Source organism: Rattus norvegicus, chromosome 1 (genome assembly GCF_036323735.1).
Source record: "Rattus norvegicus strain BN/NHsdMcwi chromosome 1, GRCr8, whole genome shotgun sequence".
Classification (NCBI taxonomy): Eukaryota; Metazoa; Chordata; class Mammalia; order Rodentia; family Muridae; genus Rattus; species Rattus norvegicus.
The window spans coordinates 149,665,045-149,737,133 of NC_086019.1; the positions used below are offsets into that span (position 1 = coordinate 149,665,045).

Consider the following 72,089-nt stretch of genomic DNA (forward strand, 5'->3'; position numbering starts at 1 on the left):
GCATTGAATTCCTGATCTTTCCAAGACTTTTAACTTGAATGGGTGTTAAATTTTGTAAATGCTTTCTCACCATCTAATGAGATAATCATATTTTATGTTTTATTTTCCTTTAGTTGGTGTGTGTGTATGTGTGTATACAAATATATATATATATATATATATATATATATATATATATATATATATATATGATTACATTGATGGATTTCCTTATATTGAACCATCCCTGCATTCCTGGGATGAATTCTACTTGATCATGACAGATGATCATTTTGATATGTTCTTGGATTCAGTTAGTAAGAATGTATTGAATTTTGGCATCAATGTTCATAATGATAGTTGGTTGGAAGTTCACTTGTTTCTTTACTGTTTTTGTTGTTGTTCTTTTTGTTTATTTGTTTTTTAGGTAGATGTGTAATTGTGGCTTCATAGAATGAACTGGGTAGTGTTCTCTTTATTTCTACTTTATGGAATAATTTGGAGATTGTTTGTATTAGTTCTTCTATGAGGGTATGATAGAATTCTGTACTAAACTGATCTGGTCCTGTGTTTTTCTTTTTGGGAGACTTTTAATGACTGCTTTTATGGAATGTTTAGATGATTTATCTGACCCTGATTTGATATTGGTAACTGATATCTGTTTAGAAGATTGGCCATTTCATGCAGATTTTCCAGTATTTTTGGAGTATATAGGCTTTCATAGTAGGATATGATGATTTTTTTGAATTTCCTCAGTTTCTGTTGTAATGTCTCCCTTTTCATTTGTGGTCTTGTTAATTTGGATACTCTGTCTGTGCCCTCTGGTTAGTCTGGGATCCCTTGCATGTGGAGCATACATATTCAGAATTGAGAGTTCATGTTAGTAGATTTTTTCTTTTGATGAATATTAAGTGACTTCTTTATCTTTTTTGATAAATCTTGGTTGAACGTCTACTTTATTTGATATTAAAATCACTACTACAGCTTGTTTCTTGCAACCATTTGCTTGGAAATTTTTCCCAATCTTTTACTTGGAGGAAGTGCCTATCTTTATCACTGAGGTGTGTTTCCTATATGCAGCCAAATGGTGTGTCCACTTTATGTCCTCAGTTTGTTAGTTCATTATATATTGGAGAATTAAGACCATTTATGTTGAGAGATATTGGGATTCAATGATTGTTGTTTCCTATTATTGTTTTTAGAGGTGGATTTATGTTTGTATGGCTATCTTCTTTGGAGTTTTTTGAATGAAGATTACTTTCTTGCTTTTTCTATGTTGTATATCCACACCCCTGTTTTTGAGTTCTCCACCTGTTATCCATTGTAGGGCTGGGTTTGTGTGAATATATTGTGTAAATTTGTATATTTCATAGAACATCTCGATTTCTCCATGTATGGTAACTGAGAGTTTTGCCTGATATAGTATCCCGGACTGTCCTTTGTGTTCTCTTAGGGTCTGTGTGACATCTGTCCAGGATCTTCTAGGTTTCATAGTCTCTGTTGAAAAGACAGTTATAATTCTGACAGGTCTGCCTTCATATGTTACATGACCTTTCTCCTTTGCTTGCTTTCATAATCTTTGTTTCGTGTATTTGGTGTTTTTACTATTATGTGACAGAAGGAGGTTCTTTTCTGATCCAATATATTTACTATTTTGTAGGCTTCTTGTATGTTCATGGTCATCTGTTTCTTTAGGGTAAGAACATTTTTCTTTTTAATTTTCTTGAAGATATTTACTGGCCCTTTAAGTTGGGAACCTGCACTCTTTTCTACTCTTATTATCCTCATGTTTGGTGTTCATTGTGTCCTGGATTTCCTGGATGTTTGGGGTTAGGAGATTTTCACACTTTTCATCTTTGACTATTACGTCAAGGTTTTCTATGGTATATTTTGCCCCTAAGACTCTCTCTTCAATCTCTTGTATTCTGTTTGTGATACTTGCATCTATGACTCCTTATCCCTTTCCTAGGTTTTCTATCTCCAGGGTTGTCTCCCTTTGTGATTTCTTTATTGCTTCACTTCCATTTTTAGATCTTGGATTTTTTTTGTCAGTTCCTTTACCTGTTTGATTGTGTATTTCCTGTACTTATTTAATGTGTCCATTGGAGAAGTCTTTCCTCTATTCATGGGCTTCTTCCAGTGTCTCTTGATACTCCTGCTGTGGTGGTTTATGGTCAGGATTAGATAGCAAGGTAGCAAGATTGATGGTGCTGGAGAGATGCCTGAGAAGTTAAGAGCACTGACTCTTCTTACAAAGGTTCTGAGTTCAATTCCCAGCAATGACATGGTGGCTCACAACCATCTGTAAAGAGATCTGATGCCTTTTTTGGGTGTGTCTGAATACCTATAGTATACTCATACACCCAAAATAAATAAATAAAATTTAAAAACGTAGCTGGATTGAGCCCAACTGGTGGAGAATCTTGTCCATGTCAGCTGACTGGTGGTCCCATTCTCTGGGATTGTTCATTTAAAGGTAACATATTCTTGATTTTGGTGTGCCAAGGACAGGAAGAAGAAAACATCTTTCAAATCTAAGACTGTGTACCAAATTCTGGAAGGTGGCAAAGATCTCAAAAGTATGTTAGGTAGACACAGTAGGGTGAATATCAGCCACTAGACAGTTTCCCTCTCATAAGTCCTGGGCTGGATGATATTCCTTAGTTCCTAGCTTCTTATCTGACAGGAGCAGTATCTTCCAGGTAGATTGGCACTTGGACAACAGCCCTACCTGGATGAGCCTAGAGATGTGTGGCTTAATTCCTTCTAGTGCCGCCTAACATCTAGGGTATTGTCTGAGAGACAGTGAGGTAGCCTGTACCTTGAGTTCTACCTTCTCAATTGGGAGGAGGGGAGATGAAATTTTGCTTTGCCCATCTCTGCTGCTTCTGCCTAGGCTGACTGGAATGTTTCCAACAACCAAGTCAAGTCCTGTTTCTGAGTTAAGGTGGTTTCAAATAATTTATACTCATCATATAATATGATAGAAACTGTATGGGCCCTCCTTTTGGGCCAGTTATTTGCAGCCAATTGGGCAGGAACTATATCTGGGCCCTGGTCTTGAAGAGTAAGTGCCACCTGACAAGAAGGGTAAGGATAGTCTGGGATGACCAAAAATAAATGGGATACCTGGCCCAGCCCTAGGTCCACTGTTCTTCTGGTAGTCAATGAATATCTGTTGGTGCCAGTGCCTCCTTGAGTCCAAGGTTGTTTTTTTTTCAATTAATGTGGCAATTGGCTTGGAGGAGTTCTAAGTACTGAGTCCCTATGTCCACCAAGAATTGGGTGTGTTTTCCCTACACTCTCAAAATTACACTTGGCTCAAGGAGGGGATCCAACAGTAGTTGTTAGTTTCTGTCTTCCCTCAGGAATGATACCTTCACTGTGCAGGGTGCTTTTGTAAAGCCTTAGATTTTCTGCCCCTGGCTTCCATTTGTAAGGGCATTCAGAGGACCAGTGGCCCCTTTCCTTGCAATATGCATACTAGTCCTTTTCAACTTTTTGTTTCTTTCTCTTTGGTTTGTGTCTCTCTTCTCTGCTTTCCCTAACTACATTAACCAAGGTCCTCTGTAAATTCCTTTCCTGTCACTTTTTAAAATCTCCCTTTCATCTCCTTCCTTTATTTTTCTCTGATCCTTCTCCAAGTCTCTTTCCCTGTTATGGTAGACTTTCCCAGCAAACTGCATGAAATTTCTCAATGACTTACCCTATAGACACTTTAGCCTCTGATGTTTTTTTTCCTGATATCTCTATTAGCCTAGTCTATAAAAGCCATAGTCACAACAGCTTTGTGCTCCCAGCTGATGGGGTCATTGGGTGTATATTTGCAGTATGCCTCCATGAGATATTCTAGAATGGCTGATTGTGACATGTCTGTTCCCTGCTTAACCTCACATACCTTGGTCAAAATGGTGGGTCTTCATGCAGCCCCCTTTAGAACTGCCAACAGAGTCTGGTGGCAGACCTTCAGGTGCTTTTTATATTCTGCTGTATTAAAGTCCCAGCCAGGTCTTGTCAGGGGAAGCCTGCTGTCAGGGACAGTCTAACCAATCGATGGTATCTTTGTGTTTGAAGGGACATTCTTAAACAGTCTCAAAGAGATTAATCAACCTCTTGTGGTTATCTGAAAAGGGGAGGAGGTGTGGTGTTGGGCTTTCCAGTTGTACAGGTTGCCTGAAGAGAACAGCCAGTATTTAATGGCCTGATTGCCATTTTTATCCATAGGCCTGTAGGAAAACTGTTGCATCAGGTGAAATGGCCCTTTTCCTCCAGATTCCTATGGCTTGTACCAGTTCTGAGTGTTCCTCCTTATTTCTACCCCATTGCTTGGTCCACAAGAAAGGGGGTAAAGGACTGCTGGACAAGGTCTCAGGGGAGATCTTTAAGGAGGCCCATGGGCCCCAGAGCTATGGTCGGGGATAAGTGGGTAGAGGATCCATCAGTAGCAGATCTGCTGTAGAATGGTCCTGGAAGATGCTCTTCTTTACAGACTCTTTGACCTCTATGGGATTGTTATCCTTAAAGGCCATGACCTTTGAGAGTCTTGGTGACAAAAAAATGTTTTATCCAAGAGAGGGAAAGGGCCTCCATTAGATACTTCCATGTAACTATAGAGGGCACTTAGTCTGGGTGCCCAAAGTACCCTGGCCTAAGGATTCCTTCCTCTACTGATTTGATGACCTGCAAATCAAAGGTCCCAAGGATGGCCATCCTACTCTGAAAGTGGGCCATTTAGACGAGCAGAGAGTATATAACCTGCCCTTCCTTACTACTACTGACAAGTTTTCTCAACCTTTCCTATCTTCCTTCCAGTGGTTAACTAGGATATTTAACAGGGTAGATTCAGTCTGTCCAATGTCCAAAAATAAATCCAGTCCAAACCCAAGAATACAAAGAAAGACAATCAACACAGTTTGCCCCTGCCACAGGCACAGAAACCAGGTTAGAGCGAGATTGAGATAATGTGCCTTGATGTTTCCAAAAGGAGAAGAGTTCTCCTGCCTCCCTCCAGGGGTCTGAAGCATTCTCCAGATTCCCCATAGTCACAGGATTAAGCATGCCCCCCTCCAGCCGTTGACTGAACTGGACAAGAGACTTTCCAGCAGACACCATGATCAGGAGTCACAAGTGAAAGCAAAAGACAGAAACAAACACCAGTAGGTGCCTGTTGCTGAACTTGGTCTTTTTTTCCCTCCAATTCATCCAGTTGGTGGTGGCTTAGGGGATTTCCTTGATCTCAGTCGAGCCCTCAAATGTAAGACCTCTTCTACCCTTGATCAGTGCTACTTTGAGACACCTTGAGTGAAACACCAAGATGCAATATGAGTGAAGGAGAAAGGGAAAGGGGGTCAGGATCAGCTAAGGGGGAAAACAGGAGATAAAACAAGAGGGCCAGAAGAATGAATGGAACTATGAAGGAGTGCTGCAATTTGTGGTGGCTACTGAGAGACGTGGAGTAGGTTTTCTTTAGAAATGTTTCTCAAGAGAGATTATCTATGCTCCTATAAGCTATACTCTTAGAGACATCCCTGATTGAATGAACTCTGTGGTCTTAGAAAAAAAGAACAAAAGAACACATGAGTAGGAAAAAAATAGGGGTGGTAAGATAGGAGAGAAGCTAAAGGGTCAAAAATATAGTTTGGATTTCACTAGAACAGAGAATATGAATAGATGAAATCCTCAGTCAATGAAAAATACGAATCATTAAGACTATCTCTTTTTAGAAAATATTTGAATGTTTAATCTATTGACATACGTCTATGTAAAAGTAAATCAAACTTCTCTTTTTTCCCTATCTCATTAGTTAGTTTGGCTAGTAAACAGAATGTCAAATAATTTACAATAAAATGTAATTGACTAATTTTTGAGTAAAAACATGAAATGTATGGAGAGATGTCTTGGTTGCTAAATGTTTTCTGGATAAGCATAATAATGTCCATATGGAACTGTAAAACTGCTATGAAAGGTGAATGAGATGGTATGCCTGATGGCCACCTAATTTGGGAGAGGGAAAATGTTTATTCCTGGGACATGATGTCCATTCAGTCTCTTCAAATATCAAATATATGCATTTCAGGTTCTGATAGTCAACTGGGCTAAAAACACAAATGTGGAGATCCATAGATGACCTTTGGCCTCCATAAGGTCATATGCAGTATAAGAAGTAAACACATATATACAAACAAACAAACAAACAAATAATGTAGACATATTTATTCATTACACAACATAAGCACAAAATAGAATATTCAAATGGAGACCATAGGTAATAAGAGGAGGTATTTCTACATGACTAGCATGTGTGATACTCACTCAAAATAAAACAGAGTATTCAGGATACAAAATGATGCAGGGCACAAAAGAAATTGTGCACAGTCTGTGCTGTGAATTGTATATTTAAAATTATATGTTAATTAATACAGTTTTGAATTTACAGTGTAAAGAGGAAAAATATAAACACAGTATATGTGTGTGTGTATATATATGGATATGTATACTTATACACATGTATATACAGACAAGAATAACATAAGAAGGATAGGGACTATACTATGCAAAGTCTTATTCTGTATCTATAAGAGTGCAGGAACAAGTAATTAGACAGGACAGAGAGAATTGACAGAAGGTATATAAAAGTCTAAGAATGATCAAAGAAATACAAACATGGACAATAAAAGTTTTAGTTAAAATTTTTTCTGATGAATCTATTAGATCACTCCTTCATAAATAAAGGTTTAGGAAAATAAAAAAGTGAAATATTAAAATGTCAGTCTACAAAATATGGGACAATATAAACTCATTTTTAAACTTTCTTAGATATGACAATCGATAGATAGCTATACTGAATGAATATATAAGAACAACATAATTTTTATAACTTATATGATACAGTTCATTCATTTTGATCTCATCAATACGTAAGATTTTATTATTCATTGTGGCAAATGCATTCTGTTGTATACAATGTGATATAACCATTACAATACAATCTTTCCAACAAAGAGCTTAAGTCACTCACAGAAAATATATACAAAGTGTATTTCAAAACAGAGTACCCTATCAACACTATATTACAAAATTTTATATAGAATGTGTGCAGAAGGTGCTTAATTTAGAGAATGGAATAAAGAACACATGTTTTACTGAGGTTTCTGTTTATGTGGATTTTAAATTAAATAATGAAAAGATGAATGTAAGCGACAAAGTGTGAAGAGGATCCAAAGAAGGATCATAGAACAAAAGTAAGGAATGATAGCTGGTGTGGCTGAGATATAAGGTGACTATTCTATGTTGAGAAGAAAGCTTGCAAATGAATGAGATTATTCTTCTGGGAAAGAGGTAGAATTGGAGTTTCCATAATGTATTTATTAAATGTTACTAATGTTGATGATTCTAGCAAAAGTGATTCTAAATCTCAGGGAAAAGAAAATAAACCACATAGATAGATAACAACACAGAAAACGATGTGGTGAATCTTTATTGTTGTCCTGTTTACTTTTGAGGTTTTACTAAGAGTGCTGTAACACTTATTACAAAAGAAACCATAGGAGAATGTATCATGACTGCTTACATGCTTCTAAATTGTGTGCTTTTTTTGTAAAGCAACAGATAAGAAGTTATTTTATATTTATTCATCTTGTAAGTGAATTAGATAAGTTATCAAATGACCAGATATGAAATCTTATCATGAAGTATTATCAATACTTTTAGAAAGGTATATTCTCAAAGTTACGACACTCTTTTCACTAACTATTTTATTTATTCATTCATTTTATATACAAATATTAATACCTATCTCTTCCAAGTCCCCCTTCCAAGCACAACTCTTCCTCTCATTCCCTCCTCCCCTTCTTTTCTGGGAAGGGGATCCTCCCCTTAGGTATCATCACACTCTGGCACATGGAATCACTGAAGGACTAGGCATTTCCTCTCCTGCTGAGGCCAGAGAAGGTAGATCAGCTAGCAGAATATGACTCACATACAGGCAACAGATTCAACGACAGCCCTTGCTCCAATTGTTGGGAAAGTGTGTGAAGACCAAGCTATACATCTGCAATGTATGTGTGTGTGTGTGTGTGTGTGTGTGTGTGTGTGTGTGTGTGTGTGTGTGTGTGTGTTGGGGGGGGTTGGCCAATTTTAGTTCTTTGGTTGTTGGTCAGCCTCTGTAAGCCCTCACGGCTCTAGGTTATTTGACTTTTTTTGGTCTTCCTAGGGGCATCCCTATAATCTCTAGTACCTCAATCCTTTTGTAACTCTTCTATAAAGCTCTAGAAATCAATCTAATGTATGTCTGTAGTTCTCTGCATCTCTTTCTATACGCTTCTAGGTGGATTCCGTCAGAGGACCATCCTGTCTGTAAGCATAACAAAGCAGCATGTCTAGTGTCTGTGGTTACTTCCTGCCCATGGGATAGGTTTCAATTGGGGCCAGTCATTGGTTGGCCACTCCCTCTGATTCTGTTCCATCTTTGTCCCTACATATCTTATAGGCAGGCCAAATTTTGGGTCAAGTCTTTATAGGTGGGTTGCTTTCTTTATTCCTATATTGGGAGTCTTGCAGCACTATAGGAGGTGGCTTCTTCAGGTGCTTAGTCTCCTACTATTAGGGGTATCAGGTAGAGTCTCTCCCATAATCTTTGGGTACTCCTCCCGTCCCATGTTTGTGGCAATCCTAAATATGACCCCTCCGCATCCCTGCCCACCACCATTTTCCATTCTCTCTCCACTGTTTTCTCTACACAGGATTCCTCTGCTTTGTTCTTCTCCCCTTTCCTCTCCCACAAGTTCCCTCCCTCCATCTGTAACTGATCATTCTTTTAATTATATTTCTGAGGAAGATTCAAGCATCCCTTCTTGGGCTGTCCTTGTTATTTGGCTTTGTTGGGTCTCTGAATTGTAATGTGGTTATTCTTTACTTCATGGCAAATTTCTAATTATAAGTGAGTACATGCCATGCATATCCTTTTGGATCTGAGTTACCTCACTCACATTTTCTATTTCCATCCACTTGACTTCAAAACTCATGATATCCTTGTTTTAACAGGTGAGTAGTATGCCACTGTGTAAATGAATCACATTTTGTTCATCCTTTCTTTAGTTGAGGAAAATTTAGATTGTTTCCAGTTTCTGCCTATTATGAATAAAACTGTTGTGGACATACATAGTTGAGCAGGTGTCCATGTGGAATGGTGGGACACATTTTAAGTGTATTTTCAGAATGGTATAGCTGGGTCTTGTGGTAGAACTAATTCCAATTTTCAGAGAATCTGCCAAACTGATTTGCAGAGTGGTTGTACAAGTTTGTATTCCAACCAGCAGTAAAGTAGTGTTCCATTGCTCTATATCATCACTATTATGAGCTGTCTTTTGAGTTCCTGATGTTACCTTTAGTGGTAGGTTTATGGTGGAATCTCAGAGTCACTTTTATTTTTATTGCCTTGATGAATAAGGACATTGGGCATTCTTAAAATATTTTTTGGCCATTAGAAATTCCTTTTTTGATAAATCTATGTTTAGGCCAATGACCCAGTTTTAATTGGGTTATTTGGGTTGTTTATGTCTACTTTCTTGAGTTCTGTATATATTTCGATTTCTCAAATTCACATGAAAAAAATCCCATCATAACTAAAACAATCCTGTACAATAAGGGAACTTTCAGAGGTATCACCATCATTGACTTCATGTTGTACAACAAAGCAGTAATAATAAAAACTATATGGTAGTGGCACAGAAACAGAGAGCATGGTCAATGAAATTGAATGAAAGAAAGAGAAATAAACCCAAACACCCATAGACACTTGAGTTTTCAGAAAGAAGTCAAAATCATGAATTTGGACAGAGAGAACATCATCAAAAATAGTGCTGTTCTAACAGGGATGCCTGCATGTAATAAAATGCCAGTAAATTAACAATGATCATCCTGAACTAAACTCAAGTCCAAGTGAATCTAAGACCTCCTTGTAAAACATAATACTCTAGATCTACTAGAAAAGAGTGTGGGGGAATATCTTTGATTCCTAAGCATAGGATACAACTACCAGAGAAGAACACCAGTGGCTCAGACACTAAAGTTAAAAGTGAATAAATTAGCTCTCATGAAAATAAAAAATAATTCTGTAAAGCAAAGGACACCATCAATATGGCAAAAGCGTCTACAGATTCAAAAAGATATCTATACACTTTACATCTGACAGAGGTCCAATATCCAAATGAAAACAAATGTACCATAAGAAAATAGAAAATGGTATGCTGACTTTTCATGTTATTCTCATATAGCATAATTGTCTGAATTTAGACCATCAGAATTATCTTGAGTGTTTATTTATTCATGACAAAATATAAGTATCTACACTTGTTTTACTAATGTCAGAATTACAAAACTTGCTTGTACCTTGTGAAACACTGCAACACTGAAAATTACTGAAAAGTGTTAATAGAAGTTAGTCCCTTGTGTAAAATTCTGCTGCTATGTCCTCAGAATACACTTGACATCACTGTTCCTCAGATTGTAAATTAAAGGAGAAGTGCTGGAGGTAACAGAGTGTGTAGCACAAAAAACTGCCTGGAGGTGATTGATGGTGCAATTGATGGTACGCCTTCACAAAGAAAAAGTAAGCAGTAGCAATAACAACAGTGAAGATCATGAGGTAAAGAGGCAGGTGGCAAATGCTTTGGACTTACCTTTATTAGTAGGAATCATCAACACTGTAGAAAAAATGTAAAAGGAAGAAATCACAACACATGCCTAGCAAACACCAATCCCAGGATTTAAGTGACCTCAAGTATTTGGGAATAGGTAATCCTTAGTAATGAGGGAACATCACAGAGAAAGGGAAAACATTGCTACATAGCAGTCATATGGCATTGCCAACAAGACAAATACTTCCCCAGGTGCAAATAAAGGAACTAAAACATCTGGAAAGTAGCATGGAACAATGGTGGACATTGTTGTGGATAAGAAGCTGAGAGCTCTACATCTCGATTGGGAGCCTGAGGGAAAAATACAGAGAGCCAATTTTCTTCCAATAATGCCACCTACTCCATTAAGGCCACATGTCATAGTAGTGCCTCTGTTCATGGGGGTTTTATTCAAATCACCACATTCCACTCTTGACCGCATAGGCTTATAGCCATCTTATAACGCAAAATGCATCTCATCCATGTTTCCTGCCATGACAATAGTAGACTAAACCTCTGAGGCTGTAAGCCAGACCCAATTAAATGCTTTCCTTTCTGAGAGTTGCAATGGTCATAGAGTCCCTTCACAGCAATAAAATCCTAGCTAAGATTCTGGATCATGGAGATTGGTACTAAATGAGAAAATTTATTGTATGTTGATGCTTTTTGGAGGAAGTATGTTGTTAAGGGTGTGGTTTGAGACTTCAAATCATGGAAGGTCTCCCTTCTTACTTTCTGAGGATCCAAATATAGAACTCTCAGCTATTCCTCAAGCACCATGTTTGCTTGCATGATGCCATGTTCCCCGATACATGATTGACTTAAACTCTTAAATTACAAGCAAGTCCCAAGTGGTCAATATCTATATCTATAACTATAACTATATCTCTCTATATATCTATATCCATATCCATATCATATCTACATTTACACTATCAATCTATCTATCTAACATATATACACACACACAGAAGCGCGTGCGCACACCCACACACACACACACACACACACACCTATATGTGCCTGGAAGTCACCCCAGAATAGAAATGGATTTGTTGTGATGAAGACATTTAGGATTTTAACAGAAAAAAATAAAGGATCCAACTAGGAAAATTTCTACAGAACAAGGTATATTTATCTGTGAAGCTGCAAGTGTGATGAAAGTAATGATGAGCACATTAAATTTTAGGGTTTCAAAGTAAATCAGTGTGATAAACATCCCATATAGTGTCTATATCTCAAAGATATCAGATAACCTCAGTAGAATGAATCTTGTTTCTGCAGTAATACAGGCCATACTTGATTTTCTTCACAGTATGAGCAGTAATGAGTAGCAATTCATAATGTCTTAAATAACTACACCGATGTCCAGAAATGCTCAACAGAGAAAAGTCAGAAAACTAGCTACATTAGCATAAAAAGGCCTTTTCTTTTTTTTCTCCCTTTCATATGCTTCCACTCTCTCTCTTCCTTCTATACATTCATAATATCTCTCTCTCTGTTTTTTCACACTGTTGATGTTCACTGTCTTCTAACATTCCTCTCCCCACCAATCTGGTCTATTTTTCCCCCACTCTTTTTCGTAGACTCAAATTTTCCTTAAAGGTCTGAACATGTTATATAAGTTTTCTAAAAGTGAGATATGAAACCTTAACTTGGTACTATTTTCAAATAACATGAGATTAGCATAAAAATTGTCATATAACATTTTCTTGTTTCATGTCTAGGACATTTTCATAAACAGTTTAAAAAAACTTTCATTGTTTTTATTAAGTTGTCTTTCCAGTTATATACTAATGATTTGTCCTTTTCTGGGTATTGCATATATTAAAGTTAACTTTACAAACTATTTTAAAAGTTTGGATAGGAGAAGCATTGTAGACAATTAAAAAGATAAGTATAGAAAGAACTTTGATATGATCATTACCTTATTTACAGATGTATTTAAGAAGAATCTCATATACAAATAATATACATCAACATTCATAAACAATGAATGCAAAAGAAAAGTAAAATGAAGAAAAATTAAAAATTTGAGTTCATTTTCATCCTGTACATTAAGCTTGCATTTGTGTAATATGGCTATGAGCAGTGGCTTCCAAACTTCTTAATCTGCAACACATTAAATAATTTTCTTTTTTTTTCATTTTTTTCTGGTTTATTATCACTGAGAAAAGTAGAGATTACAATGAATAAATTTTGAAAGCTTATTAAAATTTTTCTGTGAAGATAATCAAATTCATTGCTTAGGTTTTGAATGAATTTATAATATGTTCTTTTTTCTTTTTTTTTTTTTATTAACTTGAGTATTTCTTATATGCATTTCAAGTGTTATTCCCTTTCCCGGTTTCCGGACAAACATCACCCTCCCCCCTCCCCTTCCTTATGGGTGTTCCCCTCCCAAACCTCCCCCCATTGCCACCCTCCCCGCATAGTCTAGTTCACTGGGGGTTCAGTCTTAGCAGGACCCAGGGCTTCCCCTTCCACTGGTGCTCTTACTAGGATATTCATTGCTACCTATGGGGACAGAGTCCAGGGTCAGTCCATGTATAGTCTTTAGGTAGTGGCTTAGTCCCTGGAAGCTCTGGTTGCTTGACATTGTTGTACTTTTGGGGTCTCGAGCACCTTCAAGCTCTTCCAGTTCTTTCTCTGATTCCTTCAACGGGGGACCTATTCTCAGTTCAGTGGTTTGCTGCTGGCATTCGCCTCTGTATTTGCTGTATTCTGGCTGTGTCTCTCAGGAGTGATCTACATCCGGCTCCTGTCGGTCTGCACTTCTTTGCTTCATCCATCTTGTCTAATTGGGTGGCTGTATATGTATGGGCCACCTGTGGGGCAGGCTCTGAATGGGTGTTCCTTCAGTCTCTGTTTTAATCTTTGCCTCTCCCTTCCCTGCCAAGGGTATTCTTTTTCCTCATTTGAAGAAGGAGTGAAGCATTCACATTTTGATCATCCATCTTGAGTTTCCTTTGTTCTAGGGATCTAGGGTAATTCAAGCATTTGGGCTAATAGCCACTTATCAATGAGTGCATACCATGTATATCTTTCTGTGAGTGGGTTAGCTCACTCAGGATGATATTTTCCAGTTCCAACCATTTGCCTACGAATTTCATAAACTCGTTGTTTTTGATAGCTGAGTAATATTCCATTGTGTAGATGTACCACATTTTCTGTATCCATTCCTCTGTTGAAGGGCATCTGGGTTCTTTCCAGTTTCTGGCTATTATAAATAAGGCTGCGATGAACATAGTGGAGCACGTGTCTCTTTTATATGTTGAGGCATCTTTTGGGTATATGCCCAAGAGAGGTATGGCTGGATCCTCAGGCAGTTCAATGTCCAATTTTCTGAGGAACCTCCAGACTGATTTCCAGAATGGTTTTACCAGTCTGCAATCCCACCAACAATGGAGGAGTGTTCCTCTTTCTCCACATCCTCGCCAGCATCTGCTGTCACCTGAGTTTTTGATCTTAGCCATTCTCACTGGTGTGAGGTGAAATCTCAGGGTTGTTTTGATTTGCATTTCCCTTATGACTAAAGATGTTGAACATTTCTTTAGGTGTTTCTCAGCCATTCGGCATTCCTCAGCTGTGAATTCTTTGTTTAGCTCTGAACCCCATTTTTTAATAGGGTTATTTGTTTCCCTGCGGTCTAACTTCTTGAGTTCTTTGTATATTTTGGATATACGGCCTCTATCTGTTATAGGATTGGTAAAGATCTTTTCCCAATCTGTTGGTTGCCGTTTTGTCCTAACCACAGTGTCCTTTGCCTTACAGAAGCTTTGCAGTTTTATGAGATCCCATTTGTCGATTCTTGATCTTAGAGCATAAGCCATTGGTGTTTTGTTCAGGAAATTTTTTCCAGTGCCCATGTGTTCCAGATGCTTCCCTAGTTTTTCTTCTATTAGTTTGAGTGTGTCTGGTTTGATGTGGAGGTCCTTGATCCACTTGGACTTAAGCTTTGTACAGGGTGATAAGCATGGATCGATCTGCATTCTTCTACATGTTGCCCTCCAGTTGAACCAGCACCATTTGCTGAAAATGCTATCTTTTTTCCATTGGATGGTTTTGGCTCCTTTGTCAAAAATCAAGTGACCATAGGTGTGTGGGTTCATTTCTGGGTCTTCAATTCTATTCCATTGGTCTATCTGTCTGTCTCTGCACCAATACCATGCAGTTTTTATCACTATTGCTCTGTAATACTGCTTGAGTTCAGGGATAGTGATTCCCCCTGAAGTGCTCTTATTGTTGAGGATAGCTTTAGCTATCCTGGGTTTTTTGTTATTCCAGATGAATTTGCAAATTGTTGTGTCTAACTCTTTGAAGAATTGGATTGGTATTTTGATGGGGATTGCATTGAATCTGTAGATTGCTTTTGGTAAATGGCCATTTTTACTATATTAATCCTGCCAATCCATGAGCATGGGAGATCTTTCCATCTTCTGAGGTCTTCTTCAATTTCTTTCCTCAGTGTCTTGAAGTTCTTATTGTACAGATCTTTTACTTGCTTGGTTAAAGTCACACCGAGGTTCTTTATATTATTTGGGTCTATTATGAAGGGTGTCGTTTCCCTAATTTCTTTCTCGGCTTGTTTCTCTTTTGTATAGAGGAAGGCAACTGATTTATTTGAGTTAATTTTATACCCAGCCACTTTGCTGAAGTTGTTTATCAGCTTTAGTAGTTCTCTGGTGGAACTTTTGGGATCACTTAAATATACTATCATGTCGTCTGCAAATAGTGATATTTTGACCTCTTCTTTTCCGATCTGTATCCCCTTGATCTCCTTTTGTTGTCTGATTGCTCTGGCTAGAACTTCAAGAACTATATTGAATAAGTAGGGAGAGAGTGGGCAGCCTTGTCTAGTCCCTGATTTTAGTGGGATTGCTTCAAGTTTCTCTCCATTTAGTTTAATGTTAGCAACTGGTTTGCTGTATATGGCTTTTACTATGTTTAGGTATGGGCCTTGAATACCTATTCTTTCCAGGACTTTTATCCTGAAGGGGTGTTGAATTTTGTCAAATGCTTTCTCAGCATCTAATGAAATGATCATGTGGTTCTGTTCTTTCAGTTTGTTTATATGATGGACCACGTTGATGGTTTTCCTTATATTAAACCATCCCTGCATGCCTGGGATGAAGCCTACTTGATCATGGTGGATGATTGTTTTGATGTGCTCTTGAATTCGGTTTGCCAGAATTTTATTGAGTATTTTTGCGTCGATATTCATAAGGGAAATTGGTCTGAAGTTCTCTTTCTTTGTTGGGTCTTTGTGTGGTTTAGGTATAAGAGTAATTGTGGCTTCATAGAAGGAATTCGGTAGGGCTCCATCTGTTTCAATTTTGTGGAATAGTTTGGATAATATTGGTATAAGGTCTTCTATGAAGGTTTGATAGAATTCTGCACTAAACCCGTCTGGACCTGGGCTCTTTTTGGTTGGGAGACCTTTAATGACTGCTTCTATTTCCTTAGGAGTTATGGGGTTGTTTAACTGGTTTATCTGTTCCTGATTTAACTTCGATACCTGGTATCTGTCTAGGAAATTGTCCATTTCCTGAAGATTTTCAAGTTTTGTTGAATATAGGTTTTTATAGTAAGATCTGATGATTTTTTGAATTTCCTCTGAATCTGTAGTTATGTCTCCCTTTTCATTTCTGATTTTTTTAATTTGGACGCACTCTCTGTGTCCTCTCGTTAGTCTGGCTAAGGGTTTATCTATCTTGTTGATTTTCTCAAAGAACCAACTTTTGGTTCTGTTGATTCTTTCTATGGTCCTTTTTGTTTCTACTTGGTTGATTTCAGCTCTGAGTTTGATTATTTCCTGCCTTCTACTCCTCCTGGGTGTATTTGCTTCTTTTTGTTCTAGAGCTTTTAGGTGTGCTGTCAAGCTGCTGACATATGCTCTTTCCTGTTTCTTTCTGCAGGCACTCAGCGCTATGAGTTTTCCTCTTAGCACAGCTTTCATTGTGTCCCATAAGTTTGGGTATGTTGTACCTTCATTTTCATTAAATTCATAAAAGTTTTTAATTTCTTTCTTTATTTCTTCCTTGACCAGGTTATCATTGAGTAGAGCATTGTTCAATTTCCACGTATATGTGGGCATTCTTCCCTTATTGTTATTGAAGACCAGTTTTAGGCCGTGGTGGTCCGATAGCACGCATGGGATTATTTCTATCTTTCTGTACCTGTTGAGGCCCGTTTTTTGACCAATTATATGGTCAATTTTGGAGAAAGTACCATGAGGAGCTGAGAAGAAGGTATATCCTTTTGCTTTAGGATAGAATGTTCTATAAATATCCGTTAAGTCCATTTGGCTCATGACTTCTCTTAGTCTGTCTACATCTCTGTTTAATTTCTGTTTCCATGATCTGTCCATTGATGAGAGTGGGGTGTTGAAATCTCCCACTATTATTGTGTGAGGTGCAATGTGTGTTTTGAGCTTTAGTAAGGTTTCTTTTACATATGTAGGTGCCCCTGTATTTGGGGCATAGATATTTAGGATTGAGACTTCATCTTGGTGGATTTTTCCTTTGATGAATATGAAGTGTCCTTCCTTATCTTTTTTGATGACTTTTAGTTGAAAATTGATTTTATTTGATATTAGAATGGCTACTCCAGCTTGCTTCTTCTGACCATTTGCTTGGAAAATTGTTTTCCAGCCTTTCACTCTGAGGTAATGTCTGTCTTTGTCTCTGAGGTGTGTTTCCTGTAGGCAGCAGAATGCAGGGTCCTCGTTGCGTATCCAGCTTGTTAATCTATGTCTTTTTATTGGGGAGTTGAGGCCATTGATGTAGAGAGATATTAAGGACTAGTGATTATTGCTTCCCGTTATATTCATATTTGGAAGTGAGGTTATGTTTGTGTGCTTTCATTCTCTTTGTTTTGTTGCCATGATGATTAGTTTCTTGCTTCTAGGGTATAGCTTGCCTCCTTATGTTGGGCTTTACCCTTTATTATCCTTTGTAGTGCTGGACTTGTAGAAAGATATTGTGTAAATTTGGTTTTGTCATGGAATATCTTGGTTTCTCCATCTATGTTAATTGAGAGTTTTGCAGGATACAGTAACCTGGGCTGGCATTTGTGTTCTCGTAGGGTCTGTATGACATCTGTCCAGGATCTTCTGGCCTTCATAGTTTCTGGCGAAAAGTCTGGTGTGATTCTGATAGGTCTGCCTTTATATGTTACTTGACCTTTTTCCCTTACTGCTTTTAATATTCTTTCTTTATTTTGTGCGTTTGGTGTTTTGACAATTATGTGACGGGAGGTATTTCTTTTCTGGTCCAATCTATTTGGAGTTCTGTAGGCTTCTTGTATGCCTATGGGTATCTCTTTTTTTAGGTTAGGGAAGTTTTCTTCTATGATTTTGTTGAAGATATTTACTGGTCCTTTGAGCTGGGAGTCTTCACTCTCTTCTATACCTATTATCCTTAGGTTTGATCTTCTCATTGAGTCCTGGATTTCCTGTATGTTTTGGACCAGTAGCTTTTTCTGCTTTACATTATCTTTGACAGTTGAGTCAATGATTTCTATGGAATCTTCTGCTCCCGAGATTCTCTCTTCCATCTCTTGAATTCTGTTGGTGAAGCTTGTATCTACAGCTCCTTGTCTTTTCTTTTGATTTTCTATGTCCAGGGTTGTTTCCATGTGTTCTTTCTTGATTGCTTCTATTTCCATTTTTAATTCCTTCAACTGTTTGATTGTGTTTTCCTGGAATTCTTTCAGGGATTTTTGCGATTCCTCTCTGTAGGCTTCTACTTGTTCTCTAAGGGAGTTCTTTATGTCTTTCTTGAAGTCCTCCAGCATCATGATCAAATATGATTTTAAAACTAGGTCTTGCTTTTCTGGTGTGTTTGGATATTCCGTGTTTGCTTTGGTGGGAGAATTGGGCTCCGATGATGCCATGTAGTCTTGGTTTCTGTTGCTTGGGTTCCTGTGCTTGCCTCTCGCCATCAGATTATCTCTAGTGTTACTTTGTTCTGCTATTTCTGACAGTGGCTAGACTGTCCTATAACCTGTGTGTCAGGAGTGCTGTAGACCTGTTTTCCTGTTTTCTTTCAGCCAGTTATGGGGACAGAGTGTTCTGCTTTCGGGCGTGTAGTTTTTCCTCTCTACAGGTCTTCAGCTGTTCCTGTGGGCCTGTGTCTTGAGTTCACCAGGCAGGTTTCTTGCAGGGGAAAAATTGGTCCTACCTGTGGTTCCAAGGCTCAAGTTTGCTCGTGGGGTACTGCCTAAGTCCTCTCCGCTGTGGCAGCAACCGGGAAAATCTGTGCCGCTCCTTCCGGGAGCCTCCGTGCACCAGGGTTTCAGATGACGTTTGGTGTTTTCCTCTGGCGCCTGGATGTGCACAGAGTGCAGTCTCTTCTGGTTTCCCAGGCGTGTCCGCCTCTCTGAAGGTTCAGCTCTCCCTCCCACGGGATTTGGGTGCAGAGAACTGTTTATCCGGTCTGTTTCCTTCAGGTTCCGGCATTGTCTCAGGCGCAGGGGTCCTGCCGCTCCCGGGCCCTCCCCTACGGGAACCCAGAGGCCTTATACAGTTGCCTCTTGGGCCAGGGATGTGGGCAGGGGTGGGCAGTGTTGGTGGTCTCCTCCGCTCTGCAGCCTCAGGAGTGCCCACCTGATCAGGCGGTGAGGTCTCTCTCCCACGGGATTTGGGAGCAGAGAGCTGCTGCGGTCCGGGATCCGCGGGTGTGGGACTTCCGGTAAACACAGGAAGTGCCCGGCCTTAGAGGAATTTTGCCTCTGTGTGTCCTGAGTTCACCAGGCAGGTTTCTTGCAGGGGAAAAGTTGGTCCTACCTGCAGTTCCAAGGCTCAAGTTTGCTCGTGGGGTACTGCCTAAGTCCTCTCCGCTGTGGCAGCAACCGGGAAGATCTGCGCCGCTCTTTCCAGGAGCCTCCGTGCACCAGGGTTCCAGATGGCGTTTGGTGTTTTCCTCTGGCGCCTGGATGTGCACAGAGTGCAGTCTCTTCTGGTTTCCCAGGCGTGTTCGCCTCTCTGAAAGTTCAGCTCTCCCTCCCACGGGATTTGGGTGCAGAGAACTGTTTATCCGGTCTGTTTCCTTCAGGTTCCGGCAGTGTCTCAGGCGCAGGGGTCCTGCCGCTCCCAGGCCCTCCCCTACGGGAACCCAGAGGCCTTATACAGTTGCCTCTTGGGCCAGGGATGTGGGCAGGGGTGGGCAGTGTTGGTGGTCTCCTCCGCTCTGCAGCCTCAGGAGTGCCCACCTGATCAGGCGGTGGGGTCTCTCTCCCACGGGGTTTGGGAGCAGAGAGCTGCTGCCACATTAAATAATTTTCATATGTGGTGGGAACCCTATCCATAACATTTTTGTTGATGCTTTATAACTGTAAATATGCTACTGTTGTGAATTATAATATAGATATTTTTGAATACAGAAACTTGGCAAAATATTGGTAACCACAGGTTGAGAACCATTGACTCTACGTTTGGGCAACAGAAGTTGGTCCTATTGGCTGAACATTTGTGTTAGATCTTTTCTTAACAGGTTTTATTAAAAAATTTAGGAAAGTATAACAATGACTTAGATACTTAAAACCACTGCAAAAACACAATGCAAAGCTAATGGAAGATAAAATCTTAACATATCTCCAATTATTTCCTTTGCGATTGAGTGTCTTAAACTTTTTGATTAATTTTCTTCAACTCTGAGGGCAATCATGGGCTCTACCTCAATTCATCCAGTAATAATCTCCTTCCCAGGCTGAAGAAAGGTGAATTTACTAAGGTATTTCCAATTTTATTACTTCTGTCTTTTACATCATCTGTTACAGATATTAGGTAATCACTAAGTAGCCTTTATTTTTTGGATAAGCATTGCTTGAATAGTAGAGGTTTGTAGGCAGATGATTCACTGATGATGCAGATGCCATGAGAAGTGACCAGCAACGATAGAACAAATTTCCACTCTTCAAAATGATACATCTGACTTGTAAATACACTGAAAAGTAAATAAAGGTAACTTACCTTAACATTTCTCAGTACAATAAACAAGGATTGCCACTTTAAGTAGGCAACTCCAATTACTTTCACATTGTTAATATTAATCAGAAAATAGTGAAAAATCAACCAGACAACAGTCTGAGCCAGAATTATAATTATGGAGATTCTTGTGCTCTTATTCTGTTTAATCTTGGTGTCTTTGTTAATACTTCTGAAAATATTTCTCTCCATTACAATTATATTTACTATATTTCTCTTCAATATTTTACTCTTTTCTATTTGATTTATATGAATATTAACTATTATGTTTCTTGTTGGTTTATTTGGACATTCCCAATTTTTAATTTGCTGTTAATTACTATAGCCAGAATATCTTTGTTATGGGATTTCTTTAAAGTAACTCTAAAAACATATTCCATCTTTCCCTGACTATTTTTCTTTAAAATGTCACGTTGTTTCAAAATCACTTTTTTCATATTTTTAGCATTAAAATTTTACTGTGGGTTACTAGATTACATTCATTTTAGTTATCTTTTCTTGAAAACAAATCTCTTCTTCTCTGTGTGTACAGGCCTTAACATAAGCCTTTGGGTGTATATTTGCGCGCGCGCACGTGCGCACGTGTGTGTGTGTGTGAGTGTGTGTGTGTGTTATTGACTGAGTAATATAAAATAATGAAGAGATTATTACAATTACTACAGAAACTTATTCTCTAATTGAGGAGTCAAAGATAAATATGAACAAATATTCTACTTACAACAAAATATTCTTCATATTAGATGGTTTAGGGCATTAAAAGACCTTGGTATAGAGGTCAATCAGTTGTTTCAAGTTATAGGCCTTCAAAGGAAGAGTGTCCAGGACAAAAAATCTTTGGACATGGCATTTTATAAATACACTTTGAATGAGATATAAAAATAGTTACCATTTTTATATTTTCAGAGAACTGTCTGCATACACAATAAGAATGTGTGGTAGAGGGCTAAAATCCAGGATTTTTATTAGGCTATACCAACTATATGCATAAAGAAAACTACCAGGAAACATAAAGGTGAATAAATCACTGTTAAATTACATTGCATTCAATATAACACCAAATTTTCTTCACATCTGTAATATTTTAAATATTGTTTTAGACAGTGTATTTTAACATTTACCAATAGAAATGTAAAAGTTGAGCCGTAGAACAATTCAGGTTCTTCATGTTCCTAGAAAGAGTTACTCATCAGATATATGTAGGAAGTTTTTCTAGCAGCTAGTCTTGAGAGGGAAATGTTTTTATATACATTGAAGTTTAATTTAGCTGTAGATTACCTAAAAGGAAAATAGGACACGTTGCCCACTTTGGAAACAGAAAATATAACATATTGTTACATCTTTAAGGTTTTGAGGAAACTCAGTTCAGAGCTAAATTGTTATGCTTTCTTATCAGGATAATACAAATATAAACTGTGGGGAAAATATTTTACCCTTTTATAAACTTTCATGTAAATTTATTCAAAACTTTACATAGTCAAAATGTCTCTAACAGATTTTTTTAAGTAATATAGCTACTCCCTTAATGTCCCTAATGAGCAATCTTTCTGGATAGTTTTATTAAGACTCCATGTCTTTAGACAGTTTTACAATTATTGGCCCTTTCTACACACTATATTAGGAAGCCAATTGTAATTAGACTGTGATAGATCATGAAAAACATGCTCATATTTCCTAGAAACATCTTAATTATATATTTTATCAATTATATGGTGAATTATAACTGGAGACATCATAGTTTAAAAATAAATATGTTACAAAATACAAAATTAGAAACTCTGAACAAAGACGCCTGTAAGACATCCATTATTAATCACTTTGTTCCTGGCTGTTTCAAAATATATAGAAAAAAGTCAACTAGAGAAAGAAATTCTTGATTTTAGCCCATTTTTGCAGGTATAGTCTAAATAACAAAGAAAGCTTAATTGCAGGATAATGTAAGATCTAGTCACAGTGTGTCTATAGTCAGAAAGCAGTAAATGAAATTATCACGTTCTTCTGTTCAGCTTCTTTTTTGTTTTCCAAGTAGGTTGCCAAATCAGAAAAGAAACTTGCCTATAGTGGGGTACATCTTCCTGTCATGGACAATCCTTTCCAGAAAGGTCCTTAAAGACATATCTACACTAAAAAATATTTTTCTTGGTTGCTAGTATAATTCAAGAGACATGTAAGAAAGATTAGCCATATCATATCATTCTTTTCAATTCATTACTTATACTTGTAATTTTTAAATGCATTACTTTAAAACGTAACACTACAAAAATGTGTTTAGTACATCAGTAAAAATTTCTAAAGTCTTGACACTTCTAATATCAACATTGTACAAGTGTCTGTGGTGCCTTGGACAGATGAGTCATTTGTTAGGAACAGGTACAGATCTTGATGAGGATGAAGGTTTTGTTTCTAGCACTCACATTGAGTTATCCAGAATTACCCATCATTTTTGCACAAATGAACTGTTCTGGCTTTTGATATCATCCTCCCTCATATGTATTCACCATCTCAAATACATACAATGACATAATTAAAAATAAATAAAAGAAATAGTTAAGTTCATGATTTAATTTTGTCCTGAAATGCAAAGAGTGTCAGATATTTAAAAAAATTGTATTCAAATGTCAGTGACACCCAGCAAATCTTTCCATTCTAAAAACAATAACACGTGAACAACAAAGACATTTGAAATCCAGAAGGGGAAAGTTGTGAAAAATATAGCTTTTTTTCTAGGGTTTGAGATTTATCATGGGATCATCTGCATTCCAATAGCATTAGCCCAGCATCCCACTCAACAGTAACTTTTATCTCAGGTGACACCATACCTGCAAGCCTCCTTCTCAATGTATGAAAGTCAGATAGCTTCACGGGTCAGATAGTTTTCCTCATTGTTTATATATGTTATATATAATTGTAAATTAATATAACGTGTGAAAGGATCTTGTGTTTTTGAAAGTCTTTAGAATTTGTAGGGTTATTTATACTCATTACTTATACTTGTAATCAGTTTTTGTCTCATGTATAAATAATATTTCTAATCAAGAGAAAGTGCAGAAAAACATACTCACAAATTTCCAACTCTCCAGTGTCTCTTAGATAATAGGCTGAACCTGCGTGGTCAATATTTGTCTTTTAGAAACAATGATCTTGTTCTATGATTGTCTTTTCCTCCAGAATTTGATATTTCCTTAAAGAATGAGCCTACTTCAATATAGGCCTAATGCCTTGCTTCGTGCCTATTATTTCTAATTATTATAAAAATTAGTACAGAAATTGCATGTGAATTAAATTTGACTGTTCACATGCTTCCTCCATCTCAAACATGTTGTTCTCATTGTTGTTTTGTATTGTTTTTAAAGGAAATAGATGGGTTATCAAATGATGAGTTATTCATTCAGTTTCACCAGGACGCAAAAATTGGCAATTCTTTAGAAAGATATATTTCACAAATGAGAACAGTTATATCATATAAGAGAAGGAACTGGTATTGTAATTTTATAGGTTAATCTGATATAATTTTATGATTCTTTGATCTATTAGCCTTCCTCTGTGTGTTTTTTTCCCTCAGGGCAAATATGAGTGTTTATATTTTTTGAGAGTCAATAATTATAAATGCTTGTGAAATGTGAGCCACTATACTGTGGACAGATACTTTGAACTGTTAAGTGAAGTACCTCCTTGGGCAGAGATTTTGTTGCAAACTCCTCAAACTACACTTGATATCAGTATTTCTCAGGCTATAAATCACAGGATTAAGTGCTGGAGGCAACACAATGTACAGCACAGAAAACACTCTATCTGAAATTGATGCTATATTTGACGGTGGCTTCAGATAGACAAAGCAAGCAGTAACAATGAAAACACTGAAAACGGTGAGGTGGGGAAGGCAGGTGGCAAATGCTTTGGACTGACCCTTAGTGGTACGAATCTTCAGCACAGTGGAGAAAATGTAAAAGTAAGAGATCACAACACAGATGAAACAAGATATGCCCAGACAGACACCAATTCCAAGACTTGTGTAAATGACCACAAGTGTGTCAGAGCAGGAAATCCTTAACAATGAGGGAACATCACAGAAAAACTGTGAGATCACACAGGAGCCACAGAAGGGCAGGGAAAATGTGCCAGCTGTGTATAAAGTTCCAAAGAGTACCCCAGTAGCCCAGGAAACACCTAACATCAGCACACAGTTACTGCGACTCATGATGGCTTCATAATGTAGAGGAGAACAGATGGCAATATAGCGGTCATATGACATTGCTGTTAGGACAAATAAGTCCCCAGATGCAAAAGATGTCATTAAAATCACTTGCAGGGCACAACCCAGAATAGAAATTGAATTATTGTGAGTTATGCTATTGATAAAGAAATTTGGGATTGGAACAGAAATAAAAAGGACATCCAACAGGGACAAATTCTTTAGGAAAAAGTACATAGGCGTTTGGAGTTTCAGATCCACGGTGATGAGAGTGATGATGAGGAAGTTACTCATTATGACTGCTAAGTACATTACCAGGAAGAACAGCCCACATACAGTCTGTAGCTCAGGAACATCCGAGAATCCCATAAGGATGAACCCTGTAATTCTAGAGACATTGGACATGCTAGGATCTTCCATAGCCTGTCAGGTATGAGAAGGAAGCAAAAATCAACACACTGATATACAGAAATGCTCAGTGGAAATGGAGCCAGGACACTACATAGATACTACCACATTGTTATAGCCCTCGTTTTATCGTTCTGTAAAGTCCTACTTTTACTGGATAAATAAGTTGTAATAATTTACCATTTGTAATTATTGTACCATGTTTTGTTATAAATTTTTAGAAAAATTATTAGTTGTATATCATCCCTTCTTAATAGAATTTACTTTTTCCTTGAAATTGCAGTTATTCTGTAGGGAAAAAATAGCAGAAAAAACCTTCAAGTCTCTCCTTAAACTACTTTCTTTCCTTTGTCTTAATCTTGGTTCAGATCACTGTTTTGTTTCATATGGCTAGACTTATCTTTTAACAAGGATTTTCCTTACATTAATAACCATCTTCTTGTACCTGTAATATTTTCAAAATATTGCCAACTGTCACATCTGTTCATCTTTTCTGGACCCTTTGAGTAGAACCTGGATTCTTTCTTTTTGTTGGCTAAATCTTGCTTGGACAAAATCTTCTTTCACAGATATTCTTCAGTAATGAGCCTGTGCCCCTAAACAGGAACGATCATTTCCTAGGTACCAATTTGTCTCTTTCTACCTTAATATATAAAAGATTAGATATTAATATCTAAAAGATATCTAAAAGAACCTTGTGGTTCAAATGATCATTCTACTTCACAGAAACAATTTCCTTAGATATATCTCTATTCATCCTTATCAATTTTAATCTTACTGATAAGATTCAGTATGTTCAGAACAGAGATAACAGTCAAAAAAGTCACAGTTTTACCAGGAACGTAGTAATCTATGACTTATTTCTCCTTCCTTCAAATACATTTTAAAACTTTATGTTTATCAAATTCCTTTCCTGACACTTAGAATTGTTTTTTTATTTGCTTTCTTTGATAGTTAAACACTTCTAATTTGCAGCAACTCTCTAAAACCATAAGATTTTCATAAGAAAACAATTTAAATTCCCTTGCTTAAGAAAATACTATTCATCACAGTAAGTTTATAGGTAAAATAGGCAAGCGATGTAATTGTAAACTCTCTGCCATATTTATATTATGTATTTTAACATACACAAATAAATATCTCTCTCATCATGGATATAAACAAGATAAAGTAAGCATATATTTGTTGTCTTACATTTATATCATCTTAAATTTATAAAATCCTAAATTTTTGAAGATACCAATGTGTTTGCTAATGGATGAGAGTTGGAACCTCCTTGGAAATGGAGAGATGGACTCCCCCAGTGAAGAGCATTTGTGTGTGTGTGTGTGTGTGTGTGTGTGTGTGTGTGTGTGTCTTGTGTGTGTGTGTGTGTGTGTGTGTGTGTGTGTAAAATTATAAATCTGCTTCTTCTAGCTCCTGCTTCCAGGATAAAAACTCTGAGTCAATTATTTATTACTAAATGCCTAGATCATAAACTTTGGCTCATTCCTTGGCTAACTCATCATATTTTAGGACCCATTCAAAATACTCTGTGTCTACCACTTAGTCACCTCTTCCTCAGTTCCAGCCTTCTTCTTTGGATTGTCCCTCAGGATCTCCAGCATTTCCTTTGAATATATCTCAAATCAGCTTGCATCTCCTTTTATCCTCTCAACAATTTTCAGAATCCTCTGTCTTTCTGCCAGTACCCCACCTCCTATTTTCTATCTCAGCCCACTAGAATTCAGCTTTTATTTTGTTGCCAGATGATCCCTATAAGATAGACTCTCTACATGTGTATACATGTACACATACGCACACACATATGCATGTTAATATCCTATTAAACCAAAACAACAAGAGAAAAGAAGTACTGTCCTGTATCTGAAAGAGAGGGGGAAGGTGTATGGGGTGGAGGTTAGAGTAATATAAGGAAATGGTGTATTTTAATTAAACCATATACTCAAAAATGCTTTTTAAAAGCAAAACAGAAAAAAAAGAAAAGAAAAAAATGTGAGTGGCTGTCGCCTTGGCTCAGGAGATGAAAACACTTGTTGCTCTTGGAAAAAATGTGAGTTTATTTTTCAAAAGCTACATAGTAGCTCACAATTGTCTGTGACTCCAGTTCCACCTATTTCTGGATTTTATTGGTATAAGGCATTTATAGTGTACACATATATAAATGCATAAAAATACAAATGCACATGAAATTAAAATAAATAATTTGTCTGCAGGAAAGAAAAGACCTAAATTAGGAAAATTTTTGAGTCACACACATACATACATTTGTAGTATGAATATGTAAGTATTTCTGTATGTTTTTTCTGTGAAGGAATCTTGAGAGACCATCACATCAAAATACTTCCTCTAATAGTGCCTTCATATTTCTCTTGAATATATTATGTTATGATCATGTTGTAGTAAGATCCAACATATTTTGACATCCTGTATACATTCAATCTATATATGTAAGTGCATTACTGGTTACTACATTTAGGCATTGATTCACTCTTTATTAAAACTGGATACAATGTTACATATGTATTGTATATGTATAAATACATGTATGTATATGGAACATGGCCTGGAAACCGGGAAAGGGAATAACAATTGAAATGTAAATAAGAATCACCCAAGTTAACAAAGATGAAGAAAATCATTGTTTTTGAGCAGAATATTATAGTATTTTAGTAACAGAAATTTGAAATATGTAGTTGAAATTAATTCAGATTGTTCAAATACCTGAAACATGGATCAGTCATCAGACATGTGTAGAAAGGACTTCCAACAGATCCAGTTGAGGAGGAAAAATTTCGTACCCATTAACATTTAAGATTATTGAATGATCATATAAAACTTTGGATATCAAAGTTGGAAAACTTTGTAATCATGACAGGTAGTTACAATTTCGGCCTTTTAAGATTCAAAATACTTGCTAAAGTTTAACCATTTCTTAATATAGAATAAATAAAAAATAAATAAGAAAATCATTCATCATGTTTTAAATTGTGTTTAAATTTCCTTTGAAACACTGTGTAATCCAAAGTTCTCTAACAGATCTTTTTAACGCCTTTGGCTACAAGCTTAATAGTCCCCAAAGGAAAATCTTTTTTAATAGCCTTTCTTGTTATTTACTTTTCTCTTAAGACAATTAGTGTTACAATAATTGGCACTTTCTGTAGGAAGGACTGATCATTACCAGGAAAACACATAGAAAACTTCATGAAGAAATTGGACACACTTTCACCAGGATCATATTAAACTAAATACATATTATTTGGCTTATGTTTTGAACATAGGAATATATTTTGGCAGAAAAGACATTATCAGTTGTAAGGGTCACATTCAACCTGAAATTGCAAAGCACAGAAGACACATGCCAAGACAGTGCTGATGCTCTTCACACCCTTTCTTCTTTATTCGATTAAAAGTCACATTCAAGATAATTATAACATCTTTCACTCAAAATGCACTTCCTGGTTCATTTGGTCATATTGAAAGACCATCATGAATATGTCAAGAAGTTTATTTCTAATGTCATTCTATATCACATGCAGTTTGCAATTACTGTTAACCTCTGATAGTTTCATCCTTTCCCTACTTGATATTCATAGGTATAATGTTTATACAATATCATACCACTCCTGGTGTCTAAACTTTCATATTCATTACTCAATGCAAATTTCACTTTTTCTTTTAAGGTTGATAAAATTTTAACAGTACTGTTAGTTTTCAGTAGTCTTTCTTCAAATTTCTTTTGAAACTTTAGTTGACCCTTTAACTGTGAACCTTTATAAAATCAAAAGATAAATTACAAATAATAAGTAAACAACAGCACAGTGTGTTTCCACTGCAAATGATGGTAGTACATAACACACATGCATGCGCGCATGCACGCATACACACACACACACACACACACACACACACACACACACACAGAGCTAATTTGAAACAAAACTATAATGTCAAAGAAACATCCAATGCTGCTGCAGCTCCATATCTGATATGTGGAGTAATGATACACAGACATTGGTGGGACTGCTTTAGCAGCACAATCTTGTGTAAAGAGGTAGAATCTGGCTGTGCCCATGTGAACTGAACACTTGTGTGAGACTGAATTCAGAGACATGGGCTAAGTTGTGCAATGGAGAAAAAATCAGTACAATTTAAAATTAAGGCTGGACATTGTTATTTATAACCCTATCAATTGAAGTTTATAATGGAAATGCAAATTAAAAAAGAATGTGTAGCTTCTGTAAAAAGAGAACATGAATAATGTAGATGAAGAGAAGTGAAGAGAAAGCATCTGTAGTTCTTTTAAAAAATAAGTGAAACTAATAAGAAACTTCATGTCTTTAATACAATAGAAAAAGTACCTAGAAAACCAATTCCTATTTATCAACAGTTGTATTTTATAAGCACTCAGATTTATTTAAAACTGTGAGTGATGTGACTGAGAAAGCAGCTAAGAGATTCCCTCCTCAAAACAGCCACTTAGTATTTTTCCAGGTGCCATTTACCCAGTTTCCATTTCAACACATTCAGAAGACACATTATCAGTGGCAGGTAAGGTCAGATTATATCTCAAGTTTCTGGAATAATTGAACACTTAATTTACAAGCATGCAAAATATCAGTGTTTTGGACGGAGGAACTGTATAGCAAGTTCAAGAACATCAATGAGGTTAGGCATGAGTGTCAGGGTTGTGTTACTTTACCATAACCCTGGGAGGTCATTGTTCAAAGCCATGAAGATAAAGGCCAAGTTACAGTGGAGATTCTAGGACAGTGGACATGCCAACACACTGAGATGTTTACCTAAGAATCCTTTAGGAGCCAGTGTGAAGCTACTCTTAGAGAGACCATATTTGCCAAAAGTACCAAACGTGGAGTTTTGGAACCTCCAAACCTCATGGAGTTCTAAGGATGCTAAAGAAGTGCTCCAGATCTACACACTGAGCTGATTGATTTGGTGTTTACCCTGTTTGGGTTTTGAGGTCTTTTTTGTTCTTGTTTTTGTTTTTGTACTTTTTTGTTCAGTCTATCATTGTTTATCTTCTTTCCCAGTTTTAGAATGGGAATGGTTATTCTGATTGATAGTCTTTTATTGATAATATCTTTTTTTTAATTTACAGGTATTCATATTAGAGACTTTCTGGGATTTGAAACATTTGAAGTTATTGAGATTTGGGGGTTTTTATAGGTGGGTTGAAGGTATTTTGTATTTAGATGACTGTTGTATTGTAGCACACCTGCCGCTGCATGGAAGCAACAATAAGGCCATCAAACTCAGCATGCAGCACAACTACTTGCAAATATAGAAACAAATATCTAATCTATCAAAGTTCTTATTCAAGGAAAGTATATAAATGTACAATTTTTTTTGATTCTGTAGTTTTGCATCTGGCTAACCTTTCATTTTAACTAAAAGTATGCCCATCTAAAATATGGTATTTGTGCTTAAAAGGTCACCCTCAAAATAAATAAGACCTACACTAGGGTTCAAAATACCCAGCATAGTCCCTAAATAACTAATAAATAATTTCTCTTGACTTAAATCTGTGTACAGTTTCTTCTCTCTGGTGGATTCCCCAACAAATTTCTGGAGGCTGCAATGAAATACCAAGAAAAAGACCTCAAGGTATTTGAACTTTCACAGACAGTGGGGAAGAATGCTGTGATCAAGGGGCTTCAAAGAGTGAACAACCTCAAACCTGTCTCCTAGGGGTGGAAAAGATTATAATGTTGCCTGTTCTGCCATCTATGCAGATAAATTCTCACTGATCTATTACTTATCCAGGATCCACAAAACTTTCTGATTTGCTCAGACCAAGGTAGAGTCAGACATACATAGACTGGAGAAGTTGGCATGCAATGTCTCAGCCAAATGCCAGGTTTATACTCAAGTTCATCCAAAACAGAGAGCCCTTACCTGTGTAGAGATATGGAAGAGAACTCAATACCCAGAGAACTTGGGAAGAATATCCTTACTGAGGTGTAGTCTGCAAGGAAGTATGTGAATATTTGATAGTCTTTATAAATATTTTCCAGATGTGTAGAAATAATTACAAATGAAATCCTCAAATAGTAGCCTAAAAACTTCTTCAGGAACCCTTTACTTCGCTTCTCCCTACAATAGGGTCCAACAATGGCCTGATGTTTATAACCCAAACTTTTCGATTAGTAAGTGAAGATTTAGGCATAGATAAAAAATGTCATTGTGTACACAATTCTCAGAATTCTGAGAAAAAACTCTTATCAGGGTCTAGAAAACGATAGATGGACCTCCTTCTTTTGCATTGCTTCATATGTGCTGTGCTTCATATCGGGATGGATTTATCCACTACAAAATTATGATGGAAAACCTTCTTCATTCCTTTCACAGCTCTTAGACATGAATTTGTTAGAACTCTGCAATCATTCCTTTCTTACATCAGTATTTGTCCTCCAGTCTTTCATAAAGACTATTCACTGGACTATCTAAGAGATTCAGTCAACAACTAAGTCCATCATCAGTTTTCCTTGTTTGAGTACACAAAAACCAACTTGTGAAGGATCCACCTATGTCCATTAAAATATGGAGGAACGTGCTGTTAAATATTTTGTATTTTTAAAAATATTAGAGTGTGATTTCTAATTTATATTTTGATGAAATATTTATAAATCTGCAAAAACAAAGAAAAGTAATTGAAAGACATATATAGGTTTTTATAATTCATGAAACTGAAGTTGACAGTTGGATTTGAATGTAGATATTGAAGAGAGCACTTTGCTTTTGCTTCTATGCTGTGATAGTTAATGGATACTCAAAGTATTACAATTTTGTTTCGATCCTTTGGAATCAAATTTTACTTTTTGAAGAGGATGGTTACTGTTGTACTCTTTTTGGATCTCTCATAGATTGCTATATGATCTTGAAGAGAAGAGAGAATGAGAGATTGAATATCTGGTTCATTTAGCTTGTGAAAACTACAGACAATTTTGTCCTGAACTCCATACAGGTACCAGATACATTACTTCAGATGATGGAGATTATCTGTATATTTCCTGCAGTGTTTCATTATCTACATTATCATGTCCACACTATCAGGTGACTCAGGTGACACACTGTCTGGTCTTTCAACCTGTGTCTAATGATGGCTTTTAACTGGGTCTATTCCTACTCATTCTATGGAAACCATTACCATTCTAAATTACATCTGGGTATTTTATCCCAATTAAGAGCTGTGTTTCAGCATCTTTGTACTCAGGAGGATATGAATGACATAGATAAAAGACAAAACGACTAATGGCATTTTAAAAGGCAAGACTGGTATTTTGCTAAAATGAAGACTTGTACACACCATTACAGACAGGAATATTTGACCAAAATATCTAAAATTTTGCATATTTTAAATTTAACAACACTTCGTTCTCACTTTTGAGTGAGGAGCAATGCCTGGGTAAGTGTACTGAGACTATGGTTGTTTCCTTGGCCTTCCCCTCTTATTAATAGGGGAATTCTCCAGCCAATCTTTCTTCAGTGTGAAAGGTTTAAGAAGAAAATGAAAAATGAATTCCATCTACAAGTATGGAATATTTAGGAAAAAATGCATGTCCTATATTTCACATGAAATACAACCAGTAATTTTCTTAAGGGAATTTGTGAAGACAAAATCTATTACATTAAGAGAAAAGCAGTCACAGAAAAATCTTGCTATTTTATTGAAATTCCCTTTCAAGGGTAACAGCAATATCATGGAGTATGATACAATACAGGGTCATACATAAATTATAAGTTATAAAATTATAAAAGCTGTTCATTTTGTTTCTGTGCCACTTGACTAACTCTTCATACTTTCAAATATCTTTCCTATATGCCATAGTTACAAAATTGTACAATGTTATATAAACAAGTTCATTTTTATATTTTAAATATATATCATATTGTATAATATTAATACATTTATATATTGCACATCAAGAGTGGATACATTTTGCATTATAAAAATTAAATAAATGTGCTTTCATAACATTTTAAAAGATTTACATGTTTTAGTTTTAGAAATTATAATAAAATTATGTTATTTTTAGATTCTTTTCCTAGCTCCAAACTGTCCCATATCCTCTCCTTGATGTTATTCATTTTCATAAATCTATTTTTAATAATAGATATTACACTGAGACACACACATATATACACAAATACGTATATATGTATGTATATATGTATATATAGGTATGTCTGTATGTATGTATATATATTCCTAACACATATGTATGGATGTATGGATGTTTTCCTGGCATGGATTATGCATACCACTTTTATACACTGACATTAGTTCACTATGTGCATGGTGCATGCTGGAATCTGAACCTAGTTCCTCTGTATGACCAGTCAATGTCCTTAACCACTGAGCTGGCTCTCTAATCAATTTTCCATTGACTGTAGAGAATTTTTTGGCTGGTGACTCAATCATGAAGACTATCTTTAGTGTTTTTTTATTTTATTTTACTAAAAATATATATTTAATATGTGGAAATAATACACAGTTTCTTTTTAAAGAGAGAAATGATGCTTAAGTATACAAAACGACTCTTGTAAATACTGATAAAGAGAATGATCATTCTTTTTAAACTCACCTTTTAATATTCCATTTCAACTATACATGGTTTCAGCAGAAAACCAATAATGTGGTTTTAAATATTTCAAAATAAAATTAATAAAATATAAATAAATTGATAAAAACACTAATAAACTTTAACTTTATATTCATAAACATGAAATAAGCACCTTTAAAAATGACTTTTACCATAAGTTTAAAAATTGCATTTATAAATGGAAAGATATCTTGTTTTAAATGTGTCTGTATTTGATTATAAGAAGTGTTAGGAAAGATGGCATACAACTTATGTTTAGAATGATTTTGAGGAAGAGCTGTGAAATGATAATGCACTGGTTACACAAAAAAAAGTTCTGCCCCCAATTCTAAAGATTTCTTCATAGAAACACATAAATCATTGTCAGATTTGTATACAGCCATTTTGGTTTATCTGAAAACAGATTTAGAACTGAGCATGCAAGGGTGTCTAAGAATTACAAGATGATTTTCAGTATGTCTAAGCATATTTTCTTCAAATGTCAACATCACTCTTGAATTATTCAAGTCATATTGTAGTCAGTTCATTCAAGTAATTCCTATTATGACATGCAATTAATCCATATATGAGCATTTACATCAATGTTATATTTATTAATATCAATAAAAATACCAAAATATTATTGAAAACTCAAACTTATAACAGCAGCATTGATCAATTAATTTAAAAAATGCTATCTGATTGATTAAGATCTTGTGTGTTGTAAATCTAAGTGGAAAGGCAAAAAAAAAAGTGTTAGTATAATTTATTCTCCTCAGAGAATTCATTCCTTCCTCTAGGCTTATAAAGAACTTTACTTGTTTCAATACAAGTAAATTCTTGTCTTTTACAATCAGTGTTTCCTCCATCATTTGCTACTACACATGATGTTGATGCATGTATTTGTATAATTTTTCAAGTTTGTGATAGTTTACGTAAGAAATGTTCAATCAATCTCTATTGGTACCAGTCATAAAAGTATGCAACTCTCAATATCCATCATTGAAGGAATATCCAACATTCTGACCATCAGAATATAAAAAATTTCATTATGCATTTTTATAGGAATTAAAATAGTGCCAGCTCGTTTTTAATACATGGATACTTAATTTCAACAATTAAAAACTGTAATATTTGAACTTGATTAATGCTAACTGGTTTTTGAAGAGATTTAGTAAAAGTATTACATTGGTTTTCTAAAGCCAAATGGCTGTTCCTGAACACCTATAAACAAAAATATACAGACTGTACACAATAATAAGAACACAAATGGGTATACAGATAATTTATGCATGCAATAACCACTTGAAAATAGGGGCTACGTGCATAAAAAAGAGTAGGATGGTATTTAAGGGAGAGTTTGGGTGGAGTAATTATAATGTAATCTAAAACCAAAAATTAACGAAAAAAACCCACAGCAACAAACCACACAGAATCCCAATGGGGTCCTGTAGGTACCTTAATTTTATTTTCTTTTTTGTATGCATGCCATGGAAAAAGTTCCCAATATGTTCAGTGGAGGTTGTAAAGACAAGAATGTCATCTTTGACTTGTATCAAACTTTAGGCAGAAGATTTTACTTTGTCAGTACAAATAATCCCTTTTATAAAAGATTAAAAGCTTTATAAATGAACATTATGGAATATTACACAATAATTTTCTGCATTTGTTGAAATTGATGTGTGATTTTTATCTTCACTTCTATTAGTATATCAAGATTATTGACTGCTTTTGTTGAAATTTTCTCCAATGAAAGGTTAAATAGTATTTGATGAAGAAGTTTGACATATTTAATGCACTAAATATTAGATCTGCAAATACTTGTTTAATATGTTCAATATGATCTCAGTTATTCATTTGCATTCACTTTATTTAGGTGGAATTTTCCTGCTTGGGACTTTGATCTTGTTGACATAATCATTATAGAAATAAAATATTTAAATCTTTAAAATTTATAGGGCAAAAAGTTCTTAGTCACTGTTTTTATTTGTTGTTTATGTTATCTGAAACTAATATATTTTCCTAGTGTTGGAAAAATAGTTAGTCTGTATAAGATGCATAATTCTAGAAATTAATTAATTAAATTAATTATTGTTGGAATACATTTATTAATCTTGGTTCTTTTTATTTCTGTGCTACCATTTTGATTATTCTTTCAATAAATTTAACTTACAATATTATTACATATTCCCCTATTTCACTTTTGTCAGTGTAGGCATTTCTATGTCCACTCATTCCATACACTAGTATATCCCTCTATTCTCAAAATTGATGCTCTATTTTCTTTATTATCACACACACAAGCACACACACATACAGATACACAAAAATACATGCACGTGTGCATGTGCGTGCGTGAGTGCGTGCGTGTGTGTGTGTGTGTGTGTGTGTCTGTGTGTGTCTGTGCACAAGTATACAAGCACAACCTGAAGAATCTATACGTTTTGTCCTTTGTGTTTATACGGTCTCAATGAGGTTCATCTTGGAAGCAACTAGTGCTCCTGCTCTCAGTAGTCATTAGTTAGTATAACATCATCTTAATATATTTTAATTATTCTATTTATATAATTTAATTTTCATTATTTTATATTGGTCTATTTTATTAAAATTTTTATAAAATTTGTTGTCTGTGTTTCTTCTCTATCATTATTATTTAATGGCAGTTGTTTATTATTATTAATGGTTTTTAGTGATGAACTTACTGACTACAATAAGTGTCATACTATATTTCTTTGACTGGATGTACTTTATAAGTTGTCTTTCTTCTTTAATCTATCTTTAAAGTGTAATTTGTAGACATTTATGATTTTTTCTATTTTGCCATTGATTTATAATTAAGTTTAGATTTGTAAAAGGAATATGGAGTCATTTGATGTGTCTTTTAACTGGAGACTTCTTTTGACTCTCCATACGATGTACCAGACTTGTTTCATTCCGTGTAATACTTTCCACGACCATTCATGCTGTTTCAGATTAAAGATGAAATGCAGGTTTCTTCAGAGCTGGTGATTACCAGGGTAAATAATTAATGAATTTTATTGCTAGAGAGTACTTTGTGTACATTTATCTGGATAATTTTCAGGAATTTTTTCATACATTTCCCTTAGATATTTTTTTGGTATGTAGTTTTCACACTTACGACTTTTAAACTGGATTTCAGCAGGATTGAAGCCTGAATATGAAAATCTATTAAATATTTTCATTGGGATATTTAAAATCTGTCAGATTGCTTTTATAATCAGATGCTCAGATGTTGACAGAATAGATATCTATCATTTTAATTAGTTCCTTTACGTGCCTTTGTAGTTTATTAATGATCTTTGACTCTCATAATGGCTTTGTTTTACCTAAGTTCTATACTGTGTTAGAGCATTTGTAAATGATCTCCCAAGCACAATAGTATTATAAACCTACTCAGGCTCTTAGTATCCACTTGCCTCAGCTGCAGTTGAATAATTCTTTTGAAAATGCAGTACAAACTTCTCAAAGACCTAATGTAAAACAACTCTGTGCATTTTTCTGTTTACTACATTGTCTTTTAACTTCCAACATCATTTTTTCCCCTCCATCTTTATTAAATTGGGTATTTCTTATTTACATTTTTTTCCTTTTTTTTTATAACTTGAGTATTTCTTATATACATTTCGAGTGTTATTAACTTTCCCGGTTTCTGGGCAAACATCCCCCTCCTCCTCCCCTTCCTTATGGGTGTTCCCCTCCCAACCCTCCCCCCATTGCCGCCCTCCCGCCAACAGTCTAGTTCACTGGGGGTTCAGTCTTAGCAGGACCCAGGGCTTCCCCTTCCACTGGTGCTCTTACTAGGATATTCATTGCTACCTATGAGGTCAGAGTCCAGGGTCAGTCCATGTATAGTCTTTAGGTAGTGGCTTAGTCCCTGGAAGCTCTGGTTACTTGGCATTGTTGTACATATGGGGTCTCGAGCCCCTTCAAGCTCTTCCAGTTCTTTCTCTGATTCCTTCAACGGGGGTCCTATTCTCAGTTCAGTGGTTTGCTGCTGGCATTCGCCTCTGTATTTGCTGTATTCTGGCTGTGTCTCTCAGGAGCGATCTACATCCGGCTCCTGTCGGTCTCCACTTCTTTGCTTCATCCATCTTGTCTAATTGGGTGGCTGTATATGTATGGGCCACATGTGGGGCAGGCTCTGAATGGGTGTTCCTTCAGTCTCTGTTTTAATCTTTGCCTCTCCCTTCCCTGCCAAGGGTATTCTTGTTCCCCTTTTAAAGAAGGAGTGAAGCATTCACATTTTGATCATCCGTCTTGAGTTTCATTTGTTCTAAGCATCTAGGGTAATTCAAGCATTTGGGCTAATAGCCACTTATCAATGAGTGCATACCATGTATGTCTTTCTGTGGTTGGGTTACCTCACTCAGGATGATATTTTCCAGTTCCAACCATTTGCCTACTAATTCCATAAAGTCGTTGTTTTATATAGCTGAGTAATATTCCATTGTGTAGATGTACCACATTTTCTGTATCCATTCATCTGTTGAGGGCATCTGGGTTCTTTCCAGCTTCTGGCTATTATAAATAAGGCTGCGATGAACATAGTGGAGCACGTGTCTTTTTTATATGTTGGGGCATCTTTTGGGTATATGCCCAAGAGAGGTATAGCTGGATCCTCAGGCAGTTCAATGTCTAATTTTCTGAGGAACCTCCAGACTGATTTCCAGAATGGTTGTACCAGTCTGCAATCCCACCAAAAATGGAGCCGTGTTCCTCTTTCTCCGCATCCTCGCCAGCATCTGCTGTCACCTGAATTTTTGATCTTAGCCATACTCACTTGTGTGAGGTGAAATCTCAGGGTTGTTTTGATTTGCATTTCCCTTATGAGTAAAGATGTTGAACATTTCTTTAGGTGTTTCTCAGCCATTCGGCATTCCTCAACTGTGAATTCTTTGTTTAGCTCTGAACCCCATTTTTAATAGGGTCATTTGTCTCCCTGCGGTCTAACTTCTTGAGTTCTTTGTATATTTTGGAAATAAGGCCTCTATCTTCCAACATCATTTTTATATTGGAAGTATATAAATAGAGTTGTTAAAATCTTCACATAGATATTGAAAATTTACAAAATTCATGCAGGTGACATCTAGAAGTAGCTATAGCTAGCTGTTCAATATCCCATGGGGTTTAAACACAATACCACCTTATACTTTTTCCAAAATTGGTGTTGCATAGTCATCCCAAAATGCCCATTACAAACCATTGTGAAATAATGCTCTCTGTAGGTGATGACTGCCCTTCCTTTTCTGTAGCATGCTGCAGATATAATTGAAATGTTGTGGATGCCGCTTCCTGATAGGATTACCAGTTACCCATTCTGAATTGTCACCCTACATTGCTGATACAGATGGCTCCAAACATATCACTAGGTTTCTAAACACCTGTAAGGCAGGTCATGTACTAATAAAACCTGTATTGTGTCTTTTTTACTATAACCAGAAATATGTTTGTAGCTGGAAATACCAAAAATGAATTTTCCAACCCACGCTAGTGCTGACTACACTCTGTCTCCATCTGCATTCTTGCCACTTCTATAGTTAGCCCCAGCATCAGCCACCCATCCTGCTAAATTCCCATGGCAGGATTCTGCCATGTCAGCCTCATGCACTGCCCACCCATCTTGTGGTTAGCTGTCACAAATCCTTATAACCCATCAAAATCAAAATTCTAGAGGTTTGTTGTTTATCAATCAGATTTAGAACAGTAAATTCTTACCCCACAAAACACTAAAGGCCTACCCAATAAACTCAGAGCCAATTGATATTTCTATAAACTACTTACTTTCATAAGACAAATTGTCCTGTAATTATCCATCCCTTGAAAGATATTCATAGCTAGCTGTGACTATTTAAAGCCACATGGATCTGAGTCATCCTTGCATTTTCAGAAAATGGTGCTGGCTCAACTGGAGATCAACATGTAGAAGAATGCAGATCGATCCATGCTTATCACCCCGTACAAAACTTAAGTCCAAGTGGACCAAAGACCTCCAGATCAAACTAGATACACTCAAACTAATAGAAAAAAATGTGGGGAAACATCTCGAACACATAGGCACTGGAGAATATTTCCTGAACAAAACACCAATGGCTTATGCTCTAAGATCAAGAATCAACAAATGGGATCTCATAAAACTGCAAAGCTTCTCTAAGGCAAAAGACACTGTGGTTAGGATAAAACCACAACCAACAGATTGGGAAAAGATCTTTACCAATCCTACAACAGATAGAAGGCTTATATCAAAAATATACAAAGAACTCAAGAAGTTAGACCTCAGGGAGACAAATAACTCTATTTAAAAATGGAGCTCAGAGCTAAACAAAGAATTAACAGATGATGAAAGCTGAATGTTCTCTGACCTACAGGTTGAAAACCACTACCTAGTATTATTAAGGGAGATTTTTATATTCTTTATTATAATAAAACAAAAAGATACTTAGTCCAGTTTTTAACAGTACTTGTTCTCCTTTGAAAATGGCAAGATGAACATTTATTGTCTATTTCTTTTTTCATCCTAACACAAAAAATGGGGCTCAATCAGGTCTGCTTACCTAATTTTAGGGTTTTAACTCCAAATTCTCTCACATTCCACTCATAAACTATGAGCGATATTCCAAAAATTATGAGCCACAGTGAGATTATTACAGCAATAATATCCCAAATCTGTACAAGTTTTCTTTATCATTTTTTCTTGTTGTGATGATATACCTCCCAAAATTAACGAAAGAAAGAAGGAGTATTTTTCTCTCACAATTTAATAGTACAGAGTACTATGGTGGAGGAGGCATGGAGGAAGCTAAGCATGTTGCATTCACAGTTAGACAGGAGAGAGATGAATGCTGTGCATCCAGTCCTGGGGGTCATATCATAATGCTACCTACACTAAGTGTGCAAGACCATAATAGTGTTAAAAGTGTTGGTTACAGATAACCCAGGATACAGTCCACAAACTGTACAACAAGCTGAAAGTCTCAAGTGAGGATGTCTCAGTTCCACTTGGGATGGAGAAGAGAACAACCACAACGTGGGAGGGAGGGAGGGACAAGGGAAGGGAAAGGAGATAGGGATTGGGGGAGAGGGGACCATGATCTGGTATTGGGTGGGGGAAAAAGACTGAAGCCCCAAGGACCAGCAGAAAGAATGGAAACAGGAGACCATCATTTCTCTCTGAAATTCCACAGAGAAAACTTTGAGAGACCAGTGGAGAAAACAAACAGGGAGGACCCCAGGAGTGAATCTGCAATCTAAGGAGAGAGAAGTGATGCTCAAACAGGAGCAAGGGAGCTGCATATGGGGAAATCACGAATTTTTTTTCACAGTGAACTGCTGACAGTGTGTCTTTATTTTTTTTTCTCATTATGTTCTTTCGTTGCTGATACAAAGAACACTTTATTTAGTATAATTTTGAAGAGCCAGAGATTATTATTGATGGATGAGTTTAATTCTGAATTCAAAATTTATTATCATGGACATTTAGCAATCCCAGGATTTTGGTTGGTTTAGTTTTATTCTTGTCAAATGTATCTATTCTCATCAAAACCCCCATAAATCCCTATAAAACATTTGACCTTCCCGCAAAGATTCCTGAATCAGGACAAGTGACTTTATCAAGAGAAAAGACATACAGAGATTTATTGCTGTCCTAATATTCCCATCTGACTTTAGGATTTAAGCACAATGGGAATTTGGAATTTGGTCCAATCTTTTTCCCTAAGACTATATTCTTCCATTAAGTCATCTTCAATAAATTGAATAATCAGTTTAATAATTGTGCTGACTAGTTTTATATCAATTGACACAAGCTGGAATTATCTGAGAGAAGGGAACCTGAATTGAGATAATGCCTCCACAATATCAATCTGTGGACAAGCCTGTAGGGCCTTTTATCAATTATTGATTAAGGGAGAAGTACCAAAATTATTGTGTGCGGTGCCATTTCTGGGCTGGTGATCCTATGTTCTATAATTAAGCCGGCTGAGCAAGTCAGAACAAGCAAGCAAGTAAGCAGCACCCCTCCATAGACTCTGCATCAACTCTGTTCCTACAGGCTTATTCCCTGACTTCCTCTGAAAGTGACCAGTTGCATAGAAGTGTGAGCCTAATAAACCTTTCCTTCCCAAGTTGCTTTGATCACAGTGTTTTATAGCAGCACTGATAAACCTAAGTAAGACAACAAGTGTTAATAACATGTATCTGAGAAATACAAGTCCATGTTTAAGAGATTACTTATAAGTTAGAAACTAGCCTTTCCTCAGCTGCCGCCAAGGTGCTCGGTCCTTCCAAGGAAGCTAAGGCTGCACTGAGGTGAGACCCTCACTTCATCTGGCGACTAGCACCATCCCGGCAGTCCACAACATTGCTTCTGTCTCCGAGCTCGCCTGCATCTACACTGCCCTTATCCTGTAGGACAACGAGGTGAAGGTCAGGGAGGATAAGATCATTGCCCTCATTAAAGCAGCTGGAGTCATTGTTGAACCTTTTTGGCCTGGATTGTTTGCAAAGGCTCTGGCCAATGTCAACATTGGAAGCCTCATTTGCAATGTAGGGGCTGGTGGGCCAGCTCCAGCAGCAGGAGCTGCACCTGCTGGTGTTCCTGCTCCATCCGCCGATGCTGCCCCAGCTGAGGAGAAGAAAGTAGAAGCAAAGAAGGAAGAATCTGAGGAATATGAGGATGACATGGGCTTTGGTCTTTTTGACTAAACTGCTTTTGTTAACATGTTCAATAAAGAGCTGAACCTGTGAGTAAAAATAAATAAATAAATAAATAAATAAATAAATAAATAAATAAATAAATAAATAAATAAATTAAAAACTAAAACTCATTGGAAATTAAAAAAAATTAAAGAGAAAAAACTCACTGTAAAACAGAAAATGAAAGATCCCTGAAGGGAGACCGTTACTCAAGTCTCGGGAAGTCGATGACCCCAGACACATGAGAGACCATCTTGATGTAATATGCAAAGGCGAGGTTTATTACGGAGATCTCCAGGCTGACAGGTATCCCACTCAGGAGACAGAGGTGTCGACCCTGAGTGGCTGGGAGAAGGGCTTTTTAAAGGAAGAAGTCACAAGCCCCAGGAGATGAAGGGATGTCAAAAGGAATTATCAAAAAGGTCACAAGGGGAAACTCTCAGTCACAGGATTGTTCTTAAGACTCTAGGGTTTAAATCAGGGGAAAGGTCAAGCATTCTCCTGAGAACAGATCTTGATTCCTGCCCTTTAGGGTAAATGTTTGTCAGAGTTGATGAGGCATCTGCATCTGAAACACATCTGGTTAGGCTTCAGCCAGTTTCCTGGAATAGTATCTGCAGGACACAATGGCTGGAACATTATCCATAGAGCACAATGGGGGCTTGAACAAACATCACAGGGGCAAAATAGAAACCATTATTCATTTACTCAAGTCCAGTGACATTGGAGGGTCAGTGAGTCTGTACCAGTCCTCCTGCATTTTTAACCATCTGTCTTCCTGAGTCAAATCCTGTTGCTGACTTTTGAGCTAATTTAAAACTCTTTCTCTCATTCCCCTCTTCTTCTACTAAGTAATTCTAATCTTAGAATTTTGGTATCAAGTCTCATATTCAGCTTCACCAGTTGTCCTAATTGATTGGTACTGTTGTCTCAGTGTCGCGCCCACCTCAGCCGGCAAGGAAGATGCAACACGGTCGGATTCTTCTCAACAGCCTTTATTGCAGGACCACCTCTTTACTGATACAGGGACCTCGAGCAGCAAAAGCACTTGCCTTATATACACTGCAGGCTGAGGCTATGCTAATTGTCCTTCAGGGATTGGTGGAGCATGAATCCCTCATTAGCATATTAACGTCCCGGCAAACTGGCACTAGGTGCAAAACCCGAGCATGCACAGTACAGTTGTTCACCACAGGTGGACACCGGATCACCTCATTATCCTTCGGCTGCCCTGGCAAGGGGACAAGCCTGCTCATGCGCAATAAGTCATTTACTACCAGATGGGACTGGATGTTGGCGCCATCTGTATTTTACCACGACGCTCCCTACATCTCAGAACCATCAATTGAACAGCACTCGCCTGACTTCTAACAAAAGCAATTAGCCTATTTGCGCATGCATGGGCCAAAATCTAAAACCAAGCAAATTATCAGTAACAGCCCAGATAGAGCAGAGAGTAGGGTAAAAGCAACCCTCTTCTTTGAGGGCAGCACACAGCCCTCTATCCTTTAGGAACAATAAATCTAATCCCCTCCTATTCTGAAGTACCTCTTCCGACAAGGAGGTCAAAGTTTTTTTAAGTTGGTGATAGATTTTTCTAGTATCTCTAAATCTTCATTAATGGCAGTACTGAGAGCGTTGGTGGCCAATGCAGTAGCTCTTGTCCCTATTTTAGGTGTGATGCCTGTTCCTAGTAGTATAGCTAGAGAAATGGACACAGGCTCTCGTTGGTATCTTCTAGGTATAAGGTCGAATTTATCTTTAAAATTATCAGTAGCATGATAGTAAACTCTGGGGAATCAGTTATATTAACATACAGAAATCTATAGTTGGCCTAAACACACTCGTTGACAAACAAGGGGTGAGTCTGGTATTGCATCGCCACCACTGATTGGGTCCTGGTACCAGAAAATGAGTGGCAGCTGTCCTAGAACTAATTATTGTTTGGTTATACAAATGTTTATGGGAGGCTGGTGGGGTTTCCAAACAGAGTCCCGATAGATGTCCTTTTAGCTGTCCTTGTAACACCTAGACTCAGCCTTAAGATCTTACTAAGTCTTTAGCATCAGGATTCTAATCTGGACACTATCTGAACCTTCACACCAAGGTCATGACTGTCTTTTAGAACATTTAAACTTATACAGGTTGTGATCCCTGAGGTGCAGTCCCAAAAAGTATTAGGAGTACTAACATATGCAATGTTATATCACTTGCAATAGAAATCAAGCCTATCCCCACACCTATCCCAATGGAACCAGGGCAAACATGAAATTCTTGTTTCTAAAGCACACTCCTCAAGTGAGCATTATAGCAACATCCCAGGCACGTCTCTGATGTATCCACTTATCTGATGTGCAAGTCTAGGGAGCTATTTGAAGATCTGAGTGTCCCTCTAGGTCCCAGCTCTCAGCCCCAACAGTGAGTATGCAGCTAGTGAGGGCTGAGAATTGATGGCTGTCAGGGTAGTCAGCAGTACCAAGTATGGTCCTTTCCAGCGAGGCTTGAGTGTCTAGGCTTGGTGTCGTCATATGTAGCTGAGTCTCTGACCTCGAACTAATGAGATGTCTCAGGGGTCCCTGGGGCATAGGCTGCTGCCAGCGGTGACCAGATTTCTTTCTGTATCACCTGTAGGTCTTTTAGCCTGGCATACAAATCATTATTACTATGAAATGTTGGTTCAATAACATCATCTAATACAGACAGAGGAGCCGAAGCCCCATATAAGATCTCAAAAGGGGTAAGGCTGAATCTGGAAGGGTTATTTCTTGCTCTGAAGAGAGCAAGAGGGAAGGAGTACCACCCAGTCTGCGCCAGTCTCCATGATCAATTTGGTCAGGGTCTCTTTTAGAATTTTATTTATTTACTGTACCTGTCCTGAACTTTGAGGTCTGTAGATGCAATGTAATTTCTAAACGACCTCTAAATATTTGGCCACACTCTGGCTTAACTTGGCAACGAAAGTAGGGTCATTGTCTGACCAGACTACCTCGGTACTCCAGATCGGGGGAAGATTTCTTCCAGTATCTTCTTGATGACTACCGAGGCTGTCTCTTGCTTGGTGAGGAAAGCTTTTATCTATTCCTAAAAAGGTATCTACAGGCACTAGGAGATACTTGTGATCATATTTTCCCAGTTTTATCTCAGTGAAGTTCACTTTGAATTTTCACTGAACTATCTAGGTCTCTTTGCCCTGTTTGTTTGTTAAACATTCACTTACTGACATACCTTATACTTTTTTACTGTCTCTCTGGCTAAAATCTTAAAGTCTATTACATATATCTTAACTACTTGGACAAGCTTCTTATCTCCTAAATGAGACCATTTGTGTATTTGTCAAAGTGAATCTTTTGTTTGTTCTCAGGGGAGTATAGCTTTCCCCTCAAGTGTGCCATTGTCCTTTTATCTGTTAATCAATTTGGGCCTTTTCTTCTGTTGTACATTCTAAGTGGGGCCATCCCTTAGTCCAATCCCGGTTTTTGGTGGCTGTTTCTTGCAGGCCTGTAACAAGGATAGGCTCCTTCATAGCCATTTCTCGAGCCACTTAATCTACTTTGTTATTGTCCAATGTCACTGAATCTCTTCCCTCCTGATGTCCTAGGTAATGAATAGTACTCACAGTTGCTGGCTTCATCAGGGAATCCAAGAGATGGCAAAGGCATCTGCGGCACTGATGTGCTGGGAGGTAGAGGTTCGGCCATCTCAGATGACATTTGTGTTGTCCACCATGGCAGCACCCACTCATCTCTGACCTTCATGAAGAGAACTGTTCCCATCTGTAGACAAGGTACCCTCGGCTTTCAGCAGGAAGTCAATCGGTCAGTCACAGAGGTCTTTCCTCCACCCATGAGCTTCTGCCAGTGCTTGATACTCATGTTGTGGTGGCTCCAGGTCAGGATTGGGCAGCAAGGTGACCAGATTGCCCCCAACTGGTGGAGAATCTAGTCCCTGGCAGCTGACAAGTGGTCCCATCTTCTGGGACATTCTATTCAAAGGCAAAACATCAGCCACTCTCCCACAGTTTAAGTCCTAGATTGAGTGATAATTGTTAGTGCCCGGCTGGCAGGAATGGTGTATTCCAGGCAGAACGGCACTAAGCCACATATCTTTCAGCATCACATACTGGTGCACTGAAACAGGTCTTAAGCTCCACATACACAGTCTGTAGATATGTATACAGATGGCCTCACCCAGCCATTTTGGTCCATGCAAGCCATTTTGGAGAGCAAATTTCTCATGAGCAAGGGATGGGGCAGTCATGGCAGGGATGACCATGAACTAGTGGGTTACCCTGCCCATGCCAAGGTCCACTGTTCTTCTCGTAGTCCATAAGTATTGCTTGTTGCCAGTAGCCTCCTTTTGCTGGACACTAGTCCATTTGGGCATAGGAGCACAGAGTGTTAGGCCCATGTATTCACAAAACAACTGGGCAGGCTTTCCTTCTATCTTTGTGCATAACCAGCACTCTAGGACTGAGAGGCTTGCCTTTGGGGCCATTGAAGAGGCCCCTCTTTTTCTTCCTGGGGCAGTCCTTGACCCAGTGTCCTTTTCCTTTGCATTAGGCACACTGATCTTTAGCCAGGAATTCTCTTCTGTTGCCAGGTAATATCTTCCTATGGTCAGTATATGTTCCTTTCTTGTCTTTTATCTCTCTTTAGCTCTCCAGCTTCCTCTTCTTTTTGTCTCTTTTCTTCCCTAGCTTCCTGCTCAACCTTACTTTCTCTGCAACTTACACTAACTCAGCAACGTAGCTTAACTCCTCTGTCATTTCTTTTTCTTCACTTCAACAGAGAGATTATGAGCCCTAGTTCTAACTTCAGTCCAGTGGTCAAAAATCAGGGAAAGGGAGGTCATCACAGTCACTCCCATTCTGTCTACAAAGTATGACAAATACCCAACACAGAAGACTAACAAAATGACAAGAGAGACAAGGATGTCTAAAACTAGTCGCCCTCTGAGACTCTTCCACAAGAAACTAAAAGCCAGACTCCAGGAGTCTAATCTCCTCACTTCACAGTGAGGAGAAAGGAGGCAACCAGTTCCTTCTGGGCCCCCTCCAACCTTGAGGCATCCCCCAGGTTTGCAGCCTGCAGTGCTGGACATATCTGTCCCCTGCAGTTGCAGGGTCCTTATGGCAATCTGTGACAGCTGCCCGAAAAGCAGTGCAGCCTGCAGTGCCAGACACATCTGTACCCTGCAGCCGCAGAGTCCTCACTGACCTCTGTGACAGCTGCCCAAAAAACAGATCCATGTCGCTCCAACTGGAGACGACTGAAAACAAAAGTAAGGAACAGACAGAATGACAGGTGCGGCACCACTCACTCAGAAACACTCAGACAAACTTCCAACTCACCTCCAAGGGGTCTTCGGGGTCTGGGGTGGTCATGAAGATCCAGAACATGCCCCCAAGTGAAAGATCCTCAAAGGGAGACCCTTACTCAAGTCTTGGGAAGTTGCGGATCCCAGACACATGAGAGACCATCTTGGTGTAATATGCAAAGGGAAGGTTTATTACGGGGATCTCCGGGCCGACATGTATCCCACACACTTGCTTTTTTACTTTTTTGTTTGTTTGTTTTTTAGGTAGAAGTGTAATTGTGGTAGTGTTCTTTCTATTTCTACTTTATGAATTAATTTGGAGATTATTTGTATTAGTTCTTCTATGATGGTCTGATAGAATTCTGTACTAAACTGATCTGGTCCTGTGTTTTTCTTTTTGGGAGACTTTTAATGACTGCTTCCATTTCTTTTGTAGTTATGGGACTGTTTAGATGACTTATCTGATCCTGATTTAACTTTGGTAACTGATATCTGTTTAGAAGATTAGCCATTTCATTCAGATTTTCAAGTAGTTTTGGAGTATATAGGCTTTCATAGTAGGATATGATGATTTTTGATTTTCTTCAGTTTCTGTTGTTATGTCTCCCTTTTCATTTCGGTTATGTTGATTTGGGTACTGTGTCTGTGCCCCCTGGTTAGTCTGGGAGACATTGCATGTGGAGCATACATATTCAAAATTGAGAGTTCATCTTAGTAGATATTTTTCTTTTGATGAATATTAAGTATACTTCTTTATCTTTTTGATAAATCTTGGTTGAATGTCTAGTTTATTTGATATTAAAATCACTACTATAGCTTGTTTCTTGCAATCATTTGCTTGGAAATGTTTTCCCAATCTTTTACTTGGAGGAAGTGTCTATCATTGTCACTGAGGTGTGTTTCCTATATGCAGCCAAATGGTGTGTCCTCTTTATGTCCTCAGTTTGTTACTCTATGTCTTATTATTGGAGAATTGAGACCATTTCTGGATAAGCACAAGGATGTCCATATGGAACTGTAAAACTGCTATGAAAGGTAAATGAGATGGCATGCCCGTTGCCCAGTTAATGTGGGAAACAGAAAACGTTTATTCCTAGGGCATGATGTCCATTCAGGTTCTTCAAATATCAAATATATGCATTTCAGTTTCAGATAGACAACTGGCTCAAAACACAAATGTGGGGAACTATAGATGACCTTTGGCCTACATAGGGTCATATGCAGAATAAAAAGTAAACACACATACACAAAAAAACAAACAAAGAATCTAGGCATATTAATTCATTACACAACATAAGAAAAAATTGAATATTCAAATGGAGACCATACGTAATATGAGGAGGTATTTCTACATGGCTAGCATGTGTGATACTCAAAAAAAAAAAAAAAAAAAACCACAGTATTCAGGATACCAAATGATGCAAAGCAAAAAGAAATTATACACAAGTTGTGTGAATTGTATATTTAACAATTATATGTTAACATAGTATTTGAATAGAAAGTGTAAAGAGAAAAAATTTATAAACACAGTGTATATACATACATATATACATACATACATACATACATACATACATACATACATACATGTCTATAAAGACAAGCATAACAAAAAAAGGATAGTGACCATACTAATCAGAGTCTTTGTCTGTATCTCAAAGAACACAGGAAGAAGTAATTAGACAGAACAGAGCAGAAAATAGACAGAACAGTTATATAAAAGTCTAAGAATGATCAACAAAATACAAACATGGAGAATAGCTGTTTTAGTTTAAAATTTTCCTGATGAATCTATTAGATCACTACTTCCTTCAGAAACAAAAGTCTGGGGGAAAAAGTGAAATATTAAAAAGTCAGTCTATAAAATATGGAACAATATAAATTAATTTTAGAACTTTCTTAGATATGACAAATGATAGATAGCTATACTGAATGAATACATATGAACAACACTAATTTTTAAAACACATGATACAGTTCATTCATTTTGATCTCATCAATACCTAAGAGTTTATTATTCATTGTGACAAATGTATTCTGTTGTACATAATGTGCTATAACCATTACAATACACTCTTTCCAACAAAGAGCTTAAGTCACTCACAAGAAAAAATATACAAGCTGTAATTTGAAACAGAGCACTCTATTAACTCTGTATTACAAAATTTTATAGAGAATGTGTGCAGAAGGTGCTTAATTTAGAGAATGGAATAAAGAACACATTTTTTACTGAAGTTTCTGTTTATGTGGATTTTACATTAAATATTGAAAAGATGAAAGTAAATGACAAAGTGTGAATAGGATCCAAAGAAGGATCATAGAACAAAAGTAAGGAATGATAGCTGGTGTGGCTGAGATATAAGGTGACTATTCTATGTTGAGGAGAAAGCTTGCAAATGAATGAGATTTTTCTTCTGGGAAAGAGGCAGAACTGGAGTTTCCCTAATGTATTTATTAAATGTTACTAATGTTGGTGATTCTAGCAAAAGTGACTCTAAATCTCAGGGAAAAGAAAATAAACCACATAGATAGATAACAACACAGAAAACGATGTGGTGAATCTTTATTGTTGTCCTGTTTACTTTTGAGGTTTTACTTAAGAGTTAAAGCAATAAATGCTGTAACACTTATTACAAAAGAAACCATATGAGGATGTATCATGACTACTTACATGCTTTCCCCATCTAAATTGTGTGCTTTTTTTTTTTTGTAAAGCACCAGATATCGCTTCTCGGCCTTTTGGCTAAGATCAAGTGTAGTAAAGCACCAGATAAAAAGTTATTTTATATTTATTCATTTTGTAAGTGAACCAGCTAATTTATCAAATGACCAGATGTGAAATTGTACCATGAAGTATTATCAATAGTTTTAGAAAGGTATATTCCCAAAATTATGACATGCTTTTTATTAACTATTTTACTTATTCATTCATTTTATATACCAATATTAATACCTATCTCTACCAAGTCCCCACTCCAAACACGGCTCCTCCTCTCATTCCCTCCTCCCCTTCTTTTCTGGGAAGGGGATCCTCCCCTTAGGTATCATCACACTCTGGCACATGAAATCATTGCAGGACTAGGCATTTCCTCCCCTTCTGAGACCAGACAAGGCAGCTCAGTTAGCAGACTATGACTCACAGACAGGCAACAGATTCAACAATAGTCCTCGCTCCAGTTGTTGGGGAAGTGTGTGAAGACCAACCATACATCTGTAATCTCTCTCTCTCTCTCTCTCTCTCTCTCTCTCTCTCTCTCTCTCTCTCTCTCTCTGTCTCTCTGCGTGTGTGTGTGTGTGTGTGGGGAGTCTAGACAATTTTAGCTCTTTGGTTATTGGTCAGCCTCTGTAAGCCCTCATGGCTCCAGGTTATTTGACTTTGTTGGTCTTCCTAGGGCATCCCTATAACATCTGCTACCTCAATCCTTCTGTAACTCTTCTATAAAACTCTAGGACTCAATCTAATGTTTGGATGTAGGTCTCTGCATCTCTTTCTAGACGCTTCTAGGTGGATTCCCTCAGAGGACCATCTTGTCTGTAAGCATAACAGAGCAGCATGTCTAGTGTCTGTGGTTACTTCCTGCCCATGGGATAGGTTTCAATTGGGGCCAGTCATTGGTTGGCCACTCCCTCTGATTCTGTTCCATCTTTGTCCCTACATATCTTATAGGCAGGCCAAATTTTGGGTCAAGTCTTTATAGGTGGGTTGCTTTCTTTATTACTATACGGGGAGCCTTGCTGGACTATAGGAGGTGGCTTGTTCAGCCTCTTAGTCTCCTACTATTAGGGGTATCAGGTAGAGTCACTCCCATAGACTCTTTGGGTACTCCTCCCGTCCCATGTTTGTGGCAATCCTAAAAATGACCCCTCCGCATCCCTGCTCTCCACCATTTTCCATTCTCTCTCCACTGTTTTCTCTACACAGGAATCACCTGCCTTGTTCTTCTCCCCCTTTCCTCTCCCACAAGTTCCCTCCCTCCATCTGTAACTGATCATTCTTTTAATTATATTTCTGAGGAAGATTCAAGCATCCCTCCTTGGGCTGTCCTTGTATTTGGCTTTGTTGGGTCTCTGAATTGTAATGTGGTTATTCTTTACTTTCTGGCTAATTTCTATGTATAAATGAGTATATACCATGCATATCCTTTTGGATCTGAGTTACCTCACTCTTACTTTCTATTTCTATCCACTGATTTCATACTCATGATATCCTTGTTTTAATAGGTGAGTAGTATGCCATTGTATAAATGAATCTCATTTTGTTCATCCTTTCTTTAGTTGAGAGAAATGTAGATGGTTTCCACTTTTTGGCTATTATGAATAAAGCTGTTATGAACATACATAGATGAGCAGGTGTCCTTGTGAAGTGGTGGGAAACCTTTTAAGTGTATCCTCAGAATTGTATAGCTGGTTCTTGGGGTAGAACTAATTCCAATTTTCAGAGAATCTGCCAAACTGATTTGCAGAGTGGTTGTACAAATTTATACTCCAACAAGCAGTAAAGGAGTATTCCATTGCTCTATATCATCACTAGCATGAGCTGTCTCTTGAGTTCTTGATGTTAGCTTTAGTGATAGGTATAAGGTGGAATCTCAGAGTCACTTTTATTTTTATTGCCTTGATGACTAAGGACATTGGACATTCTTAAGGTGTTTCTTGGCCATTAGAGTTTCCTCTGTTGAAAACTCTATGTTTAGCTCAATGACCCAGTTTTAATTGGGCTATTTGGGTTTTTGATGTCTACTTTCTTGAGTTCTGTATATATTTTGAATTATCAACTTCACATGAAAAAAAATTCCATCATAGTTAAAATAATCCTGTACAATAAGGGAATTTTCAAAGGTATTACCATCATTGACTTCAAGCTGTACAACAAAGCAGTAATAATAGAAACTGTATAGGAGTGGCATAGAAACAGAGAGGTTGGTCAATGAAATTGAATGAAAGAAAGAGAAATAAACCCAAACACCCATAGACACTTGAGTTTTCAGAATGTAGTCAAAACCATGAATTTGAAAAGAGAGGACATCATCAAAAAATAGTGCTGTTCTAATAGGAATGTCTGCATGTAGAAAAATGCCAATAAATTCATATTGATCACCCTGAACAAAATTCAAGTCTAAATGGATCAAAGGCCTCACTGTAAAACTAATACTCTAAATTTACTAGAAGGGAAAGTGAGGAATATCTTTGAATCCTAAGCATAGGATACAACTACCAGAGAAGAACACCAGTGGCTCAGGCACTAAGCTTAAAAGTTAATAAACTGGATCTCATAAAACTAAAAAATAATTCTGTAAAGCAAAGGACACCATCAATAGGACAAAAGAGCCTACAGATTTAATAAGATATTTATCCTCTTTACATCTGACAGAGGGCCAATATCCAAATGAGAACAAATGTAACTTAAAAAAAATACAGAAAATAGTATGCTGACTTTTCATGTTGTTCTCATATAGCATAATTATCTGAATTTAGACAATCAGAATTATCTTGAGTGTTTATTTACTCAGGACAAAATATAAGTATCTACACTTGTTTTACTAATGTCAGAATTACAAAGCTTGCTTATACATTTTGAAGCACTGTAACACTGAAAATTACTGAGAAGTGTTAATAGATGTTAGTCTCTTGTGTAAAATTTTGCTGCACCATCCTCAGAATATACTTGACATCACTGTTACTCAGATTGTAAATTAAAGGAGAAGTGCTGGAAGTAACAGAGTGTGTAGCACAAAAAACTGCCTGGAAGTGATTGATGGTGCAACTGATGGTACACCTTCACAAAGAAAAAGAAAGCAGTAGGAATAAAAACAGTGAAAATCATGAGGTAGGGAGGTAGTGGCAAATGCTTTAGACTTACCTTCATTAGTAGGAATCATCAAAACAGTAGAAAACATGTAAAAGTAAGCAATCACAACACAGATAAAACAAGACATGCCTGGCAAACACTAATCCCAGGACATGTTTAAATGACCCCAAGTATTTTAAAACAGAAAATCCTTAGTAATGAGGGAACATCACAGAGAAAGGGGAAACATTGCTACATAGCAGTCATATGGCATTGCCAACAGAACAAATACTTCCCCCAGGTGCAAATAAAGCAATTCAAACATCTGGAAATAGCATGGAACAATGCTGGACATTGTTCTGGATAAGAAGCTGAGAGCTCTACAACTCTATTGCAGCCTGTGGGGAAAAAAAGAGAGCCAATTTTCTTTCAATAATGCCACCTACTCCATTAAGGCCACATGTCATAGTAGTGCCTCTATCTATGGACCTTTGAGGGCAGGTTTTATTCAAATCACAACATTCCACTCGTGTGCCTCATAGACTTATAGCCATCTGATAATGCAAAATGCATTTCATCCATGTTTTCTGCCATGACAATAATAGACTAAACCTCTGAGGTTGTAAGCCAACCCCAATTAAATGCTTTTTTTCCTGAGAGTTGCAATGGTCATGGTGTCTCTTCAAAGCAATAAAATCCTAACTAGGATTCTGGATCATGGAGATTGGTACTAAATGAGAAAATTTATTGTATGTTGATGCATTTGGGAGAAAGTATGTTGTTAAGGGTGTGTTTTGAGACTTCAAATCATGGAAGGTCTCTCTTCTTACTTTCTGAGTATCCAAATATAGAATTTTCAGCTATTCCTCAAGCACCATGTTTGCTTGCATGCTGCAATGTTCCCCGATACATGATTGACTTAAACTCTGAAACTACAAGCAAATCCCAAGTTATCTGTATCTATATCTACATCTACATCCATATCCATATCATATCTATATCTATGTCTATCAATCTATCTATCTAAGCTATATACACACACAGACACATGGAGACACACGCAGGCACGCACACACACACACACACACACACACCCTCCCCCCCACACACAAACACACATGTATATGTGGTGCCTGGAAGTCACAATCCAGAATAGAAATGGAATTATGACGAAGATATTTAGGATTGGAATAGAAAAAAAAAAGGCATCGAACAGGGAAAAATTCTACAGAACAAGGTACATTGATCTGTGAAGCTGCAAATGTGATGAAAGTGATGATTAGCACATTAAATTTTAGGGTTTCAAATTAAATAAGTATGATAAACATCCCATATTGTTGTTGTAAAAATATAAAAAATTAAAAAAATATTGGCGCCATCTGTTTTTGTAAAAATATAAAAAATATAAAGGGCATAGTTTGTCTTTTACCCTGCTAGGTCCGCACCGCGGTGCCCCAAGATATCTGCTAGATATCTGGTGGAAACACATCCCAGCCGCACACTTTCCTACACTCAAACCCTCACATAAACACAACACAATAATCCCCACACACAACACAATAATCTAGATCCAATTGATAAGATATATTTGCCCACTTAAATATACAAAGCCCAGTATCATCCATCTCTTAGGAACATTAATAACAACCTGTAAATACACAGAGCAGAATCTTAACATCTCCTGACATGGCTTCTCAACTTCTCCTTTCTCCTGTCTCTTCCTTTCTCCTCTAGTCTCCTCCTCTTCCTTCAAACTTCTCTCCCACCCATCCATCCTTCTCCTCCAATGACAGGCCTCCTTCTATCCTCTACCTTACAAATTCAATGGGGAGGTTCTGGTGAAGTCACCTGATTCCTGAGTATGTGACTAGGCAGCTGTCCCTGGGGCAGTGGAATTAGCATCAAAATACAGATAACTTCAGAGCAAACCACAACACTCTGTAGTGTCTATATCTCAGAGGTATCAGAGAACCTCAATAGAATAAATCTTGTTTCTGCAGTAATACATTCTCTTCACAGTCTTTCAGCAGATATAGAGCAATGAGTAATAATTCATAATGCCTTAAATAACTACACTGATATACAGAAGTGCTCAACAGAGAAAAGTCAAGAAACTAGCTAAAGTACTACTACATTTGTATAAAAATGCCATTTCTTTTTTTTTCTCCCTTTCATATGTTTCCACTCTTCCTCTTCCTTCTATATATTCACAGTATGTCTCTCTCTTTTTTTCTACTCTGTTGATGTTCACTGTCTTCTAACATCCCTCTCCCTGCCAATGTGGTCTATTAATCCCTTCTCTTTTTCCTAGACTCAAGTTTTCCTTAAGGGTCTGTACATGTTATATAAGTTTTCTAAAATTGAGATATGAAACCTTAATTTAGTACTATTTTAAAATAATATCTGATTAGCATAAAAATCTGTGATATAAATTTGTTGTTTTATTTCTAGGATATTTTCAAAAACAGTTTAGAAAAAATTTATTGTTTTTATTATATCTTCTTTCCATTTATATACGAATGAATTGTCCTTTTCTGGATATTGCCTGTATTAAAGCTAACTTTACAAACAATTTTGACAGTTTGGATAGGAGAAGCATTGTTGTCAGTTAAAAAGATAAGTATAAAAAGAATTTGATATGATCATGACTCAATTTACAGATGTATCTAAGTTGTATCTCATATACAACTAATATACATCAATATTCATAAACAAGGAATGCAAAAGAAAAGTAAAATGCAAAAAGATTAAAAATTTAAGAGTCTATTCTCATCCTTTACACTAAACCTTGCATTTGTGTGATATTGCTATGAACAGTGGCTTCCAAACTTCTTAATCTGTAACACATTAAAATATTTCCTTATTTGGTAAGGACCTCATCCATAAAATTTTCATTGTTACTTTATAACTGAAAATATACTGTGTCATGAATTAGAATATAAATATTTTGAATACAAAAGTTTGTCAAAGTATTTGGAAACCATGGGTTGAGAACCATTGGCTCTACATTTGGGCAGCAGAAGTTGGTCGTATTGACTGAACATTTGTGTCAGCTCTTTTTTTAACAGATTAATTAAAAATTGAGGAAAGTATAACAATGAATTAGATACTTAAATCCACTGCAAATGTACAATGCAAAGCTAAAGGTAAGATAAAATCTGAATGTATCTCCCATTATTTCCTTTGTGTTTGATTGTCTTAAACTTTTTGATAAATTTCTGTTCAACTCTGAGGGAAATCATGGTCTCTACCTCAACTGAGCCAGTAATAATCTCCTTCCAAGGCTGAAGAAAAGATGAATTTACTAAGATATTTCCAATTTTATTACTGCTGTCTTTTACGTCATCTGTTACAGATATTAGGTAATCACTAAGAAGTCTTCATTTTTGGATAAGCATTTCTTGAATAGTAGAGGTTTGTAGGCAGATGATTTACTGATGAGGCTGACCACATGAGACATGATCATCAGCTATGGAACAAATTTCCCCTCTTCCAAATGATACATCTGACTTGTAAATACACCAAAAAGTAAGTAAAAGTAACTTATCCTAACATTTCTCTTTACCATAAACAAGGAGTACCACTTCAAGTAGGCAACTTCGATTACTTTCACATTTCTAATATTAATCAGAACTGTGTGAAAAATCAACCAGACAACAGTCTGAGCCAGATTATAATTATGGAGATTCTTGTCCTCTTCCTCTGTTTAATCTTGGTATTCTTGTTAATACTTCGGAAAATATTTCTCTCCATTACAATTTTATTTACTAAATTTCTCTTCAACATTTTACTGTTCTGTTTCCTATTTGATTTATGGAAATTTTAACTATTATGTTTCTTGTTGATTTATTTGGATATTACCTATTTTTATTTTGCTGTTAATTACTATAGTCAGGATATCTTTGTTATGGGATTTCTTTAAAGTAACTCTAAAAACATATTCCATCTTTTCCTTGACTATTTTTTTAACAGGTCGCATTTTTTTCAAAATCGCTTTTTGCATATGTTCAGCATTAAAATTTTATTGTTGGTTACTAGATTGCATTTATTGTAGTTATCTTTACTTAAAAACAAATCTCTCCTTCTCTGTGTGTACAGGCCGGGATATAAGCCTGTACATGTGTATTAGTGTGTGTGTGTGTGTGTGTGTGTGTGTGTGTGTGTGTGTGTGTGTGTGTGTTATATTGACTGAGTAATATAAAATAATGAAGAGATTATTAGAGCAACTTATTCTCCAATTGAGGAATCAAAGATAAGTATGAACAAATATTGTACTAACAACAAAATATTCTTCATATTATAGGGTTTGGGGCAATAAAAGACCTTAGAGGTCAATCAGTTGATTATTTCAAGTTATAGGCTTTCAACCAAGATTCAAAGGAATAGTATATAGGACAAAAAACTTTGGACATGGCATTTGTAAACAGACCTTGAATGAGACAAGAAAATTGATACCAGGGGTTGGGGATTTAGCTCAGCGGTAGAGCGCTTGCCTAGCAAGCACAAGGCCCTGGGTTTGGTCCCCAACTCCGAAAAAAAAAGAAAATTGATGCCATTTTTATATTTTCAGAGAACTCTCTGCATACACAAGAAGAATGTGTGGAAAGGGCTAAGATCCAGGATTTTTGCTAGGCTATACCAACTATATGCATAAATAAAACTACCAGGAAACATAAAGACGAATAAATCACTGTTAAATTACATTGCATTCAATATCACACCAAATTTTCTCCACATCTGTAATATTTTAAATATTGTTTCAGACAGTGTATTTTAACATTTACCAATGGAAATATAAAATTTGAATTTTAGAACAATTCAGATTCTTCGTGTCCCTAGAAAGAGTCACTCATCAGATATATGTAGGAAAATTTTCTGACAAGTAGTCTTGGGGAGGGAAATGTTTCCATATACATTAAAGTTTAATTTATAAGTAGATTACCTGAGAGGAAAAGAGGACATTTTGCCCACTTTGCAAACAGAAAATATAACATATTGTTATATCTATAAGGTTGTGAGAAAACTCAAAGTTCAGAGCTAAATTATTATGCTTTCTTATCAGGATAATATAAAAATAAACAGTGAGGAAAATATTTTAACCTTTTTTTAATCTTTCATGTGGATGTATTCAAAATTTTACATAGTCAAAATATCTCTAACAGATTCTTTTAATTCACATGGCTACTCCCTTAATGTCCCCAATGAGCAATCTTTCTGGATAGTTTTATGAAGACTCTGTGTCTTTAGACAGTGTTACAATGATTGGTGCTTTCTACACACTACATTAGTCAGCCAATTGAAAATAGGCTGTGACAGATCATGAAAAACATGCTCATATTTCCCAGAAACATAATAATTATGTATATTATCAATTATACAGTGCATTATAACTGGATGCATCATAGTTTAAAAATAAACATGATACAAAATACAAAATTAGAAACTCTGAACGAAGACTCCTGTAAGACATCCATTAGTAATCACTTTGTTCCTGACTGTTTCAAAATATGTAGCAAAAAAGTAAATAAGAGAAACCAATTGTTGAATCTAGCCCATTTTTGCAGGAACAGTCCAAATAACAAAGAAAGCTTAATTGCAGTATCATGTAAGAGCTGGTCACAGTATATCTATAGTCAGAAAGCAGAAAATGAAATTGTCACATTCTAATGGTACTCTGTTCAGCTTCCTCTTCTTTTTTTCTTAGCAGATTGCCAAATCAGAAAAGAAACTTACCTACACTCAGGGTACATCTTTCTGTCATGGACAATCCTTTGTGAAAAGGCCCTTTAAAGACACATCTATACTATAATATTTATTTTTCTTAGTTGCTAGTATAATTCAAGTGACACTTAAGAAACATTAGCTATATCATATCATTCTTTTTTTCAACTTCATTTTTAAATGCATCACTTTAAAACATAACATTACAAAAATGTGATTAGTACATCTCTAAAAATTTCAGATCTTGATGAGGTTGAAGGTTTTGTTTCTAGCACTCACATTGAGTTATCCAGAATTACCCATCATTTTTGCCCAAATGAACTGTTCAGGCTTTGGATGTCATCCTCATTTACATGAACTCACCATCTCAAATACATTCAATGACATAATTTAAAATAAAATAAGAGAAATAGTTCTTAAGTTCATGATTCCATTTTGTCCTGAAATGGAAAGAGTGTCAGATTAAAAAAAAATATGTAGTTCAAATGTTCAGTGGCACCCAGCAAATCTTTCCATTCTAAAAACAATAACAACTGAACAAGGACAGATGAAGTCAAATCCAGAAAGAGAAAATTGCGAAAAACTTTAGCTTTTTGTGTAGAGTTTGAGAACATGGGATTCCTCTGCATTCCAACAGCATTAGCCCAACATTCCACTGAGCCTCTTCTGCAACCTTTAGCTCAGGTGATACAGGAACTGGAATTGCAAGCCTCCTCAATGTATGAAGGTCAGATAGCTTTACAGGTCAGATAACTTCTGGGAGGCTCCTAGGATATACATAGAATCTCCTCTCCCCAATATATAGAGTCTTTAGAATTTGTAGGGTTATTTAGACTCTTAGACTTGTAAGCATTTTCACTCTCATGTATAAATAATGTTTCTAATCAAGAGAAAGTACAGAAAAACAAACTCACAAATTTCCAACTCTCCAGTGTCTTTCAGATAATAGGATGAACCTGGGTGGTCAATATTTGTCTTTTAGAACCTGGATTCTGTGATCTTGTTCCAGGTTTGTCTGTGTCTCAAGAATTTGATACTTCCTTAAAGATTGAGGCTACTTCGGTTTAGGCATAATGCATTGCTTCTTGCCTATTCTTTTTTTATCTTTATTAACTTGAGTATTTCATATTTACCACCATCCCCCCAACAATCACATTCACTGGGGGTTCAGTCTTAGCAGGACCCAGGGCTTCCCCTTCCACTGGTGCTCTTACTAGGATATTCATTGCTACCTATGAGGTCAGAGTCCAGGGTCAGTCCATGTATAGTCTTTAGGTAGTGGGTTAGTCCCTGGAAGCTCTGGTTGCTTGGTATTGTTGTACATATGGGGTCTCGAGCCCCTTCAAGCTCTTCCAGTCCTTTCTCTGATTCCTTCAACGGGGCTCCCGTTCTCAGTTCAGTGGTTTGCTGCTGGCATTCACCTATGTATTTGCTGTATTCTGGCTGTGTCTCTCAGGAGAGATCTACATCTGGTACCTGTCAGCCTGCAATTCTTTGCTTCATCCATCTTATCTAGTTTGGTGGCTGTATATATATGGGCCACATGTGGGGCAGGCTCTGAATTGGTGTTCTTTCTGCCTCTGTTGCCTCTTCTTTCTAATTATTAGAAAAATTTGCACGAAAATTGTATGTGAATTAGCTTTGATTGTTCACATGCTTCCTCCATCTCAAATATATTGTTGTTATTGTTGTTTTGTATTGTTTTTAAAGTAGATTAGTTATCAAATGATGAAATATTTATTCAATTTTATCAGAGAGTGAAAATTAGCAATTCTTTAGAAAGGTATATTTCCCAAATGAGAACGGCTATATCATATAAGAGAATAAACTGGTATTGTAAGATTATAAGTTACTATGATATAATTTTCTGATTCTTTGATCATATCAGCCTTCATGTATTTTCTCAGGGCAAATATGAGTATCTACATTTTGTGAGAGTCAATAATTATAAAACTTGTTTATAAAATGTGAGCTACTACACCATGGACAGATACTTTGAACTGTTAAGTGAAGTAACCCCCTTGGGCAAAGATTTTGTTGCAAACTCTTCAAAGCACACTTGATATCTGTATTTCTCAGACTATAAATCACAGGATTAAGTGATGGAGGCAACACAATGTATAGCACAGAAAACACTCTATCTGCAATTGATGCTGTATTTGAAGGTGGCTTCAGATAGACAAAGCAAGCAGTAGCAATGAAAACACTGAAAACTGTGAGGTGGGGGAGGCAGGTGGCAAATGCTTTGGACTGACCCTTAGTGGTACGAATCTTCAGTACAGTGGAGAAAATGTAAAAGTAAGAGATCACAACACAGATGAAACAAAACATACCCAGACAGAAACCAATTCCAAGACTTGTATAAATGACTACAAGTGAGTTAGAGCAGGAAATCCTTAACAATGAGGAAACATCACAGAAAAACTGTGGGATCACATGGGAGCCACAGAAGGGCATGGAAAATGTGCCAGCCGTGTATAAAGTTCCAAAGAGTACCCCAGTAGCCCAGGAAACACCTACCATCAGTACACAGTTACCACTACTCATGATGGCCTCATAATGTAGAGGAGAGCAGATGGCAATATAGCGGTCATATGACATTGCTGTTAGGACAAATACTTCCCCAGATGTAAATGATGTCATTAAAAACAATTGCAGGGCACAACCCAGAATAGAAATTGAATTATTGTGAGTTATGCTATTGATAAAGAAATTTGGGATTGGAACAGAAATCAAAAAGACATCTAACAGGCTCAAATTCTTTAGGAAAAAGTACATGGGTGTTTGGAGTTTCAGATCCAGGGTGATGAGAGTGATGATGAGGAAGTTACTCATTATGACTGCTAAGTACATTACCAGGAAGAACAGCCCACATACAGTCTGTAGCTCAGGAACGTCAGAGAATCCCATAAGGATGAACCCTGTAATTCTAGTGACATTGGGCATGCTAGGATCTTCCATAGCCTGTCAGGTATGAGAAGTAAACAAAAATCAACACATTAATATACAGAAATGCTCAGTGGAAATGGAGCCAGGACACTACATAGATACTACCATATTGTTATAGCCCTAATTTTATCTTTCTATAAGGTTCTCCTTTTACTGGATAAATAATTTGTACTAATTTACCATTTATAATTATTGTACCATCTTTTGTTATAAATTTTAAGAAAATTATGAGTTGTATATCATCGTTTCTTAATAGAATTTACTTTTTCCTTGAAATTGCAGTCTTTCTGTGATGAAAACCTTCAAGTCTCTCCTTACACTACTCTATTTCCTTTGTCTTAATCTTGATTCAGATTACTGCTATGTTTCATATGGCTAGATTTATCTTTTAACAAGGATTTGCCTTATGTTAATAAGCATCTTTTTGTACCTGTAATATTTTCAAAATATTGCCAACTGCCACATTTGTTCTTGTTATCTGAACTCCTTGAGTAGAACCTGGATTCTTTCATTGTTGACTAAATCTTGCTTGGACAAATATTCTTTCATATGTATTCTTCAGTAATGAGCCTGTGACCCTAAACAGGAACGATCATTTCCTAAGTACCAATTTGTCTCTTTCTACCTTAATATCTAAAAGATTAAACACCTTGTGGTTCAAATGATCATTCTACTTCACAGAAACAATTTTCTCTAGATATATCTCTATTCACCCTTATCAATTTTAATCTTACTGATGAGATCCAATATGTTCAGAACAAAGATACCAGTCAAAAAAGTCACAGTTTTACCAGGAATGTAATAATTTATTACTTCTTTCTCTTTCCTTCAAATACATTGATAACAGTTTATATTTATCAAATTCCTTTTTCCTGACACTTAGAATTGTTTTTTATTTGTTTTCTTTGATAGTTAAACACTTCTAATTTGCAGGAACTATCTAAAACCAGTCTTCTGTGCCATAAGATTTTAATAAGAAAACAATTTAAATTCCCTTGCTTAAGAAAATAATACTATTTATCACAGTAAGTTCATATGTAAAATAGGCATGTGATGTAATTGTAAACTCTGCCATATTTATATTATAAATTTTAACATACACAAATAAATATCTCTGTCATCATGGATATAAACAAGAAAAAGTAAGCATAGATTTGTTGTCTAACATTTATATCATCTTAAATTTATAAAATCCTAAAGTATTGAAGATACCAATGAGTTTGCTAATAGATGAGATTTGGAACCTCCTTGGAAATGGGAGAGATGGATTTCCCCAGTGAAGAGCATTCGTGTGGGTTGGTGTGTGTGTGTGTATGTGTGTGTGTGTATGTGTGTGTGTGTGTGTGTGTATGTGTGTGTGTGTGTGTGTGTGTGTGTGTGTGTGTGTGTAAAATTATAAATCTTCTTCTTCTAGCTCCTGCTTCCAGGATAAAAACTCTGAGTCAATTATTCATTACTAAATGCCTAGACCATAAACTTTGGCTCATTCCTTGGCTAACTCATCATATTTTAGGACCCATTCAAAATACTCTGTGTCTACCACTTAGTCACCTCTTCCTCAGTTCCAGCCTTCTTCTTTGGATTGTCCCTCAGGGTCTCCTCCAGCATCTCCTTTGAATATATCTCAAATCAGCTTGCATCTCCTTTTATCCTCTCAACAATTCTCAGAATCCTCTGTCTTTCTGCCAGTACCCCACCTCCTATTTTCTATCTCAGCCCACTAGAATTCACCTTTTATTTTGTTGCCAGATGATGCTTATAAGATAGTCTCTCTACATGTGTATACATGTACACATATGCACACACACATATGCATTTTAATACCCTATTAAACCAAAACAACAAGAGAAAAGAAGTACTGTACTGTATCTGAAAGATAGGGGGAAGTATATGTGGTAGGGGTTAGAGTGAGGTAAGAAAATGGAGTATTTTAATTAAATCATATACTCAAAAATGCTTTTTAAAAGCAAAACAGAAAAAAATAAAGAAAGAAATGTGAGTGGCTGTAGCCTTGGCTGAGGAGATGAAAACACTTGGTGCTCTTGGAAAAAATGTGAGTTTATTTTCCAAAAGCTCCATGGTACCTCAAAATTGTCTGTGACTCCAGTTCCACATGTTTCTAGATTTTACAGGTACAAGGCATTTACAATGTACACACATATAAATGCATAAAAATATAAACACACATGTAATTAAAATAAGAGATATATCTACAGGAAATTAAATACCTAAATTAAGAAAATTTTTTGAGTTATTCACATACATACATTTTTAGTACGAACATGTAAGTATTCCTGTATGTTTTCTCTGTGAAGGACTCTTGAGAGAAAACCACATCAAAACACTTCCTCCAATTGTGCCTTTATATTTCTCTAGAACATATTATGTTATGATCATGTTGTAGTCAGATCCAACATATGTTGACATCCTGTATACATTCAATCTATATCCTGTAAGTACATTACTGGTTACTACATTTAGGCATTGAATCACTCTTTATTAAAATAGGATACAATGTTACATATGTACTGTATATGTATATATATACACATATGTATATGGAACTTAAAATCATTGTTTTGGAGCAGAATATTATAGTATTTTACTAACAGAAATTTGACATATGTATTTGAAATTAATTCAGATTGTTCAAATACCTGTATCATGGATTAGTCATCAGATATGTGTAGAACAGACTTCCAACAGATCCAGTTGAGTAGGAAAACAATTTGTACACATTAACATTTAAGATTGTTGAATGATCATATAAAAGTTGGAAAACTTTGTAACCATGACAAGTAGTTACAATTTCAGCTTCTGATAAAATTCAAAATACTTGCTAAAGTTTAACTATTTCTTAATATTGAATAAATCAAATACAAACAAGAAAATAATTCATCATGTTTTTAAATTATGTTTATATTTCCTTTGAAACACTGTGTAATCCAAAGTTCTCTAACAGATCTTTTTAACACCTGTGGCTGCAAGCTTGATACTCCCCAAAGGAAAATATTTTTTAATAGCCTTTCTTATTATTTACTTTTCTCTTAAGACAATTAGTGTTACAATAATTGGCACTTTCTGTAGGAAGGACTGACCATTCCCCAGAAAACACATGGAAAACTTCATGAAGAAATTGACTAACACTTTCCCCAGGAACATGTTAAACTAAATATATATTATTTGGCTTATGTTTTGAACATAGGAATATATTTTGGCAGAAAAGACGTTATCAGTTGTAAGGGTCACATTCAACCTGAAATTGCAAAGCATAGAAGACACATGCCAAGACAGTACTGATGTTCTTCGCACCCTTTCTTCTTTATTCAATTAAAAGTCACATTCAAGATAATAATAACATCTTCCACTCAAAATGCACTTCCTGGTTCATTTGGTCATATTGAAAAACCATCATGAATATGTCAAGAAGTTTATTTCTAATGTCATTCTATATCACATGCACTTTGAAATTACTGTTGACCTGTGATATTTTCATCCTTTGCCTACTTGATATTCATAGGTATAATGTTTATGCAATATCATACCACTCCTTTTGTCTAAACTTTCATATTCATTACTCAATGCAAATTTCACTTTCTCTTTGATGGATTAAATTTTAACAGCACTGTTATTTTTAGGAGTCTTCTCTTCAAAAGTCTTTTGAAACTTTAGTGGACGCATCAACTGTGAGCCTTTATAAAATCAAAAGATAAATTACAAATATTAAGTAAACAACAGCACGGGGTAGGGGATTTAGCTCAGCGGTAGAGCGCTTGCCTAGCAAGCGCAAGGCCCTGGGTTCGGTCCCCAGCTCCGAAAAAAAAGAAAAAAAGAAAAAAAAAGTAAACAACAGCACAGTGTAAGTGTTTCCACAGCAAAGGTGAATGGGATGGCAGTACATAACACACACACACACACACACACACACACACACACACACACACACACACACAACATAGTTAATTTGAAACAAAACTATAATGTCAAAGAAACATCAAATACTGCTGCAGCTCCATATCTGATATTTGGAGTAATGATACATAGACATTCGGTGGGGCTGCTTTAGCAGCACAATTTTGTGTACAGAGGGAGAATCTGGCTGTGCCCATGTGAACTGAACACTTGCGTGAGACTTAATTCAGAGACATGGGCTAATTTGTGCAATCGAGAAAAAAATCAGTACAATATAAAATTAAGGCTGGACATTGTTATTTATAACCTTATCAACTGAAGTTTATAATGGAAATGCAAATTAAAAAAGAATGTGTAGCTTCTGTAAAAAGAGAACATGAATAATGTAGAAGAAGAGAAGTGAGTGAAGAGAAAGCATCTGTAGTTCTTTTAAAAAAAAGTGAAACTAATTAGAAACTTCATGTTTTTAACTAATAAAATAGAAAAAGTACCTAGAAAACCAATTCCTATTTATCAACAGTTGTATTTTTATAAGCACTCAGATTTATTTAAAACTGTGAGTGATGTGGCTGAGAAAGCAACTAAGAGATTCCCTCCTCAAAACAGCCACTTAGTATTTTTCCAGGTGCCATTTACCCAGTTTCCATTTCAACACATTCAGAAGACACATTATCAGTGGCAGGTAAGGTCAGGTTATATCTCAAGTTTCTGGAATAATTGAACACTTAATTTGCAAGCATGCAAAATATCAGTGTTTTGGACCGAGGAACTGTATACGAAGTTCAAGAACATCAATGAGTGTCAGGATTATGTTACTTTATCATAACCCTGGGAGGTCATTGCACAAAGCCATGAAGATAAAACCCCAAGTTACAGTGGAGATTCTAGGACAGTGGAGATGCCAACACACGGAGATGTTTGCCTAAGAATCCTTCAATAGCCAGTGTGAAGCTACTCTTAGAGAAACCATATTTGCCAAAGTACAAAACCTAGAGTTCTGGAACCTCCAAACCTCATGGAGTTCTAAGAATGCCACGGACGTGCTCCAGGTCTACACATTGAGCTGAATGATTTGGTGTTTTCCCTGTTAGAATTTTGAGGTCTTTTTTTTGTTTTTGTTTATGTTTTTGTACTTTTTTATTCTGTCTATCATTGTTTATTTCCTTTACCAGCTTTAGAATGGGAATGGTTATTCTGAATTATAGTTTGTTTCTTGGTAATATTTTTTTTATTTACAGGTATTCATATTAGAGACTTTCTGGGATTTGGAACATGTTAAATTGTTGAGATTTGGATTTTTTTATAGATGGGTTTAATTTATTTTGGATTTAGATGACTTGTACTGTAGCACAACTGCCGCCATCATGTAAGCAACAGTAAGGTCATCAAACTCAGCATGCAGCACAACCACTTGAAAATATAGAAACAAGTATCTAATCTATCAAAGTTCTTATTCAAGGAAAGTATATAAATGTAGAAATCTTTTTTTTTCTTTCTGTAGTTCTGCATCTGGCTAACCGTTCTTTTTAACTAAAAGTATGCCCATCCAGAATATGGTATTTGTGCTTAAAAGATCACCCTCAAAATAGATAAGACCTGGGGTTGGGGATTTTGCTCAGTGGTAGAGCACTTGCCTAGTAAGCACAAGGCCCTGGGTTCGGTCCCCAGCTCTGGAAAAAAAGAAGAAAAAAAAATAGATAAGGCCTACACTGGGATTCAAAATACCCAGTGTAATCCCTAAATAACTAATAAATAATTACTCTTGACTTAAATCTGTGTACAGTTTCTTCTCTCTGGTGGATTCTCCAACAAATTTCTGGAGGCTGCAGTGAAATCCCAAGAAAAAGACCTCAAGGTATCTGGGCTTTCAGAGCCACAGATAGTGGGGAAGAATGCTGGGATCAAGGGGCTTCAAGGAGTGCACAACCTCAAACCTGCCTCCTAGGGGTGAAAAAGATTGTAATGTTGCCTGTTCTGCCATCTGTGAAGGTAGATTCTCACTGATCTACTCATCCAAGGTCCACAAAACTTTCTGATTTGCTCAGACCAATGTAGAGTCAGACATACATAGATTGGAGAAGCTGGCAAGGAATGTCTCAGCCAGATGCCAGGTTTATGCTCAAGTCAATCCAAAACAGAGAGCCCTTACCTGTGTAGGGATATGCAAGAGAACTCACCACCCAGAGAACTTGGGAAAACTAACCTTACTGAGGGGCAGCCTGCAAGTAAGTTTGTGAATATTTGATAGTCTGTATGAATATTTTGTAGATGTGTAGAAATAGTTATAAATGAAATCCTCAAATAGTAGCCTAAAAACTTCTTCAGGAACTGGTTTCTTTACTTTGCATCTCCCTACAATAGGGTCCAACAATAGTCTGATGTTTATAACCCAAACTTTTTGATTAGTAAGTGAAGATTTAGGCATAGATAAAAAATGTCATTGTGCACATAATTCTCAGAATTCTGGGAAAAAACTCTTATTACGGTCTAGCAAAGGATAGATAGACTTTCTTCTTTTGCATTGCTTCATACCTGGTGTGCTTCATATAGAGATGGATTTACCCAATATGAAATTGTGATGGAAAACCTTCTTCATTCCTTTCATAACAATTAGACATGAATTTTTTAGAACTCTCCAATCATTTCCTTCTTGCATCAGTATGTGTCCTCCAGCCTTCCCTAAATCTATTCACTAGACCATCCAAGAGACTCAGTCAACAACTAAGTCCATCGTCAGTTTTCCTTGTTTGAGTCCATGGAAACCAACTTGTGAAGGATCCTCCTATGTCCATTAAATTATCGAGGAACATTCTGTGAAATATTTTGCATTTTAAAAAAATACTTGAGTGTGATTTCTAATTTATATTTTGATGAAGTTTTTATAAATCTGCAAAAACCTAAGAAAAGTAATGGAAATACATAAATAGGTTTTTATAGTTTTTCATGAAACTGAAGCTGACATTTGCATTTGAATGTAGATATTGAAGAGAGCACTTTGCTTTTGTCTCTATGTTGTGACAGTTAATGGATACTCAAAGTATTGCATCTTTCCTTTCAACCCTTTGTAATCAAATTTACTTTTTAAAGAGGATGATTCCTGTTGTATTATTTTTTGATCTCTCATAGATTACTAAATGATCTTAAATAGAAGAGAGAATTAGAGTTTGAATATCTGGTTCAATTGTGTTGTGAAAACTACAGACAATTTTGTCCTGAGCTCCATACAGGTGCCAGACATATTACTTCAATTGATGGAGATTATCTGTATATTTCCTGCAGTATTTCATTATCTCCATTATCATGTCCAAACTATCAGGTGACTCAGGTGACTTACTGTCTGGTCTTTCAGCCTGTGTCTAATACTGGATTTTTAACTGGGTCCATTCTTTTCTTTTCTTTTCTTTTTTTTTTTTTCGGAGCTGGGGACCGAACCCAGGGCCTTGCGCTTGCTAGGCAAGTGCTCTACCACTGAGCTAAATCCCCAACCCCAACTGGGTCCATTCTTTCTTGTTCTATGGGAACCATTATCTATCTAAATTACATCTGGGGATTTTGTCCCAATTAAGGTTCTAAGAACCATTGTACTCAGGAGGATGCAAAAGACATAGATAAAAGACAAAAAGACTAGTGACATTTTAAAAGGCAAGTCTGGTATTTTGCTAAAATGAAGACTTGTACACGTCATTATAGACAGGAATATTTGACAAAAAGTGTCTAAGATTTTGCATATTTTAAATTTAACAACACTTCATTCTCATTTTTGAGTGAAGAGCATTGTCTGGGTAAGTTTACTGAGACCATGCTTGTTACCTTGGCCTTTCCTTCTTATATATAGGGGAATTCTCCAAACACCCTTTCTTCAGTTTGAAACGTTTAAGAAGAAAATGAAAAAGAAATTCCATCTACAAGTATGGAATATTTAGGAAAAAATATATGTCATATATTTCACATGAGATATAACCAGTAATTTTCTTAAGATAATCTGTGAAGACAAAATCTATTACTTTAAGAGAAAAGCAATTGCAGAAAAATCTTGCTATTTTATTGAAATTCTCTTTTAAAGGTGATAGCAATATCATGAAGTATGGTACAATACAGGGTCATACATAAATTATAAAAGCTTTCCATTCTGCTTCTTTGCCAATTGACTAACACTTCATTCTTACAAATTTCTTTCCTAAGTTCCATAGTTAGAAAATTGTACATTATATAAACAAATTCATTGTTATCTTCTAAAGGTATATCATATCATATAATAATACATTTATATATTGTACATCAAAAGTAGGTACATATTGCATTATAACAATTATATAAATATGCTTTCATAACATGTTAAAAGATTTATTTGTTTAAGTTTTTGAGATTATAATAAAATTATGTTCTTTTTAGATTCCTTTTCCTAGCTCCAAACTGTACCATATTTTCTGCTTGGTGTTATTCAATATCATAGTCTTTTTTTCATTAATAGATGTTTCACTGAAACACACAGACACACACAGACACACACAGACACACACAGACACACACACACACACACACATATATATATATATATATATATATATATATACTGATCTTTTATACATTCCTGTGCATGACCAGTAAATGTTCCTAACTACGGAATTAGCTCTCTAATCCCTTTCCCAATGCCTGTAGAGGCTGAATCATGAAGACTTTCTTTAGTGTATTTTGATATTTTATTTTACTAGAAATATATATTTAACATATGGAAATAATTTAAAGTTTATTTTTTAAGAGATAAATGAAACTTAAGTATACAAAACAATTCTTGTAAATATTGATAAAGAGAATGATCATTCTTTTTAAACTCAATTTTTAATATTCCATTTAAATTATACATGGTTTCAGCAGAAAAGCAATAACCTGTTTTTTAATATTTTAAAATAAAAGTAAAAAAGGTAAAGTAAATTGATAAAATAACTTATGAACTTTAACTTTATTATTCAAAAACATGAAATGATCACCTTTAAGAATGACTTGATTTTACCATAAGTTTAAAAATTACTTTTATAGATGGAACTATATCTTGTTTTAAATGTGTCTGTATTTGAATATAAGAAGTGTTAGGAAAGATGGCATACAACTTATGTTTGTAATGATTTTGAGGAAGAGCTAAGAAAAGATAATGCACTAGGTAGACAAAAGAAAGTTCTATTCCCTATTCTAAAGATTTCTTCATAGAAATATATAAATCGTTGTCATATTTGTATGCAGCCACTTTGGTTTATCTGAAAACAGATTTAGAACTGGGCATACAATGGTGTCTAAGATTTTCAAAATGATTTTCAGTATGCCTAAGTAAATTTCCTTCAAATGTCAACATCAGTCTTGAATCATCCAAGTCATTTTGTAATCAATTCACTCAAGTATCTCCTATTATGACATGCAATTAATCTATATGTGAGCATTTATATCAATGTTATATTTATTAGTATCAGTAAAAGTACCAAAATATTATTGACAAATCTAACTTATAAAACCAGCATTGTTTAAGTAATTTAAAAAATGTTTTTGGATTGATCAGGATCTTGTGTGTTTAAATCTAAGTGGAAAGGCAAAAAAAACGTGTTAGTATAATTTATTCTTCTCAGAGAATTCATTCCTTCCTCTAGGCTTATAAAGAAATTGACTTGTTTCATTACAAGTAAATCCTTGTCTTTTACGATCAGTGTTTTCTCCACCATTTGCTATTACACATGATGTTGATGCATGTATTTGTATAATTTTTCATGTTTGTGATAGTTTACATAAAAATGGTAAATCAATCTCTATTGATACCAGTCATAAAAGTATGCAACTCTCAGTATCCATCTTTGAAGGATAT

The 72,089-nt window shown here is 36.3% G+C and overlaps 2 protein-coding genes and 4 pseudogenes across 2 annotated transcripts; 2 read left to right on the forward strand and 4 right to left on the reverse strand.

The window, feature by feature from the left end:
• On the reverse strand, positions 10,444–10,820 carry Or14e1-ps1 (olfactory receptor family 14 subfamily E member 1, pseudogene 1; annotated as a pseudogene).
• On the reverse strand, positions 24,296–25,237 carry Or14a257 (olfactory receptor family 14 subfamily A member 257). The gene has a single exon (NM_001000936.1). The coding sequence runs from the start codon at positions 25,235–25,237 to the stop codon at positions 24,296–24,298; it is 942 nt and encodes a 313-aa protein (NP_001000936.1).
• Positions 25,238–32,658: 7,421 nt separating this feature from the next.
• Positions 32,659–42,607, forward strand: LOC103691193 (60S acidic ribosomal protein P1-like; annotated as a pseudogene).
• A 7,987-nt stretch (positions 42,608–50,594) lies between these two features.
• LOC120100356 (U2 spliceosomal RNA) lies at positions 50,595–50,759 on the forward strand (annotated as a pseudogene).
• Positions 53,482–53,911, reverse strand: Or14f1-ps1 (olfactory receptor family 14 subfamily F member 1, pseudogene 1; annotated as a pseudogene).
• Positions 61,319–62,326, reverse strand: Or14a257b (olfactory receptor family 14 subfamily A member 257B). Its single transcript, NM_001000691.1, has one exon. The coding sequence runs from the start codon at positions 62,324–62,326 to the stop codon at positions 61,319–61,321; it is 1,008 nt and encodes a 335-aa protein (NP_001000691.1).
• Positions 62,327–72,089: the final 9,763 nt, after the last annotated feature.

Excerpts from the sequence above, each read along its gene's own strand:
- Or14a257b (NM_001000691.1), bottom strand. The coding sequence starts at position 62,326 with ATGCCCAATGTCACTAGAATTACAGGGTTCATCCTTATGGGATTCTCT.
- Or14a257 (NM_001000936.1), bottom strand. The coding sequence starts at position 25,237 with ATGTCCAATGTCTCTAGAATTACAGGGTTCATCCTTATGGGATTCTCG.